The sequence below is a fragment of the Thalassophryne amazonica genome, chromosome 18 (assembly GCF_902500255.1).
Source record: "Thalassophryne amazonica chromosome 18, fThaAma1.1, whole genome shotgun sequence".
Taxonomy (NCBI): Eukaryota; Metazoa; Chordata; class Actinopteri; order Batrachoidiformes; family Batrachoididae; genus Thalassophryne; species Thalassophryne amazonica.
In genome coordinates, this window is record NC_047120.1 from 37,829,712 (window position 1) to 37,901,800 (window position 72,089).

Below are 72,089 nucleotides of genomic sequence, written 5' to 3' on the forward strand. Positions count from 1 at the left end.
AGCAAATGATACACAGAGAGTAAATCAAACAAAACCCAATTACAACCGAAGCATGACCATGAAAACTGGACATGACTAAACACAGAAGGCTCAGAGCATAGAAGATGAACAGGGTCAAGAACAATACCAGCAGGGCCTAAAGGGCCAGATCATGACAACAGGTTAGGTGGATTGGAAACTTTAAATTGTCAGAAGGTGTGCGTGCAGGTGTGCCTGTGTTAGTTTGTCTGTATGTGGCCCCGCAACACACTGGTGTCCTGTCCGGGGTGTGTGCCCTGCCTCACACTCTATGACTGCTGGGATAGGCTCCACCTCCCCGCGACCCTTAGTTGGACTAAGCGGTTGAAGATGAGTGTGTGAGTGTGTTTCACTTCACAGTCCTCAAACAGTGTCAGACCATCTGAAACCAGATTCACTCTGTTTTGAAACCTCATTCTGCTTCACTTGTCACTCTGAAAGCTGTCCCAAGTAGGCACTGAGCAAATTATGAAAGAAAAATAATGGGCAGTATGTTACTTTTCAATATTTGAAAAAGGAACAGAAACCATACTATGTAGGTTTGCTGAACCCGTGTGGAAAGGATTCTGGACGTTTGAGGTTACTGAGCAAAAGCAGTGTTGATGGAACATAGGACATTAAACTACTGCCCTCTAGCGTCAATTGTATGTAAATGCACGTTGAGCTCAGTCACCGTTGAAGCTGAACAACAACATTTTGACAAAGGAAGGTTACAGTGTAAACCTCCTCACTGCTTTGGTGTTTGGTCTGTAGTTCAAATTCCTGGACAAAGTAAATGTAGATGTTATTTGGTGTACAGCACAAAAAAGAATAGAAGGAATTTCTCATTGGCTGAACCAGCCACTATAGACAATGTGCACTGATGTCAAACTTAACACGCGGTTTTGTGTACGCAGCCATACTGGACAGCAAGTTCCATGTACACCACAGCATGGCCAATTTTTCAGTTTTTTCCATTTCAATTTTTTTTTCACTTATATAGTGCCAAATAACAACCCCTATTGCAAGCACACAGGCAATAGTGGTAAGGAAAAACTATCTCGGATGATTTGAGAAAGAAACCTCAAGCAGACCAGACTCAAAGGGGTGATGCTCTGTTTGGGCCATGCTACCAACACAATTTACAATACGAATATACAGGAAATTTGGGGAAATTCATTTAATTCTGTGGGACATATGACGTGGAACTGTTTTGCCATGACAACATATGAAACATGAATCCCACCTCGAGGAGCATTTTGCAGCACAATGCGTCAGGACCACACAGCTGGAATGCTGGAAACAACGACAGCATAAATGATTCCCATGGGATAATCCAACCACAAATCATGATGGAGAGTTGCATTGTGGGGAGCATATTAAAGTTTGCTCGAAAGGCTGTGTCTGACAATATAGTGGGAAAGCTCTCATTGCAAAGTTTTGTGCAAAGGTGTCCTTTGACTGTTAGCAAAAGTTTAGCGGGCAGTAAAACTGTCCAATAATAGGTGAGCACATGCGTGCACACACAGACACTGAGCGATCATTTCCTCATATGACAACACTTTTACACACGCACGTGAATGGGACTGTTAGTACGACTGAGCACGATGCACACGTAAGTGGTGAGTCTGGTCCATACATTGGTTGTTCTTTGATGTCCAGTACAGGTCCTGTGCAAAGGGAGGAACACAGCTCTCCAGTCCCCTGTTTGTTTGCAAACAGACATTTGGAGATCCGGCAGTCTGCAACGCCTTTTATGGCTGTCTGATAGCAGTCTGTATCATCCACCTGTTGTCTGCATGCACTTTCGATGCCATCATGCAGGTGAGGACGAGGTACTCTGGATGCATTCTGACAGAGCTGGCCACACCTATTTTTCTCTTGACTGCATTGGATGATGGCAATATTTGCCATGTCGGGCATGCTTCCGGCAAATTCTTGCGATGTGTGACGGGGGCTTGAGGTGATCACCGGCCACTAGCCCTAAGCTTCAATAAAAGCCCCAGACTTTGGATAAAATTGAGGCCGCAGCCTGCTCTGTTTACTAACAAAATGAATTTAAAAGGGTAGAAAGCATAGTAACATACGTATGCCAGTATGCTAGCCATATGAAAGGGAAAATAAATGCATCTTAAGTCTGGATTTGAGGGGTTGACTGGACAAATATTCAGAAAGATTCAAAACTTCTGCCCAATTTCCAGTTTTATCACAATTTTTCAGTCAAGACCGATATTACACATGGCAAGACACCAAACAAACACCACTCTGACAAAAAACAATTATATGAAATTTTTTTTTGCGGCCGAATTCATGTCCGGGATTGACTGGACATACATTCAGAAAAACTCACAATTTCTGCTCGAGTTCCAGTTTTATCACAATTGTTTTCAGTCAAGGCCGATATTACACATGGCAAGAGACCAAAAGAACACCATTCTGACAAAAAAATTAAACAAAAAATTCTTTTGTGGCCGAAATCATGTCCGGGGTTGACTGGACAGGCATTCAGAAAGGCTCACAATTTCTGACTGATTTCCAGTTTTTATGAAATTTTACCCAGTCAAAGCCAATAGCACTCATGTGATTAGACCAAATGAACACCATTCTGACAAAAAATTGAATACATTTTTGTTTTTTGGCTGAATTCATGTCCGGGGCTTATAGGACAGAGATTCATAAAGACTCACAATTTGTGATCAAAGCAGATAATACTCATGTCATGAGACCAGATGAACATTCTGACAAAAAATTGAATGAAAATTCTTTTGTCCAATTTTCATGTCCCGGGCTTACGCTGCAAATGTTCAGAAAAACATGCAATTTTTGCCCAAATTCCCATTTTCACAGGATTTTTTTTCAGTCAAATCTGACATTACTCATGCCATTGGACCAAAGGAACACCATTCTGACAAAAAAATTTAACAAAACGTTTTTTGGCCAATTTTCATGGCTTATGTCGTAAACGTTCAGAAAAACACAGTTTTTGCCCAAATTCCTGTTTTCACAGGATTTTTTTTTTCAGTCAATTCTGACATTACTCATGGCTTTGGACCAAAGGAACACCATTCTGGAAAAAAATTGAACAAAAAATGTTTGGGCCAATTTTCATGTCCAGGGCTTACGTCGCAAACGTTCAGAAAAACACGCAATTTTTACCCAAATTCACATTTTAACAGGATTTTTTCACTCAAATCCGACATTACTCATGCCCTTTGACCAAACGAACACCATTCTGACAAAAAAAAGGAACAAAAATTTTTTTGGTCAATTTTCATGTCCCGGGCTTACGTCGCAAACGTTCAGAAAAACACACAATTTTTGCCACAATTCCCGTTTTCATGGGATTTTTTCAGTCAAATCCGACATTACTCATGCCATTGGACCAAACGAACAACATTATGACAAAAAATGGAACAAAAAAATTTTTTGGCCAATTTTCATGTCCATGGCTTACGTCACAAATGTTCAACAAACATGCAATTTTTGCACAAATTCCCATTTTCACTGGATTTTTTTTTCAGTCAAATCTGACATTACTCATGCCCTTGGACAAAACGAACACCATTCTGACAAAAAATGGAACAAAAAATTGTTTGGCCAATTTTCATGTCCGGGGCTTACGTCGCAAACGTTCAGAAAAACATGTAATTCTTGGCAAATTCCCATTTTCATGGGATTTTTTCAGTCAAATCCGACATTACTCATGCCATTGGACCAAACGAACACCATTCTGACAAAAAGTGGAACAAAATTTTTTTGGCCAATTTTCATGTCCGCGGCTTACGTCGCAAACGTTCAGAAAAACACACAATTTTTGCCACAATTCCCGTTTTCATGGGATTTTTTCAGTCAAATCTGACATTACTCATGCCATTGGACCAAACGAACACCATTCTGACAAAAAGTGGAACAAAATTTTTTTGGCCAATTTTCATGTCTGCGGCTTACGTCCGAAATGTTTAGAAAAACATGCAATTTTTGCCCAAATACCCGTTTTCACTGGATTTTTTTCAGTCAAATCCGACATTGCTCATGCCCTTGGACCAAAGGGACACCATTCTGACAAAAAGTGGAACAAAATTTTTTTTGGGCCAATTTGAGGTCGGGGCTTATTTCCAAAACGTTTAGAAAAACATGCAATTTTTGCCAAAATTCTTGTTTTCACTGGATTTTTTTCAGTCAAATCTGTTATTGCTCATGCCAATAGTCCAAAGGAACACCATTCTTACAAAAAGCAGAACAAAAATTTTTTTTGGCCAATTTTCAGGTCCGGGGCTTACGTCCAACACATTCATAAAAATATGCAATTTTTGCCAAAATTCTCATTGTCACTGGATTTTTTTCAGTCAAATCTGACATTGCTCATGCCCTTGGACCGGGGTTACGTCCGAAATATACATAAAAACACGCAATTTTTGCTCAAATACCAGTTTTCACAGGGTTTTTTCAGTCAAATCCAACATTGCTCATGCCCTTGGACCAAAGGAACCCCATTCTGACAAAAAATGGAACAAAAATGTTTTGGGTCAATTTTCAGGTCCGGGGGCTTATGTCCGAAACGTTCAGAAAAACACACAATTTTTGCCACAATTCCCGTTTTCATGGGATTTTTTCAGTCAAATCTGACATTACTCATGCCATTGGACCAAACGAACACCATTCTGACAAAAAGTGGAACAAAATTTTTTTGGCCAATTTTCATGTCTGCGGCTTATGTCCGAAATGTTTAGAAAAACATGCAATTTTTGCCCAAATACCCGTTTTCACTGGATTTTTTTCAGTCAAATCCGACATTGCTCATGCCCTTGGACCAAAGGGACACCATTCTGACAAAAAGTGGAACAACATTTTTTTTGGCCAATTTGAGGTCGGGGCTTATTTCCAAAACGTTTAGAAAAACATGCAATTTTTGCCAAAATTCTTGTTTTCACTGGATTTTTTTCAGTCAAATCTGACATTGCTCATGCCAATAGTCCAAAGGAACACCATTCTTACAAAAAGTAGAACAAAAATTTTTTTTGGCCAATTTTCAGGTCCGGGGCTTACGTCCAACACATTCATAAAAATATGCAATTTTTGCCAAAATTCTCATTGTCACTGGATTTTTTTCAGTCAAATCTGACATTGCTCATGCCCTTGGACCGGGGTTACGTCCAAAATATACATAAAAACACGCAATTTTTGCTCAAATACCAGTTTTCACAGGGTTTTTTCAGTCAAATCCAACATTGCTCATGCCCTTGGACCAAAGGAACACCATTCTGACAAAAAGTGGACCAAAATTTTTTTGGCCAATTTTCATGTCCGCGGCTTACGTCACAAACGTTCAGAAAAACACACAATTTTTGCCACAATTCCCGTTTTCATGGGATTTTTTCAGTCAAATCCGACATTACTCATGCCATTGGACCAAACGAACTCCATTCTGACAAAAAGTGGAACAAAATTTTTTTGGCCAATTTTCATGTCTGCGGCTTACGTCCGAAATGTTTAGAAAAACATGCAATTTTTGCCCAAATACCCGTTTTCACTGGATTTTTTTCAGTCAAATCCGACATTGCTCATGCCCTTGGACCAAAGGGACACCATTCTGACAAAAAGTGGAACAAAATTTTTTTGGGCCAATTTGAGGTCGGGGCTTATTTCCAAAACGTTTAGAAAAACATGCAATTTTTGCCAAAATTCTTGTTTTCACTGGATTTTTATCAGTCAAATCTGACATTGCTCATGCCAATAGTCCAAAGGAACACCATTCTTACAAAAAGTAGAACAAAAATTTTTTTTGGCCAATTTTCAGGTCCGGGGCTTACGTCCAACACATTCATAAAAATATGCAATTTTTGCCAAAATTCTCATTGTCACTGGATTTTTTTCAGTCAAATCTGACATTGCTCATGCCCTTGGACCGGGGTTACGTCCGAAATATACATAAAAACACGCAATTTTTGCTCAAATACCAGTTTTCACAGGGTTTTTTCAGTCAAATCCAACATTGCTCATGCCCTTGGACCAAAGGAACCCCATTCTGACAAAAAATGGAACAAAAATGTTTTGGGTCAATTTTCAGGTCCGGGGGCTTATGTCCGAAACGTTCAGAAAAACACGCAATTTTTGCCAAAATTCTTGTTTTCACTGGATTTTTTTCAGTCAAATCTGACATTGCTCATGCCCTTGGACCAAAGGAACACCATTCTGATGAAAAATGGAACAAAAATTTTTTGGGTCAATTTTCAGGTCCTGGGCTTATGTCCGAAATGTTCAGAAAAACACGCAATTTTTGCCAAAATTCTTGTTTTCACTGGATTTTTTTTTTCAGTCAAATCTGACATTGCTCATGCCCTTGGACCAAAGGAACACCATTCTGATAAAAAATGGAACAAAAATTTTTTGGGTCAATTTTCAGGTCCGGGGCTTATGTCCGAAACGTTCAGAAAAACACGCAATTTTTGCCAAAATTCTTGTTTTCACTGGATTTTTTTCAGTCAAATCTGACATTGCTCCTGCCCTTGGACCAAAGGAACACCATTCTGACAAAAAATGGAACAAAATTTTTTTTTGTCAATTTTCAGATCCAGGTAATATGTCCGAAACATACATAAAAACACACACTTTTTGCTCAAATACCAGTTTTTTCAGGGTTTTTTCAGTCAAATCCAACATTGCTCATGCCCTTGGACCAAAGGAACACCATTCTGACGAAAAATGGAACAAAAATTGTTTTGGGTCAATTTTCAGGTCCGGGGCTTATGTCCGAAACGTTCAGAAAAACATGCAATTTTTGCCAAAATTCTTGTTTTCACTGGATTTTTTTCAGTCAAATCTGACATTGCTCATGCCCTCGGACCAAAGGAACACCATTCTGAAAAATAGTGGCAAAAAAAAAAATGTTTTTGGCCAACTTTCGTGTCCGGATTACGTCCGGAACGGTCAGAAAAACACACAATTTTTGCCAAAATTCCAGTTTTCACTGGACTGTTTCAGTCAAATCTGACATTGCTCATGCCCTCGGACCAAAGGAACACCATTCTGAAAAATAGTGGCAAAAAAAAAAATGTTTTTGGCCAACTTTCGTGTCCGGATTACGTCCGGAACGGTCAGAAAAACACACAATTTTTGCCAAAATTCCAGTTTTCACTGGACTGTTTCAGTTAAATCTGACATTGCTCATGCCCTTGGACCAAAGGAACACCATTCTGATGAAAAATGGAACAAAAGTTTTTTGGGTCAATTTTCAGGTCCGGGGTTACGTCCGAAATATACATAAAAACACGCAATTTTTTGCTCAAATACCCGTTTTCACTGGATTTTTTTCAGTCAAATCCGACATTGCTCATGCCCTTGGACCAAAGGGACACCATTCTGACAAAAAGTGGAACAAAATTTTTTTGGCCAATTTGAGGTCAGGGCTTATTTCCAAAACGTTTAGAAAAACATGCAATTTTTGCCAAAATTCTTGTTTTCACTGGATTTTTTTCAGTCAAATCTGACATTGCTCATGCCAATAGTCCAAAGGAACACCATTCTTACAAAAAGTAGAACAAAAATTTTTTTTGTCAATTTTCAGGTCCAGGTCTTACGTCCGAAACATACATAAAAACACGGACTTTTTGCTCAAATACCAGTTTTCACAGGGTTTTTTCAGTCAAATCCAACATTGCTCATGCCCTTGGACCAAAGGGACACCATTCTGACAAAAAGTGGAACAAAATTTTTTTGGCCAATTTGAGGTCAGGGCTTATTTCCAAAACGTTCAGAAAAACACGCAATTTTTGCCAAAATTCTTGTTTTCACTGGATTTTTTTCAGTTAAATCTGACATTGCTCATGCCCTTGGACCAAAGGAACACCATTCTGATGAAAAATGGAACAAAAGTTTTTTGGGTCAATTTTCAGGTCCGGGGTTACGTCCGAAATATACATAAAAACATGCAATTTTTGCTCAAATACCAGTTTTCACAGGGTTTTTTTCAGTCAAATCCAACATTGCTCATGCCCTTGGACCAAAGGAACACCATTCTGACAAAAAATGGAACAAAAATTTTTTTGGGTCAATTTTCAGGTCCGGGGGCTTATGTCCGAAACGTTCAGAAAAACACGCAATTTTTGCCAAAATTCTTGTTTTCACTGGATTTTTTTCAGTCAAATCTGACATTGCTCATTCCCATAGACCAAAGGAACACCATTCTGACAAAAAGTGGAACAAAATTTTTTTGGCCAATTTGAGGTCAGGGCTTATTTCCAAAACGTTCAGAAAAACACGCAATTTTTGCCAAAATTCTTGTTTTCACTGGATTTTTTTGCAGTTAAATCTGACATTGCTCATGCCCTTGGACCAAAGGAACACCATTCTGATGAAAAATGGAACAAAAGTTTTTTGGGTCAATTTTCAGGTCCGGGGTTACGTCCGAAATATACATAAAAACACGCAATTTTTGCTCAAATACCAGTTTTCACAGGGTTTTTTTTCAGTCAAATCCAACATTGCTCATGCCCTTGGACCAAAGGAACACCATTCTGACAAAAAATGGAACAAAAATTTTTTTGGGTCAATTTTCAGGTCCGGGGGCTTATGTCCGAAACGTTCAGAAAAACATGCAATTTTTGCCAAAATTCTTGTTTTTACTGGATTTTTTTCAGTCAAATCTGACATTGCTCATGCCCTTGGACCAAAGGAACACCATTCTGAAAAATATTGGCAAAAACATTTTTTTTGGCCAATTTTCATGTCCGGCTTATGTCCGAAACGGTCAGAAAAACACACAATTTGCCCTTGGACCAAAGTAACACCATTATGACAAAAAGTGGAACAAAAATGTTTTGGGTCAATTTTCAGGTCCGGGGCTTACGTCCGAAAGGTTCAGAAAAACACTCAATTTTTGAAAGAATTCTTGTTTTCACTGGATTTTTTTCAGACAAATCTGACATTGCTCATGCCAATAGACCAAAGAAACACCATTCTTACAAAAAGTAGAATAAAAATTTTTTTGGCCAATTTTCAGGTCAGGGTCTTATGTCCAACACATTCATAAAAATATGCACTTTTTGCCAAAATTCTCATTGTCACTGGATTTTTTTCAGTCAGATCTGACAATTCTCATGACCATACACCAAAGGAACACCATTTTGACAAAGAGTGGAACAAAAATTTTTTTGGCCAATTTTCATGTCCATCCGAAACATGTTACATCCGAAACGTTCAGAAAAACACGCAATTTTTGCCCAAATTCTCGTTTTCACTGGATTTTTTCCAGTCAAATCTGACATTGCTCATGCCCATAGACCAAAGAAACACCATTCTGACAAAAAGTACAACAAAACTTTTTTTGGCCAATTTTCATGTCTGGGGCTTACGTCCAACACATTCCTAAAAATATGCAATTTTTGCCAAAATTCCTGTTTTCACTGGATTTTTTCAGTCAAATCCGACATTGCTCATGCCCTTGGACCAAAGGAACACCATTCTGACAAAAAAAATGGAACAAAAATGTTTTGGGTCAATTTTCAGGTCCGGGGCTTATGTCCGAAACGTTCAGAAAAACACACAATTTTTGCCAAAATTCTAGTTTTCACTGGATTTTGTCAGTCAAATCCGACATTGCTCATTCCCTTGGACCAAAGGAACACCATTCTGACAAAAAACTGGAACAAAAATTTTATGGGTCAATTTTCAGGTCCGGGGCTTATGTCCGAAAGGTTCAGAAAAACACTCAATTTTTGAAAGAATTCTTGTTTTCACTGGATTTTTTTCAGACAAATCTGACATTGCTCATGCCAATAGACCAAAGAAACACCATTCTTACAAAAAGTAGAATAAAATTTTTTTTGGCCAATTTTCAGGTCAGGGTCTTATGTCCAACACATTCATAAAAATATGCACTTTTTGCCAAAATTCTCATTGTCACTGGATTTTTTTCAGTCAGATCTGACAATTCTCATGACCATACACCAAAGGAACACCATTTTGACAAAGAGTGGAACAAAAATTTTTTTGGCCAATTTTCATGTCCATCCAAAACATGTTACATCCGAAACGTTCAGAAAAACACGCAATTTTTGCCCAAATTCTCGTTTTCACTGGATTTTTTCCAGTCAAATCTGACATTGCTCATGCCCATAGACCAAAGGAACACCATTCTGACAAAAAGTACAACAAAACTTTTTTTGGCCAATTTTCATGTCTGGGGCTTACGTCCAACACATTCCTAAAAATATGCAATTTTTGCCAAACTTCTTGTTTTCACTGGATTTTTTCAGTCAAATCCGACATTGCTCATGCCCTTGGACCAAAGGAACACCATTCTGACAAAAAAATGGAACAAAAATGTTTTGGGTCAATTTTCAGGTCCGGGGCTTATGTCCGAAATGTTCAGAAAAACACACAATTTTTGCCAAAATTCTTGTTTTCACTGGATTTTGTCAGTCAAATCTGACATTGCTCATGCCCTTGGACCAATGGAACACCATTCTGAAAAATAGTGGAAAAAAATATTTTTTTGTCGAACTTTCAGGTCCGGGGCTTACGTCCGAAACATACATAAAAACATGCAATTTTTGCTCAAATACCAGTTTTAACGGGATTTTTTCAGTCAAATCCAACATTGCTCATGCCCTTGGACCAAAGGAACACCATTCTGACAAAAAGTGGAACAAAATTTTTTTGGCCAATTTTCATGTCAGGGGCTTACGTCCGAAATGTTTAGAAAAACATGCAATTTTTTCCCAAATACCCATTTTCACTGGATGTTTTTCAGTCAAATCCGACATTGCTCATGCCCTTGGAACAACGGAACACCATTCTGACAAAATGTAGAACAAAATAATTTTTGGCCAATTTTCAGGTCCGGGGCTTACAAGTCCAACACGTTCATAAAAATAGGCAAGTTTTGCCAAAATTCTCATTGTCACTGGAATTTTTTCAGTCAAATCTGACATTGCTCATGCCCATACACCAAAGGAACACCATTTTGACAAAAAATAGAACAAAAATGTTTTTGGCGAATTTTCAGGTCCGGGGCTTATGTCCGAAACGTTCAGACAAACACACACTTTTTGCCCAAATACCCGTTTTCAATGCATTTTTTCAGTCAAATCCAACATTGCTCAAGCCCTTGGACCAATGGAACACCATTCTGACAAAAAGTGGAAAAAAAAAAAAATTTTTTTGGCCAATTTTCAGGTCCAGGGCTTACGTCCAAAATGTACATAAAAACACGCAATTTTTGCTCAAATTCCAGTTTCATGGTTTTTTTTTAAGTCAAATCCAACATTGCTCATGCTCTTGGAACAAAGAAACACCATTTTGACAAAAAGTGGAACAAAATTTTTTGGGGCCTATTTTCAGGTCCGGGGCTTATGTCCAAAATGTTCAGAAAAACATGCAATTTTTGCCACAATTCTTGTTTTCACTGGATTTTTTTCAGTCAAATCCAACATTGCTCATGCCCTTGGACCAAAGGAAGACCATTCTGACAAAAAATGGAACAAAAATTTTTTTGGTCAATTTTCAGGTCCGGGGATTATGTCCAAAACGTTCAGAAAAACAACCAATTTTTACCCAAATACCCGTTTTCACAGGATTTTTTTTCAATCAAATCCAACATTGCTCATGCTCTTGGAACAAAGAAACACCATTCTGACAAAAAAAATGGAACAAAAATTTTTTTTGGCGAATTTTAAGGTCCGGGCCTTACATCCGAAACGTTCAGAAAAACACGCAATTTTTGCCCAAATACCTGTTTTCAATGGATTTTTTCAGTCAAATCCAACATTGCTCATGCCCTTGGACCAAAGGAACACAATTCTGACAAAAATGGAACAAAAATGTTTTTGGCCAATTTTCAGGTCAGGGGCTTACATCTGAAAATACATAAAAACACATAATTTTTGCTCAAATACCATTTTTCATGGGTTTTTTTTTTTTCAGTCAAATCCAACATTGCTCATGCTCTTGGAACAAAGAAACACCATTCTGACAAAAAATGGAACAAAAATTTTTTTTGGCAAATTTTCAGGTCTGGGGCTTACGTCCAACATGTTTATAAAAATATGCAATTTTTGCCAAAATTCTCATTGTCACTGGATTTTTTTCAGTCAAATCTGACATTGCTCATCCCCATACACCAAAGGAACACCATTCTGACAAAAAATGGAACAAAAAAATTTTTTTTTACATATTTTCAGGTCCGGGGCTTATGTCCAAAATGTTCAGAAAAACATGCAATTTTTGCCACAATTCTTGTTTTCACTGAATTTTTTTCAGTCAAATCCAACATTGCTCATGCCCTTGGACCAAAGGAAGACCATTCTGACAAAAAATGGAACAAAAATTTTTTTGGTCAATTTTCAGGTCCGGGGATTATGTCCAAAACGTTCAGAAAAACAACCAATTTTTACCCAAATACCCGTTTTCACAGGATTTTTTTTCAATCAAATCCAACATTGCTCATGCTCTTGGAACAAAGAAACACCATTCTGACAAAAAAAATGGAACAAAAATTTTTTTTGGCGAATTTTAAGGTCCGGGCCTTACATCCGAAACGTTCAGAAAAACACGCAATTTTTGCCCAAATACCTGTTTTCAATGGATTTTTTCAGTCAAATCCAACATTGCTCATGCCCTTGGACCAAAGGAACACAATTCTGACAAAAATGGAACAAAAATTTTTTTGGCCAATTTTCAGGTCAGGGGCTTACGTCTGAAACATACATAAAAACACGTAATTTTTGCTCAAATACCATTTTTCATGGGTTTTTTTTTTTCAGTCAAATCCAACATTGCTCATGCTCTTGGAACAAAGAAACATCATTCTGACAAAAAATGGAACAAAATTTTTTTTTGGCAAATTTTCAGGTCTGGGGCTTACGTCCAACATGTTTATAAAAATATGCAATTTTTGCCAAAATTCTCATTGTCGCTGGATTTTTTTCAGTCAAATCTGACATTGCTCATCCCCATACACCAAAGGAACACCATTCTGAAAAAAGTGGAACAAAAATTTTTTTGGTCAATTTTCAGGTCTGGGTCTTACGTCCGAAATGTTCAGAAAAACACAATTTTTGCCAAAATTCCTGTTTTCACTGGATTTTGTCAGTCAAATCCGATATTACTAATGCCATTGGACCAAACAGAACACCATTTTTTTGGGGAGCCAATTTTCATGTCCAGGACTTATGTTGCAAACATTCAGAAAAACATGCAATTTTTGCCAAATTTCCCATTTTCACTGGATTTTTTTTTTTAAGTTAAATCCGACATTCTCATGCTCTTGGAACAAAGAAACACCATTCTGACAAAAAAAATGGAACAAAAATTTTTTTTGGCGAATTTTAAGGTCCGGGCCTTACATCCGAAACGTTCAGAAAAACACGCAATTTTTGCCCAAATACCTGTTTTCAATGGATTTTTTCAGTCAAATCCAACATTGCTCATGCCCTTGGACCAAAGGAACACAATTCTGACAAAAATGGAACAAAAATGTTTTTGGCCAATTTTCAGGTCAGGGGCTTACATCTGAAAATACATAAAAACACGTAATTTTTGCTCAAATACCATTTTTCATGGGTTTTTTTTTTCAGTCAAATCCAACATTGCTCATGCTCTTGGAACAAAGAAACACCATTCTGACAAAAAATGGAACAAAAATTTTTTTTGGCAAATTTTCAGGTCTGGGGCTTACGTCCAACATGTTTATAAAAATATGCAATTTTTGCCAAAATTCTCATTGTCACTGGATTTTTTTCAGTCAAATCTGACATTGCTCATCCCCATACACCAAAGGAACACCATTCTGACAAAAAATGGAACAAAAAATTTTTTTTTACATATTTTCAGGTCCGGGGCTTATGTCCAAAATGTTCAGAAAAACATGCAATTTTTGCCACAATTCTTGTTTTCACTGGATTTTTTTCAGTCAAATCCAACATTGCTCATGCCCTTGGACCAAAGGAAGACCATTCTGACAAAAAATGGAACAAAAATTTTTTGGTCAATTTTCAGGTCCGGGGATTATGTCCAAAACGTTCAGAAAAACAACCAATTTTTACCCAAATACCCGTTTTCACAGGATTTTTTTTCAATCAAATCCAACATTGCTCATGCTCTTGGAACAAAGAAACACCATTCTGACAAAAAAAAAATGGAACAAAAATTTTTTTTGGCGAATTTTAAGGTCCGGGCCTTACATCCGAAACGTTCAGAAAAACACGCAATTTTTGCCCAAATACCTGTTTTCAATGGATTTTTTCAGTCAAATCCAACATTGCTCATGCCCTTGGACCAAAGGAACACAATTCTGACAAAAATGGAACAAAAATTTTTTTGGCCAATTTTCAGGTCAGGGGCTTACGTCTGAAACATACATAAAAACACGTAATTTTTGCTCAAATACCATTTTTCATGGGTTTTTTTTTTCAGTCAAATCCAACATTGCTCATGCTCTTGGAACAAAGAAACATCATTCTGACAAAAAATGGAACAAAATTTTTTTTTGGCAAATTTTCAGGTCTGGGGCTTACGTCCAACATGTTTATAAAAATATGCAATTTTTGCCAAAATTCTCATTGTCGCTGGATTTTTTTCAGTCAAATCTGACATTGCTCATCCCCATACACCAAAGGAACACCATTCTGAAAAAAGTGGAACAAAAATTTTTTTGGTCAATTTTCAGGTCTGGGTCTTACGTCCGAAATGTTCAGAAAAACACAATTTTTGCCAAAATTCCTGTTTTCACTGGATTTTGTCAGTCAAATCCGATATTACTAATGCCATTGGACCAAACAGAACACCATTTTTTTGGGGAGCCAATTTTCATGTCCAGGACTTATGTTGCAAACATTCAGAAAAACATGCAATTTTTGCCAAATTTCCCATTTTCACTGGATTTTTTTTTTTAAGTTAAATCCGACATTCTCATGACATTGGACCAAACAAACACCATTCTGACCAAAAATGAAAGAAAAAAATTTTGGCCAATTTTCCTGTCCTTGGCTTACATCGCACACGTTCAGTCAAACATGCAATTTTTGCCCCAATTCTTGTTTTCACTGGAGTTTTTTACTCAAATCTGACATTACTCATGACATTGGACCAAACAAACACCATTCTGACAAAAAACATTTTTTTCAAATTTTTTTTGGCCAATTTTAATGTCCGGGGCTTATCTCACAAACATTCAGAAAAACATGCAATTTTTGCCAAAATTCCCGTTTTCACTGGATTTTTTAAAGTCAAATCCAACAAACCTCATGGCCTTAGACCAAACAAACACCATTCTGACAAAGAAATGGAACAAAAAATTTTTTGGCCAATTTTCATGTCCAGGGCTTACATCGCAAACATTCAGAAAAATGTGCAATTTTTGCCCAAATTCCTGTTTTTACTGGATTTTTACTGTCAAATCCGACATTACTCATGCCCTTGGACCAAACCAACACCATTCTGACAAAAATGGAACAAATTTTTTTTGGCCAATTTTCATGTCGCAAACGATAAGAAAAACACACGTTTGCCCAAATTCCCGTTTCCACACGTTTTTTCAGTCAAAGCCAATAGTACTTATGTCATTAAACCAAATGAAGACTATTGTGACAAAAAAATGGAACAATTTTTTTTTTTTTGCCAATTTTCATGTCTGGGGCTTACAGCGAAAATGTTTAGAAAAAACTAACAATATTTGCCCAATTTCCAGTTTTCACAGAACTTTTTTCAGTCAAAGCTGATATTACTCAGGTCATGGGACCAAATGAACACCATTCTGACAAAAAATTGAACAAAAAGTTTTTGGGCCGATTTTCATGTCGGGGCTTATAGCGAAAACATTCAAAAAAACAAACAATATTTGCCCAAATTCCCATTTTAACTGGATTTTTTCAGTCAAATTTGACATAACTTCATGGCCCTGGACCAAACGAACACCATTCTGACAAAAAATGGAACAAAAATTTTTTTGGCCGATTTTTATGTCCAGGGATTACGGCACAAATGTTCAGACAAACTCGCAATTTTTACCAAATTTCTAGTTTTCACAGAACTTTTTTCAGTCAAAGCTGATATTACTCATGACATTAGAACAAATGAAGACCATTCTGACAAAAAAATTAAACATTTTTTTCCACCCAAAGTGTCAAATTTTGGACTTTGTGGATCCCGTCACCACACTTTCCAGAAAGTCAGAAATGCACCGGAGACCACTTCCACGACCACCTTAGACCCCCAAAGGGTCTTCTCAAGACATTTTGGACACATTTGGAAAATTGTGAAAAACCCTGTTTTTTGGCACCAGAAAAGTTAAATTCTGAGCTTAAAGCCATTTTTTTTTTTCCCCTGAAGAATCTAATTTAGAGATTTCTGGGTCCCGTCACCAAACTTAACGGAGAGTTCTGAAATGCACCTGAGACCTCTTCCACGACCACCTTGGACCCAAAAAGGGTGTTCTGAAGACATTTCAAGCACTTTTGGAAAATGGTGAAAAATGCCATTTTTTGCACCCGAAGAGTCAAATTTTGGACTTTCTGGGTCCAGTCACCAAACTTTCCGGAGAGATAAGAAATGCACCTGAGACCACTTCTGTGATGACCTTGGACCCCTTAAGGGTGTTCTGAAGAAGTTTTGAGCATTTTTGAAAATGGTGAAAAAGCCATTTTTTTTATACCCAAAGAGTCAAATTTTGTACATTTTGGGTCCTGTCACCAAACTTTCCAGAGAGGTCAGAAATCCACCCAGGACTACTTCCATGATGACCTTGGACACCTAAAGGGTGTTCTGAAGAAGTTTCGGGCAGTATTAGAAAATGGTGAAAAACACAGGTTTTTTTTTTTTGTTTTTTGGGGGTTTTTTTTGCATTCAAAGAGTCAAAGAGAGTCAGTCAGCTTTCTGGGTCCAGCCACAAAACTATCCGGAGAGGTCAGAAATGCACTCGAGGCCACTTCCGTAACCACCTTGGATTCCCCAAGGGGGTTCTGAAGATGTTTCAGGCACTGTTGGAAAATGGTGAAAAAAGCCATTTTTTTTTTTTTTGCACATGATAAGTCAAATTTTGGACTTTCTTGGTCTCGTCACCACACTTTCCAGAGGTCAGAAATGCACCCAAGACCACTTCCATGACAATGTTTGACCCCCTCAGGGTGTTCTGAAGATGTTTTGGGCACTTTGGAAAGTGGTGAAAAAAGCCATTTTTTGCACCGCGGAAGAGTCAAGTTTTGGAATATCTTGGTCTCATCAGAAATGCACCCAAGTCCATGTCCGTGACCACTTTGGACCCCCAAAGTGTGTTCTGAAGAAGTTTCAGGCACTTTTGGAAAATGGTGAAAAACGCCATTATTTTTTTTGCACGCAAAGAGTCAAATTTTGGACTTTCTGGGTCCTGTCACCAAACTTTCCGGAGAGGTCAGAAATACACCCGAGACCACTTCCACCACCACCTTAGACCCCCAAAAGGGTGTTCTGAAGACATTTTGGGCACTTTTGGAAGATGGTGAAAAATGGCTTTTTTTTTTTTTTTTTGCACCTGAGAAGTCCAATTTTGGACTTTCTTTGTACCATCACCAAACTTTCCAGAGATGTCAGAAATACACCCGAGACCACTTCCATGACCACCGTGTACCCCCAAAGGGTGTTCTAAAGAGGTTTCCAGGACTTTTGGGAAATTGTGAAAAACAGCATTTCTTTTGACCCAAGGAGTCAAATTTTGGACTTTCTTGGTACCATTACAAAACTTTCCAGAGAGGTCAGAATGCACCCGAGACCTTGGACCCCCAAAGGCTGTTCTGAAAATGTTACAGACACATTTAGAAAATTGTGAAAAAAACTCTTTTTTTTTGGCACCTGAAGAGTCAAATTTTGAGATTTCTGGTTCCAGTCACAAATCTTATTGGAGAGGTCTAAAATGCACATTTCTGGCACTTTTGGAAAATGGTGAAAAATGCCATTTTTTGCACCCGAAAAGTCAAATTTTGGACTTTCTTGGTACAGTCACTAAACTTTCCAGAGAGGTCAGAAATGCACCCAAGACCACTTCCATGACCACCTTGGACCCCAAAAGGGTGTTCTGAAGTGGTTTTTGGCACTTTTAGAAAATTGTGAAAAACTCCATTTTTTTGGCAACCGAAGAGACAAATTTTGAGATTTCTGGGTCCAGTCACCAAACTTAACAGAGAGGTCTGAAATGCACCCAATACCTCTTCCATTATGACCTTGGACCACCAAAGGGTGTTCTGAAGAAGTTTTGGGCAGTTTTTCATAAATGCACCCGAGACCCCTTCCTTGACAAAATTTGACCCCCAAGGCGTTTTGGGCAGTTTTTAGAAAATGTTGAAAACTGCCATTTTTTGCACCCGAAGATTCAAATTTTGGACTTTCTGGGTCTGTCACCAAACTTTCTGGAGAGGTCAGAAATCCACACGAGACCACTTCCTTTACCACCTTGGAACCCCATAGGGTGTTCTGAAGAAGTTTCTGCCACATTTGAAAAATTGTGAAAAATCCCGTTTTGTTGGGCACCCGAAGAGTCAAATTTTGAGATTTCTGATCCCGTCACCAAACTTAATGGAGATGGCTGAAATGCACCCAAGACCTCTTCCAGAACCACCTTGGACCCCGAAAGGGTGTTCTGAAGACGTTTTGGGCACTTTTGGAAAATGATGAAAAACACCTTTTTTTTTTTTTTTTTTTTTTTTTGCACCCGAAGAGTCAAATTTTGGACTTTCTTGGTACAGTCACCAAACTTTCCAGAGAGGTCAGAAATGCACCCGAGACCACTTCCCCTACCACCTTGGACCCCCGAAGGCTGTTCTGAAGATGTTTCAGACACTTTTAGAAAATTGTGAAAAACTCCATTTTTTTGGCAACCGAAGAGACAAATTTTGAGACTTCTGGGTCCAGTCACCAAACGTAACAGAGAGGTCTGAAATGCACCCGATACCTCTTCCATTATGACCTTGGACCACCAAAGGGTGTTCTGAAGAAGTTTTGGGCAGTTTTTTGGAAAATGTTGAAAAACGCCTATTTTTGCACCTGAAGAGACAAATTTTGGACTTTCTGGGTCCCGTCACCAAACGTTCCCGAGAGGTAAGAAATCCACCTGAGACCACTTCCTTGCCCACCTTGGACCCCCATAGGGTATTCTGAAGAATTTTCAGGCAGTTATGGAAAATGTTGAAAAACGCCTATTTTTGCACCTGAAGAGACAAATTTTGGACTTTCTGGGTCCAGTCACCAAACTTTCCTGTGAGATCAGAAATGGACCCGAGACCACTTCCATGACCAAGTGTAAGCCCCTGAGTGTGTTCTGAAGAAGTTTTGGGTATTTTTGAAAATAGTGAAAAACTGCATTTTTTTTTGCACCCAAAGAGTAAAATTTTGGACTTTCTTGGTACAGTCACAAAACTTTCCAGACAGGTCAGAAATGCATCCGAGACCACTTCCGTGACCTCCTTTGACCCCAAAAGGGTGTTCTGAAAAGGTTTCAGGCACTTTTGGAAAATGGTGAAAAACGCCATTTTTTTTTGCACCCGAAGAGTCAACTTTTGGACTTTCTGGGTCCAGTCACCAAACTTTCTTGTGAGATCAGAAATGGACCCGAGACCACTTCCATGACCAAGTGTAACCCCCTGAGTGTGTTCTGAAGAAGTTTTGGGCATTTTTGAAAATGGTGAAAAACTGCATTTTTTTGTTTGTTTGTTTGTTTTGGTTTTTTTTTTTGTTTTGTTTTTTTTTGTTTGGTTTTTTTTGCACCGAAGAGTAAAATTTTGGACTTTCTTGGTACAGTCACAAAACTTTCCAGCGAGGTCAGAAATGCATCCGAGACCACTTTCGTGACCTCCTTTGACCCTCAAAGGGTGTTCTGAAAAGGTTTCAGGCACTTTTGTAAAATGGTGAAAAACGCCTTTTTTTTTTTGCACCTGAATAGTCAAATTTTGAGGTTTCTGGGTAATCTCACCAAACATTCTGGAGAGCTCAGAAATGCACCTGAGACTGGTTCCATGACCACTTGGACCCCCAAATGGTGTTCTGAAGATGTTTTGGGCACTTTAGGTAAATGGTGAAAAACGCCATTTTTTTTGCACCCGAAGAGTCAACTTTTGGACTTTCTGGGTCCAGTCACCAAACTTTCTTGTGAGATCAGAAATGGACCCGAGACCACTTCCATGACCAAGTGTAACCCCCTGAATGTGTTCTGAAGAAGTTTTGGGCATTTTTGAAAATGGAGAAAAACTGTCAAATTTTTGACTATCTGGGTCCAGCCACCAAACTATCCAGAGAGGTCAGAAATGAACCTGAGACCACGTCCATGACCACCTTGTACCCCCAAAAGGGTATTCTGAAGAGGTTCCGGGCACTTTTGGAAAATGGTGAAAAAAAGCAATTTTGTTTGCACCCGAAGACAGGGTGCCGCGGGGACGGACTCGTGTTACACGTTTGTGGCGAGACGTGACCGTCGCTCCTGCAAGGATGCGGGACTTCTCTGTGTTCCCAGGGTGAAGAAGTCAGCAGGTCAAAGAGCCTTTTCTCATTGTGCACCCATCCAGAGGAACAGTCTTCCTGCGACCGTGAGGCAGTCAGAGCGGAGGCATCGGTGGAGGCGGTTCATCCAGGCCCGAGGCGTCAGCTAGATCTGAGGCTAACAGCGGCTACGTCCGAGGCTAGCAGCGGCTACATCCGAGGCTAGCAGCGGCTACATCCGTGGCTGGCGGCGGAGGCATCGGTGGAGGCGGTTCATCCAGGCCGAGGCATCGGTGGCGGCGATACATCCAGGCCCGAGGCGTCGGCTACATCCGAGGTTAACAGCGGCTACGTCCGAGGCTAGCAGCGGAGGCATCGGTGGAGGCGGTTCATTCAGGCCCGAGGCATCGGTGGCGGCGATACATCCAGGCCCGAGGCGTCGGCTACATCCGCGGCTACCAGCGGCTACATCCAGGGCTGGCGGCGGCTACGACCGTGGCTGGGGCGGCTGTGAACGAGGTTAGCAACGGGGAGGGTTGGGGTGCGGCTACCGGACCTGTGGTGGTGGAGGCTACTGGTGAGAATTGTTTTTGTAATCAATAGTGGCCATACTGAGCCACGACAGTCGGCATGGCACCACCCAGGAAAACAGATAAACTCGAGGAAGATATAGAGGAGATAAAGACCTCATTAAACCATATATCAAAAGACATGTCTAATCTAGACAAACTGATGGTGGAAATTAAAGAACTCCAAAATCTGGTTAAAGAGAAGGACAAGATCATTACGAAACTTGAGCAACGTGTAGATGAACTTGAACAATTTACTAGAAAAGATGACGTTATAATATCTGGACTAGAAACAAGGCATCGGACATATGCAAGGGTGGTGGATTCTGGTGGAGCCAGTGGGGAGGATGCACCACCTGAAGAAAGACAATCATTGGAACAACAAGTTACAAACTTTTTATATCAAAAAGGTGTTGTCATCCATCAAGACACAATATCAGACTGTTATACTATTCCAACTAAAGATAGAAAAAATAAACTATCTAACATTGTTATACGATTTACAAGCAGAAAATATAAATATGAGTTATTAAGACAGGCAAAGAATTTGAAAGGAACGAGTGTCTATATAAATGAGCATCTAACAAAAAAAAAAATGCAGATATTGCTAGGGAAGCAAGACTACTAAGAAAACAGAAACATATTGTTGCTACATGGGTCTGGAATTGTAGGGTGTGGATTAGAGTGAAAGAAGGAACAAACAGTATACAAATCAAAAACATGGAGGACCTTACAAAATACAGACCTGAATAGACAATCAAATATAACATCTGTTGGTAATTGGACCAACAAAAAATCAGATCAAACATGGAAACAGAGGATAAAATATATGACATAGACACTAATATTGATGAAAGTATATTTGACTTAAAAACGATTGGTTGTGAGTATTATACGGTAGAACAGCTGAATAGTGAAAAAATTGCAGAAGATACCCTGTCACTCATACATATAAACAGTCGAAGCTTGTATTGTAAAATGTCACAAATAAAAGATTATTTAAATCGGTTTAAAAATAGATTTAGTATTGTTGCAATCACTGAATCTTGGCTTAAAGATGATCTCATGGATGAAGTTCAAATGGAGGGATATGAGCTGTATTTTGTAAACAAGATATAAAAAAGGCGGTGGTATTGCTCTGTATACAAAAACAGATCTGATGTGTACAATTGTTGAAGAAATGACAATTATGAATGATGTCATAGAAATTGTAACAGTGGAACTTGTACATGAAACATCTAAGAATATTTTAATTAGTTGTGTATACAGAGCACCAGATTCTTGTGTTGTGAAATTTACAGATAAAATAATTGAATTATTCCATCAAATTAAAAACAAAACGCTTTTTATGTGTGGGGACTTTAATATTAACATAGAAAGCTCCAGCTGCCAAAGATTAAGTGATTTTGTGAATACAATGTATAGTTTGGGGTTATTCCCCTTGATAACAAAACCAACCAGAATTACATCGCAAAGTGCAACGGTAATTGATAATATATTTACAAACAGAACAGATGAAATTATCAAGAATGGGATCTTCATGACAGATATTAGCGACCATTTACCAATTTTTTCAATATTTAAATATAAAAATAGGTACAACAAAAAAACTGATATAAACTTTAAAAGAGATAAGTCAGTAAAAGCCTTAGAGGCATTAAAATATGACCTTAAAAATCAAAACTGGGAAGAAGTTTATGTCAGTGATGTTAATGTAGCATATAACTCATTTATGAAAATATTGATGAAATCATACAATAAAAATTGTAAATTAATTGAAATTAGTAAGAAAAGAGTAAATAAACCATGGCTGACAAAGGGAATAAAAAATGCTTGTGCAAAGAAAAACTATTTATACAGGTGCTTTTTAAAATTGCAAACAAAGGAATCAGAACATAAATACAAAAAATATAAAAATAAACTATTAACAATAATTAGGAAACAAAAAAAAGATTATTACAGTGAAAAACTAAATAAGAGTAAAGATAATATGAGGGTAACATGGGGAATTATAAAAAGTGTGATTGATAGTGATGGAACGAAAGAAACTATTCCAAATTACTTTGTTAAGGAAAATAAAGAGATATATGATATAAAAGAAGTTGCAAATGGGTTTAATGATTATTTTTCAAATGTAGGATCAAGTCTGGTGGGAAATAAACCAATAATAGAAGATAAATTATGTACATTGGTAAATACGGTCAATAGTATTTTCCTGGACAATGTGGAAAAAGATGAAATAAGAAATATTGTAAAAAACTGTGTAAGCAAAAGATCAACTGACCATGAAGATTTAGACATGATGACTGTAAAAAGTATAATAGAAATTGTTATTGAACCATTTACTTATATTTGTAATCTGTCTCTGTCAACTGGGGTTTTTCCAGATGAAATGAAAATTGCTAAGGTAGTCCCATTATATAAAAATGGAGACAAACATAATTTTTCTAATTACAGGCCAGTATCATTGCTTCCACAGTTTTCTAAAATTATGGAAAAAGTTTTTGTAACAAGATTGGATAAATTTATTGAGAAACATCATATTTTAAATAATGCTCAGTATGGATTCAGAACAAAACATTCGACAGCTATGGCAATTATGGAACTAATAGAGAAAATATCAACAACAATAGATAATAAGGATTATTTTGTAAGTATTTTTATTGACCTGAAAAAGGCTTTTGATGTTATAGACCACTCAAGATTGCTCCACAAGTTACAACAATATGGAATAAGAGGTGTTGCACATCAGTGGGTAAAAAGCTACTTAGAAAATAGAAAACAGTTTGTTCATATAAATAATACCAAATCAGAATTGTGTAACATTATTTATGGAGTACCACAAGGATCGGTACTTGGACCCAAACTGTTTATTTTGTATATCAATGATTTTGTGAATGTATCCAATGTGCTTGGCAGCATTTTATTTGCTGATGATACAACGCTGTTTTACTCTGGATCAGATATACAGGAAGTAGCACAAGTGATAAATACAGAGTTGGAAAAAGTTAAACATTGGTTTGATATAAACAGATTGTCACTAAATATTAATAAGACAAATTTCATATTGTTTAATGATAGAGCGAAAGAAAATAATGTGTCATTACAAATAGATGGAATGGATATACAAAGGGTAAAAGAAATGAAATTTTTAGGAGTCATGATTGATGAAGATCTTACATGGAAGTCACACATAAATTACATAAAAGGAAAAATAGCGAAAGCCATTGCTGTTTTGCATAAAGTAAAATATTCATTAAATAGTTATGGTTTATTAACATTGTACAATTCATTGATTGTCCCATATTTAACTTACTGTGTAGAAATCTGGGGATCAACATATACAACCTATATACAACCTTTATTTATTTTGCAGAAAAGAGCTTTAAAAGTGATTAGTAACAGTGGTTTTAGAGATCCATCTAATCCATTGTTTATTAAGTATAGGGTACTTAAATTTCATGATTTAGTTGATTTGAAAATATTACAAACGATGTACCAAGTTAATAAAAATACTTTACCAACAAACATTCAAAATATGTTTGAAAAAAGAGTAAGTAGTTATAAATTGAAAGGAATAGAAGTCTTTAAAAAACCAAGATTTAGAACCAAAGTAAAGGAAAGGAGTATTGCAGTAAATGGTGTCAAATTATGGAACAATCTTAATAAAGAAATTAAAGAATTAAGGTCACTTAAATTATTTAAAAAACATATTAAATTAGATGTACTAAGTAAGTATGAAATTATGAAGTAAGTCAGTGGGCTGCAAGAAAGTAAAAAACAACAACAAAAAAAAAACTGTTAATAATGTTTGGAGTGTCTTAAGTTTAAATATAACCTGTCAGTGATGTAATCTATTAATTAATGGTCATAATTATGAAATGGGTCAGTGGTATGTGACAAGTTAAAGAAATGCAATCTGTTAAATAATGTTGACTATGATGCTGTATATTGAAAGATTGTATTGTTAAAAGGGGCAGAAATCATAAGACTTGTTCTTCTTTCTGCTCCTTTTCATTCTGGTATTGTGGTGCTTTTGTTTTTTGCTTTTCTGTTTTTCTTTTAAATGAATGAAATAAATATTAAAAAGAAAGAAAGAAAGAAGAGTCAAAATGTTGGACTTTCTGGGTCCCGTCATCAAACTTTCCCGAAAGGTCAGAAATCCACCCGAGACCACTTCCTCGACCACCTTGGACCCCCATAGGGTGTTCTGAAGAAGTTTCAGGCAGTTTTGGAAAATGGTGAAAAATGACATTTCTTTGCACCCAAGGAGTCAAATTTTGGACTTTCTGGGTCCCGTCACCAAACTTTCCCGAGAGGTCAGAAATCCACCCGAGACCACTTTCTCGACCACCTTGGACCCCCATAGGGTGTTCTGAAAAAGTTTCAGGCAGTTTTGGAAAATGGTGAAAAACGACATTTCTTTGCACCCAAAGAGTCAAATTTTGGACTGTCTTGGTACGGTTACAAAACTTTCCAGAGAGGGCAGAAATACATCTGAGACCACTTCGGTGAGCACCTTGGACCCCCAAAGGGTGTTCTGAACAGGTTTCTGGCACTTTTGGAAAATGTTGAAAAACGCCATTTTTTTGCACCCGAAGAGTCAAATTTTAGACTACCATGGTGCAGTCACCAAACTTTCCTGTGAGATCAGAAATGGACCCGAGACCGCTTCCATGACAAAGTTTGACCCCCTCAGGGTGTTCTGAAGAAGTTTTGGGCGTTTTTGAAAATGGTGAAAAACTGCATTTCTTTACACCCGAAGAGTCAAATTTTGGACTTTCATGGTAGAGTCACAAAACTTTCCAGAGAGGTCAAAAATTCCCCCAAGACCAGTTCCATGACCACTTGGTCCCATAAGGGTGTTCTGAAGAAGTTTCAGGCACTTTAGGTAAATGGTGATAAACACCTTTTTTTTTTTGCAACCGAAGAGTTAAATTTTTGACTTTCTGGGTCCAGCCACCAAACTATCCAGAGAGGTCAGAAATTAACCCGAGACCACGTCCATGAGCACCTTGTACCCCCAAAAAGGTATTCTGAAGAGGTTTCAGGCACTTTTGGAAAATGGTGAAAAACGCAATATTTTTTTTGCACCCGAAGAGTCAAAATTTTGGACTTTCTGGGTCCTGTCATCAAACTTTCCAGAGAGGTCAGAAATCCACCCGAGACCACTTCCTCGACCACCTTGAACCCCCATAGGGTGTTCTGAAGATGTTTCGGGCAGTTTTGGAAAATAATGAAAAACGACATTTCTTGGCACCCAAAGAGTCAAATTTTGGACTGCTTTGGTATAGTTACAAAACTTTCCAGAGAGGTCAGAAATGCACCTGAGACCACTTCGGTGACCACCTTGGACCCCCAAAAGGTGTTCTGAACAGGTTTCGGGCACTTTTGGAAAATGGCGAAAAACGCCATTTTTTTGCACCTAATGAGTCAAAATTTTGGACTTTCTGGGTCCAGTCACCAAACCTTCCTGTGAGATCACAAATGGACCCAAGACCGCTTCCATGACAAAGTTTGACCCCCTCAGGGTGTTCTGAACAAGTTTTGGGCATTTTTAAAAATGGTGAAAAACGACATTTCTTTGCACCCAAAGAGCCAAATTTTGGACACTCTGGGTCCAGCCACCAAACTATCCAGAGAGGTCAGAAATGCACCTGAGACCACTTTGGTGACCACCTTGGACCCCAAAGGATATTCTGAAGAGGTTTCGGGCACTTTTGGAAAATGGTGAAAAACACAATTTGTTTTGCACCCGAAGAGACAAAATTTTGGACTTTCTGGATCCCGTCACCAAACTTTTCGGAGGGGTCAGAAATGCACTGGAAACCACTTCCCCAACCACCTTGAACCACAAAAGGGTGTTCTGAAGCAGTTTCGGACACATTCGGAAAATTGTGAAAAACCCCATGTTTTGGCAGCAGAAGAGTCAAATTTTGAGATTTTTTTGGTTCCGTCAACAAACTTAACGGAGAGATCTGAAATGAACCCAAGACGTCTTCCACGACCAATGTCGTGCATGGCCTCAATTCGCCCTAATTAAATAAATACATTAATGCTGTCTCAACAAAAACCTGAATTTTGAACTTCAGACAAAGACTGTGTTTTCCCTCTCAGTTGAGAAATTCCTAAGTCATCTGGAGATCTTAAGATAAGCTTGGAGACATTCCCCATGGGCCAACACTGGAATTCATAGCAAAAAAAACTGTATTTCAAAGTTCTTCAAAGGGGAGCCCTTGCCTTTTTATCAGTGAATTTTTGGTCATTATGAATCATATGACATTATAATTGCTTCACGTCAGAATCTGAGCTTCTCCAGGCCAGGAGAACCCAAATTTTATGACTTTGCGCCAAGGCCAGGACCTTCCCCCATGACAAGACCCGGTCATAAAACTTTGTCTTGACTAGCAGCTATTATATTTAGGTCTAAGTGAAGATAGACATTCTTTTAAAATAAAAATAATTGCATCAGTATTTCTTTTATTCATATCAAAAACCCATGTTGTATTGATTAATCAAACAAAATGCTTTGCATGTAATCATTCCATTTTATTGAAATGTGCTCCTTGCAACTGATAATGTATGTACTTAAGTGATCTTTCTGCCTTATCAAAATGTTAATGTTGAAATATCCTGTTTTAACCAAATGGAGTGTTTAAAGTCTTTAAGCTTCATCTCTCTTCCTTTCACGTCTCATGAGTGAGTAAGAAAATTATTTCCATGAATGAACTTATTTAATCTCTGTCCACAAAAATGCCAGTAAACTGTTCATTTCTTGTAAATACATTGTAAATATTTCTGCTGTGTTTCATTTTGTGTTCAGAAGGAAACCTTTGGTCAATTGTATTGTGAATTCAGACTTTCAGATTAGAGACTGATTTAATTAATCCTCTGGGGTTAACAGCTAAGACCAAGCTTTACTAAATTATAAATAACTTTTTAATGGTATGAGAAAGAAACTTACTTTTTTGCTGAAAGGTTAACTCTCTGGTGTCCGAGGGCATTTTTTGGACAGTTCACTCGCCTGGGATATATATATATTTTTTTATTGCTGTTAACAGCTCTCGTTGCATCCCACAATCAAGTTTTATGTCTCTTTTTTCAGGACAACCTGTGCTTTCATAATATATATGCTTTTGTTGTGTTTTATAAGTGTAATAAAGGTTTACAATCAGAAATAAGAAAAGAAAAAATAAAGCGGAAATAATTTTCCACACACATTTATTCAAAAAACAGAGCAAACTATAATAAACAACTGTTTTGACACTTTATCAAGGTAATTTAAGGTCTTGTGTGAAAGACTGTACAACAAAAAGGTTCAAACAATAAACACAAATGCACATTTTGAACAACATATACAAAATGGCCTATGTGTTTTGTTTGTCTCATCTCAAAGCAATTTCTGTCTGCTATTACACAAAGGTTACACAAACTTCTACTTCTGCGGTGTTTTGGAGTGTTCTGTGCTGCTCCAAAAGCAGCTTTCATTCACACTTTGGCCCACTTTGGCTCCTTACAGTCTTAGGAGCGGCCCTCCCCCTCACTCCATTGATATGGTAAACAGTGTTTTATGCCGAGAAAGCAACAGAGTTATCCAGCAACATTCACATGCAAACTAGTGGAGCAATCCTGATAGTTACACACATAGTTTGAGCACGTGAGATTGTCATCAGAGGCTCTCCGTCTGCTCTCACTGATCACTGTGTGTAATGGAGCAGGTCGCATTGGAGCTCAATAGCATGTACTCATTGGAGCACCCACGGGGCTATTCAAATGGGCCAACTAGTAACATATCACTCCTGAAAACGAACTTTGGCTTTTCACGTGAGGTAAATCTGCCCTACGATTGGATTTTGGAAAACCATGTGATGGTGAACCAATTCCGATTGGACACTCACATTGCACACGTCATCACACAGCTTCTATGAGGAGTACAAAGATGGCCAATGGAGTCCACGGAGTTAACCCTCTGGGGCCGACGCTGTCGTATACGACGGCTAAAACCAAGCTTTACTAAATTATAAATAACTTTTTAATGATATGAGATAGAAACTTTTTTTTTTGCTGAAAACACCCCATCCTGAGGATGTCATCAAGAAGGTTTGAGTACAAAAAGTATAATGTGGTCAGAATTCTAATTTTGATTAAAGTTCCCCATGTTATGAGTATTCAGAATGTATATAGTTTTAGAGCTACATACGTATTATAGTTTGGGTGGGGTGGGATTAGAATTGACTATAATAATAATAATTATAATTTCATAATAATAATAATAATAATTTAATAATTACTAATTTAATGCCTTAATCTATTCTCTTTATGTATTTATCTATTACAGAATTCAGCTTTAATCATTACTGCTAGATATAATCTATAGATCTATTACAGAATTTAGCTTTAATCAGTATTGCTAGAAATCTTAGACAAAAAGAACTTTCACTTTAATTATTTATGGTTACTGGACTAATGCTTTAATCTATTCTCTTTGATTCTATTCTCTATGATTCATTGATATTTACATTTACTGTTACCTATCTTTTGTGTGTAATTTTGTTATAAATTTGATTGCAAAACAAAGTCTGCATGAAGGACTTCAGATGTGTTTATCTTTTAACCAAGACTTAGTTTGGGGACTCCACCTCTTATAGTTCTGCTGGACAAACTTTATGTTGTGTGTGGGCCACCACTGACATCGTCTCAGATCGTGGTCCCCAGATCTCCTCACACGTCTGGAGGAGCTTCTGCCGGGAACTGGGGGCTACTGTGAGCCTCTCGTCCGGGTATCATCCGCAGACCAATGGACAGGCAGAACGGGCCAATCAGGAATTGGAGCAAGCTCTACGCTGTGTGACGTCCGCACACCCGATGGCCTAACATTAAATTGTTACTTTTTGGCTCATCTATTGACCGTTCATTTGCGCCCCCTGTTGTGGGTCCGTGTCACTACACTTTCCCAACACTTTAGCCCATTAAATATTACATTTGTAAGATATCAGCATTACAAAAATAAATGTTGGGCAATTGTTTTGATTAAAATGATTGGCATTTGGCCTATGTCTAAAACAGGTTAACCCGAGCAGTGCTGGGTACCCCAGCTAGTCATCATATAATAGAAAGACTTTAACCTATACATTATTTAAATACTTCAGGATAAACACATTAGGATAAACACATTTTAAGGGGCAGCTTTTCAACAGATTTACGAAAAATTTCATGAAAAATGGAAGCAAAAACAAAAGTGTTGCGTTTATATTTTTGCTCAGTGTATAATCTTGTTCAGGTGGAAAACAATTTGCTGTTTTCTTAGCTGTGTCCACCTTGTTTTACCTTAAATCCTCAGACACAATCTCCAAACAGTTTCTGAAAAGGTAGATGGTGCACATAAGATTTGGCCATGAAAAAAATTTCAGTCAAAAGATTTTTATTTTATTTTATTTATTTATTTATTTATTAGTCTCTGGAATTATGACAAGTGCACAATTGAGCATTCCTGAGTTGATAATGTCACTCTCCAAAAAAATAAAATAAACAATAAACTTGAACATATACAGATACCACCAGATGGCGCAAATGCACCTAAAAAAGTTTCTACTGTTTTATGCCATTGAGCTCAGGTATTGAGCTGCACAATGTTTGTGTACAGTATAACGTCCTGTGTGAGCTGTAAGCATTCCAATCTCACGTGAGTGTAAAACAAAGTATCGCATTTTAGTTTTACACAGTTTCCCAGGTTGGACCACATGCACCGAAGAGACCTTGTGAAAACGTCTCTGCCTTTATTTAAAATTTTCCGGCATTCCTGAAGTTATTTTTCTATCTGACCACTGTCGCTTTTCTTGGAGTAAAACCACAAAGCAGTCATTTTTATCTTTTCCCACACATGTCATTAATAATGCACAACCATGCAGTATTTTTTCATCTTTAAAAACAAAAAAACAAAAGATATTCTTTTGGAACTGTTTGCTGAATTGCCATCACATCTGCATCAGCTGGAACTGTACTTGAAAATGAGACTCCAATAGATTGGTATTTGTACTGAATTGATCAGAAGTGGTATAGCTGTGACGGAGTCCACAAAATGTGCAACGTGAATGATGAAACTGATACAGAAAATGGTTGGTCACAAGAGTACATTTTATGTTTTGAAAGGATTTCTTTATTTATTTACAACCTTTTAGCATATTGCATGAATCACATTTACAGTTTTTCAGCACCCTGGACACGAGTAGCTTGTCATGTGTTAACAGTGCAATCTTGTAGCCATAGATGACAAGGCAGTATTTTAAGATATAACTTACTTTCAAATATAAGTTGCAGGACAGGCCAAAAGAAAAAAAATTACATTGTCCAGAAAATATGACTGTTGCTGATTTTCTTAGTCATACATTTACCAAACTCTTTGGTCATGAAGTGGCAACACATGCATGAATTTTAAAGTGTGAGCAAATTAATAAAGCATGACCATAACAATATTTTAAAGGTACATTAAGCTGGAGTCATATCAAATAATCACTGACAGTGTGTTTGCAACTTTGAGTCTGAGCCTGGCTGTGTGCAAACAGGCTTGTAATACTTTCCCAGTGTTCCCTGGTATTGTATTCAGTTTTTTTTTCTTTTTTCAGGGAAGAGATGATCAGTTCAACTCCATAAACAGCCCAGTTTCAGACTTGTACTATCTTGACATGGATCCAGTCCTCTTTCACTCCGTGCTTTGTATCAGTTTCACAGCCTGGAGTACACACAACAGATATGGCTACATTGCTGGATGTGTTGCAGATAGCTCATTGCTGGACGTTCCCCATTCAGGTTTTATTTTGGGTAACAGGAAGCTTTTGAACAAAGTTGGAAAATAATGTGTGCTTTCACAAGAAGTCAGCTGGTGGTTGATCATCTGGTGATAGTCAGGTGACAGTGAGCAACTGCATATGCAACAAGAGCAATCAGAGATTTCTGACATCCTCCAATCCTGATCTGGATCACCTCCAAAATTCAGTAGAGTCTTCCATGCTCTAATATCTATCTGTGGTGTCAATTTGATCAGAATCCAGGGGCGGTCCTGGAGGTGGGCCGACCAGGCGGCCAACCGTGCGGGGAAAAAAAAAAAAAAACCTGTCCAAAAAAAAAAAAAAAAAAAAAAAAAACAACCGGGGTGGGGGGGGGGGGGGGTTGTCCTGTTCGTGGTTATAACGCGCTCAACTTTTGATCAGAATCAGCTTCTTATCACTGGTAACGACGCAGCTTTCCCCTCACTCATTCCTGCAGCTTCACAGTGCTTTAAACAGTCCACAGAGTTCAATAGCGACACAAAGCATGCAGCGAAACGAGACGAGTCATTGGATAAATGCTGGACTTTGTCCCGCCCATCGGACGCTCAGCGTGTCTGGGGGTCTATAGGGCAGTGGGCTGGCCTCGGCTGGCCCGGACGCTCAGCTTCGCTTTTGATACTGTTGACCATAAAATTTTATTACAGAGATTAGAGCATGCCATAGGTATTAAAGGCACTGCGCTGCGGTGGTTTGAATCATATTTATCTAATAGATTACAATTTGTTCATGTAAATGGGGAATCTTCTTCACAGACTAAGGTTAATTATGGAGTTCCACAAGGTACTGTGCTAGGACCAATTTTATTCACTTTATACATGCTTCCCTTAGGCAGTATTATTAGACGGCATTGCTTAAATTTTCATTGTTACGCAGATGATACCCAGCTTTATCTATCCATGAAGCCAGAGGACACACACCAATTAGCTAAACTGCAGGATTGTCTTATAGACATAAAGACATGGATGACCTCTAATTTCCTGCTTTTAAACTCAGATAAAACTGAAGTTATTGTACTTGGCCCCACAAATCTTAGAAACATGGTGTCTAACCAGATCCTTACTCTGGATGGCATTACCCTGACCTCTAGTAATACTGTGAGAAATCTTGGAGTCATTTTTGATCAGGATATGTCATTCAAAGCGCATATTAAACAAATATGTAGGACTGCTTTTTTGCATTTACACAATATCTCTAAAATCAGAAAGGTCTTGTCTCAGAGTGATGCTGAAAAACTAATTCATGCATTTATTTCCTCTAGGCTGCACTATTGTAATTCATTATTATCAGGTTGTCCTAAAAGTTCCCTGAAAAGCCTTCAGTTAATTCAAAATGCTGCAGCTAGAGTACTAACGGGGACTAGAAGGAGAGAGCATATCTCACCCATATTGGCCTCTCTTCATTGGCTTCCTGTTAATTCTAGAATAGAATTTAAAATTCTTCTTCTTACTTATAAGGTTTTGAATAATCAGGTCCCATCTTATCTTAGGGACCTCATAGTACCATATCACCCCAATAGAGCGTTTCGCTCTCAGACTGCAGGCTTACTTGTAGTTCCTAGGGTTTGTAAGAGTAGAATGGGAGGCAGAGCCTTCAGCTTTCAGGCTCCTCTCCTCTGGAACCAGCTCCCAATTTCGGATCAGGGAGACAGACAACCTCTCTACTTTTAAGATTAGGCTTAAAACTTTCCTTTTTGCTAAAGCTTATAGTTAGGGCTGGATCAGGTGACCCTGAACCATCCCTTAGTTATGCTGCTATAGACTTAGACTGCTGGGGGGTTCCCATGATGCACTGAGTGCTTCTTTCTCTTTTTGCTCTGTATGCACCACTCTGCATTTAATCATTAGTGATTGATCTCTGCTCCCCTCCACAGCATGTCTTTTTCCTGGTTCTCTCCCTCAGCCCCAACCAGTCCCAGCAGAAGACTGCCCCTCCCTGAGCCTGGTTCTGCTGGAGGTTTCTTCCTGTTAAAAGGGAGTTTTTCCTTCCCACTGTCGCCAAGTGCTTGCTCACAGGGGGTCGTTTTGACCGTTGGGGTTTTTACGTAATTATTGTATGGCCTTGCCTTACAATATAAAGCGCCTTGGGGCAACTGTTTGTTGTGATTTGGCGCTATATAAATAAAACTGATTGATTGAATTGATTGAGTTGTCTAACCACAGTTTTTCATGAATTCTTCACATCTGCGAGGCATTAATTTTGTTGGTTTGGAACCAAGATTTTGCTCGTTTACTAGTGTGCTTGGGGTCATTGTCTTGTTGAAACACCCATTTCAAGGGCATGTCCTCTTCACCATAAGGCAACATGACCTCTTCAATATTTTGACATATCCAAACTGATCCATGATACCTGGTATGTGATATATAGGCCCAACACCATAGTAGGAGAAACATGCCCATATCATGATGCTTGCACCACCATGCTTCAGTCTTCACTGTGAACTGTGGCTTAAATTCAGAGTTTCTCACAAACTGTCTGCGGCCCTTGGACCCAAAAAGAATAATTTTACTCTCATCAGTCCACAAAATATTCCTCCATTTCTCTTTAGGCCAGTTGATGTGTTCTTTGGCAAATTATAACCTCTTCTGCACATCTTTTTTTTAACAGAGGGACTTTGCGGGGGATTCTTGCAAATAAATTTGCTTCACACCGGTGTCATCTAACTGTCACAGCACTTACAGGTAACTCCCGAGTTTCTTTGATCATCATGGAGCTGATCAATGGGTGAGCCTTTGCCATTCTGGTTATTCTTCTATCCATTTTGATGGTTGTTTTCCGTTTTCTTCCATGCGTCTCTGGTTTTTTTGTCCATTTTAAAGCATTGGAGATCATTGTAGATGAACAGCCTATAATTTTTTGCACCTGCATATAAGTTTTCCCCTCTCCAATCAACTTTTAAATCAAACTACGCTGTTCTTCTGAACAATGTCTTGAACGTCCCATTTTCCTCAGGCTTTCAAAGAGAAAAGCATGTTCAACAGGTGCTGGCTTCATCCTTAAATAGGGGACACCTGATTCACACCTGTTTGTTCCACAAAATTGACGAACTCACTGACTGAATGCCACACTACTATTATTGTGAACACCCCCTTTTCTACTTTTTTGTTTTACTAATAGCCCGATTTCATAGCCTTAAGAGTGTGCATATCATGAATGCTTGGTCTTGTTGGATTTGTGAGAATCTACTGAATCTACTGGTACCTTTTTTCCCATGTAACAATAAGAAATATACTCAAAACCTGGATTAATCTTTTTAGTCACATAGCACTACTATTATTCTGAACACTACTGTATATAAGGTGAAACTTGATCCAGAATCTTGATCTCGATCACCTCCAAAATGTAATGGATTCTTCCATGGCCTAATATATATCTCTTGAAAATGTAATCAAAATTCATGCAGTAGTTTTGATGTAATCCTGCTAACAGTAATCCTTCAACGCCTATATAAAGTGAAACTTGATCCAGAATCTGGGTCCGGATCACCTCCAAAATTTAATGGATTCTTCCATGGTCTAAGATCTATCTGTGGTGAAAATTTTGTCAAAATTTGTGCAGTAACTTTGAGGTAATCCTGCTGTAAGACAGACAGACAGACAAATAAATGCCAATGATTTTGTAACGTCTTTGGTAGATGTAGTAATGTTTAGATTCTCCCCTGGCATACAATATATTCTATTATGAATTGTTGTTGTCATGACCACGATGTGTCTGTCCTATGAGGTAATGATGAGGCCACCTCGAACTACTGTATAAATCATCCCTGACCCTGACACTAATCCTGGATCCTTGTCCTTACCTTGGAAAGCCTTATAGGGTCCAGGAGTTTGTTCGTGGTGAACCGGTATTTTCCTATATTGTGCCATAATCTTCGTTTAGCCATGGCTGCATTGTCAAAAGCAGCCATGGCTAATTATTATTTTACTCCATTGGGACTTTGACATACTTTGATAATCACTTTGCATTTCGGTGGAGCCCTTAATGTTATTGTATGTGTCACATCATCACCAAGAGGTTTTCTTGAAGTGTTTCGGTTGTGCTAAAGTTGTACTACGGGCATGGTTTGGTGTCTGTAATTATGCTATGGTTGTTTTCACACACATCACATGGTACAAGCATAGTGCTTGTACAGGATAACTGTGTTACATTATGTTTAACTTTGGAAAGGTTTATATATATATATATATATATATATATATATATATATATATATATATATATATATATATATATTTGTCTCATTAAACACTCATTGAACACTTCCTGGTTTAACAATAAACAAGTTCTCGTGGGATCTCGCGAGATATCGGTGGCAAGTTGAGACTGAAACAGGATGTGCTAAATTTTGAGTCCACAGTGAAACAGGAAATGGCAAATGAACACACTTCCTGGCATGGTTGTAGCTGGGTTGCACTGGAGTCCTCTGAAATCTAATTGGACACCCCAGGTGCCACCCAAATAATTGACAAGTCACTACATTGCTCGTCTGGTTGAAAAGAGCCACTTTGAAATCGGTGACACATATTGTCTGCTAGGTCCCTCCTGTACAGTAGTTGGCGCTGTGTTCCACAAAAATCCACCTTAGTAGAAGAAGAAAAATGTGAGATTTGAATCTGAACACATTGTCTGAACCACGGACTCCTAGTTATAGTGGTGTGTAAACAGCCATTTTCTAATTTCTAAAATTATATTCCTTAAACACAAACTGATAGCAAATCTCTACAATTTGGTATAAATTTTTTTAAAAATCTAAAATACAGCTTCCTGATGGAGTGGTGAAGAGGAGGTTTTTCTTAAAAAGAAGACCTGAAAGTTCAGCTAATTTGGCCATATTGTGCAGCCCTACTGTGAACTAGCTGAACAGGTTGAATATGAATTTACATCTACATTAAAAAATGCTGAAAGTGGCAGGGGGTTAAGAGGGTGCATAGTTTGGGAGTCACGGGTTCACCCCCAGAAGCTGAAATTTTTTTAGCCATGCTTTTGCTCCCCAGAAGCATTTACTGAAAAAAAGTCTGAAGGACCTAAATTACATGGTGAGGACTTTTTCCAGGCACATGAGATGCAAATAAAGAAAATGCTTAAATGAGGGTGGGGGTGAGGGGAGGTCCCCCAGAAGCTCAAGATTTTTAGCTATGCTAATGCACTCCAGAAGCATTTACTGAAAAAAGTCTGAAGGACTTAAATGACATGGTGAGATGAAGAGCTTTATGTCTCGCTCATGTCCACGACATACACATATTAGCAAAAAAAGGACTTAAAATAACTATAAAATCGACTTGTAACTTTAACACTGTGAAGTAACTGTTTAATTGCAGGTCAATAAGTCAAATTGCCTGTAATTTGAGTGTAATGTATTTCTCTCTACACTGAAAAATATAATAAGTTGACTTTCAAAAAAAGTTGACAAAAAAAAAAAACATATGCAAACTTCCTGCCTTAAAAAAAATGTAATTTATGTTGGCTTAAATGAGTCAGATTTGATTAACTTAATTATTGTGAGTGTGCAGTACTCAAATTAATTTAAATGATTGGATAATAGTAACTTGTTCATTTTGATTTAGCAGTACTCAAACTTAAAAACATAAATTAGTAACTCGTTTATTTTGAGTTTGCAGTATTGAAATAAATTAGATTACAGTAATGTATTTACTGTGAGCATCCAGTACTCAAGTGACAGCTTAATTCGCTTTACTTTTGCTCATTCATCATATACAGGTCAACTTAATTTCCTGAAGCTACAGCGGAAGCTACAGCTAACCGCTAACTTTTAGTATTGACTCCGGTACACTGTTATCTACTGACAAGCCAGTTTTATGTTTTAGCACCGCCAATGCTTCTGAGTAAAAAACAAAGGTGATCACAAACCCAACACAAACAACGAGTCAGAGCTTCTGTCTTTGAGCGCCCCTTCCACTGCTATAAGGAAGAGTCATTTACTTTCAACATGGAACAGTACTGATGTGTCGCAGAAGATATTACAAGCAAAGCAGTTTGGACTCATGGTTTTGATTTATAAACCAAACTAATTCTGGACATGGGCTCACCATGGACATGTGCGGGCGGGAATGCGTGAAGCAAATGCAGCCGATCTGTGCATCTCTGAAAATAATGCCCCAAAGGACACTGGACACGAAAAATGTATTTTTCTAATTTGGCTTAAATGGGATACATCAAGTACAGCATGTCTTCCAATCTGAAAGTACTACTTGCTTATTTATAATGAGTGTTCATAATACGTTGATGAAAACTGAGTTTGGTTAACTTATCATACTTAATTAAACTGTATGTTAGCATTTACAGTGTATCACATGTAGGCAAAATCGGCCCAGAATGCATTGCATCACCCCCCCGCCACCAGCCAAGCTTCCAGTCATATTTACATGGTGTATAAAGTTTTGCTTTGCAGTGTTTGGCAAGTATAATTTATTTGTTTGTCTACAAGCCACGTAGCAATAGCATTGCTAACCATTAGCAACATCTATGGAGAAGTAAATTCAGTGGGATACAGTTGTGTTGGAAAGTACAGTGCCCTCCAAAAGCATTGGAGCACTTGGTATTTCACACATTTGAATGTGTTTATGCCATTTAAAATGCAAAAAATTAAAATTTCTAAAATTATCTTCCTTATACTGAAAGCAAATCGCTACATCTTGATATCAATTAATTAAATATATAAAAGCCAAGATGATGGGTTGCATAAGTAATGGGTCGCTTTTGTATAACACCTGTAAATAATCACTTTTATTGCGTTTTCTTCTGACATTTATATTTATATAAATTCTGAAGAAATACAAACAGTATGGCACTCTATGGTAAATCTGTGTGAAGTCATCAGTTCTCAAAAACTGAGTGACTGTGCAAGAAAGGAGAAGCACAAGGAAAGCCACCAAAACACCCAAACAACCCAGAATATATGTTTTGCATTTTGTATCACCAGTTATATAGCCACATGATGAAGCGGTATAGAGGAGGGTTTTCTTTCACCAAAACATCAGATCTAAGCTTGCATTTCAGATGTACCTTCTGGCAAATTATAGCTGAACTTTCAGGTCTTCTTTTTAAGAAAATCATATCAAGTTGTAGACATTTGCTTTCAGTTTGAGTTTAAGGAAGATAATTTTAGAATTGTTTTATTGTTTTTTGTATCTGACACAACATAAACAAATTAAAATGTGTGAAATACCAAGTGTTCCAATACTTTTGGAGGGCTCTGTGTGCATGTATAATTTTTTACTCTGATTGTCCAGTCTTTCAATGGATGTGTTTTTAATGCTCACATTAGGAACACTACCCCATTTACAATGCAACCAGAGGAGTGGCTGACTGTAGTTCCTGGCAAAATATGGCAATAATAACAGTGCACCCCTACGGCAGTTTGTAGATGACTATATGCAATAGGGAGAATTGGGTGACTTCATAAAGGAAAACCTAATATTCCTGCCATATGACATCATAAAAGAAAACCCAGTTGTCTACACTGATACATCACCAAAACAACCAAACAATCTGGGGAGATGGACTAAACAGACAAAGCAGGTTTGGTGTAATTGTGTACATTGCTGTTGGGGTAATATTGAAGGTTGATTAACTACAGACTATTTTAAGTGGTGTAATTTTACACTAGCATGAATTTTATCATCCTTCAGGCTACGGTTGATGGTTTACAGTTGATGTGATCATCATGCAATTTTGTTTTTTTTTTGTTTGTTTGTTTGTTTGTTTGTTTGTTTTTTAGGAACATCGACTTGAATGTGCCCAGGGCATTGCTACTGTGTAGGCTGAGGTGCAAGTCAACCATCGAGAGCTTTTGAAGCTAACCACACATACTTTACACACTTCAATATTAGTCAGTCTGAGCTGGTCTAAGAAATGTAATTAATCTTTTCAAATGAGAATGCCGTCAAACAAACAGTAATGAAGCAAACCTCTGAGTGGGTTGGTGGGTACTGAACACGCAGAAAAGCTGTTTGAAATAATCTGTCAATGTCCAATTTCTGGCGTCTATAAATTATAATTGAGTTTGACAGAATTTGTAATTCCTCCTATGAGGCTATCTCATTTTTACTTGAACAAGCACATTCAAATGAATGGTGTAACTGCAGCCCGTTAAAGGCTTTCAGGCAAGCAGTTTGATTTGATTTGAAGAAGATTTATTTTGAACATAACAAAAGAAGAAGTCAAAACGTATCTAGTCCCACCATTTCTCCCTGTAAAATGATTTATATATCAATCCCTGTTTCCTTCAAAATACTACTACTGACAATAATGATAATAATAATATGAGTGAAGCACTGCACAGCGGCACCAAGCTCACTCATGGTACAGGCCATCCTAAACAGGAAGTGCCAAATTTCAAGTCCGCAGTAAAACAGGAAATGTTCAAATGTCAAACACCTCCTGGATTGGCAGACGAGATCCCATGGAATATTGCGGGAACTCAGTCGCAAGCTCACACTCAAACAAGAAATGCCGAATTCTCAGTCACAGTGAAACAGGAAATGTTGAACACTTCCTGGCATGGGTGGAGCTAAAGTGGAGGCTGGGGTTTTACTAGCCTCCCCTGAAATCTGACTGGCACAGATTATTGACATGTCACAGCACCACATGTCTGGTTGAAAGAGCTGCATTTTCAAATCAGTGAGTCACATTGACTGCTAGGTTCCTCCTTTCCAGTAGTTAGTGCTGTGTAGCACAAAAAAGTTCTAATCTACCTTAGTAGAAAAATGTTTCTGTGTAGGCTCTCAGTTGTCCAGGTGGTTTCCATAGTAGAGAAGCTTGAATCTTCAACTGGACTGGGTTGCTTGATGCGAGGACGTTTCGCTTCAAATCGCAGAAGCTTCCTCAGCTAAAATTCTTGCTCTATTAGTCTGACTTCTGTCTTGACTGTTGTAGAGAAGAATAAACAGAAGCCACAAAAGCTGGAGTTTTAAACCTAACCAGACCCCTCTTAAGGAGAGGTAGACTGCTGTGGGCTAGTGACTAAACAATAACTCTAATTACCACCTATTGTGCTCTAGTTAGCACCCTAGTTAGCAGTTAGCAGTTCTAGTTAGCAGCTGTCCCCACTAATGATGGAACTGATGCCTCTCCTGATGGCTCCCTTAACGGCTCTCCTGATGACGTGAATGACTCATTACCATGAACAAAAGACTGAAACTGCTTTGACCTTAGTACCCCATTGTAAACAGGGGACAAAGCATGTCTCAGAACCCCTCCCCGGTTAAGGCTGGGTTTCAACTGTTTCTCATAGAATGCCTCCTTGACCCCTCTCTCAAACCATTTCTTCTCTCTGGCTAAGATTTTAACGTCCTTGTCCTCAATTGTGTGGTTAGTGTCTTTAAGGTGGAGATGAACTGCAGACTGAGGTCCACTGGCGCCCTCTCAGCAGTGCTGGTATAGCCTTTTGTGTAAAGGTTACTTAGTCTCACCTATGTAGTGTTCGTTACAGTTTTCCTGACAGCTGATAGAGTACACTACATTGCTCTATTTGTAACTAGGGATCCTGTCCTTAGGGTGAACTAATTTCTGTCTCAAGGTGTTAACCAGTTTAAAGTAAACTGGGATTTTGTGCTGTCTGAAGATCCTCTGTAGTTTTTCCCCTACTCCTGCTAAATAAGGGAGAGACACTCCTCTTCTTCGTGTCTCCTGTCTATCTGGTCTCTTTGTTCTCTGGGACTTCTGCACTTTGTCCAGGGACCATTGTGGGTACCCACATACTGTGAGGGCTTTCCGGACCAGTTGTTGTTCTTTAGCCCTTCCCTCTGCAGTTGTGGGCACCTGTAGGGCTCTGTGTTGAAGAGTCCTGATCACCCTGACCTTGTGTTCAAGGGGGTGGTTTGAGCCAAAGAGCACATATTGGTCAGTGTGAGTTGGTTTTCTGTAAACCCCTGTCTGGAGCTGCCTGTTCTCTCCAATTGTAACATCACAGTCCCAGAAGGCTAAATGGTTGTTTCTGGCATCCTCATGTGTGAACTTGATATTGGAGTCCACCGAGTTGATGTGTTCTGTAAAGTTCTCAACCTCCTGTTGCTTGATTTTAACCCATGTGTCATCGACATATCTGAACCAGTGACTGGGAGGGATGCCCGTGAAAGACGTCAAGGCTGTCTTCTCCACTCGTTCCATGTACAGATTGGCCACAATGGGGATACCGGAGACCCCATCGCACAACCATGGATCTGCCTGTAGTAATTTTCCCTAAACAGGAAATACGTGGTGTTAAGACAGCTCTCCAAGAGTTGGCAGATGTGGTCTGGTGTGAGTTTGGTCCTTTCAAGTAGAGACACATCCTCCAGCAGTCTCTGCCTCACAGCTGAGATGGCCTCAGCGGTGGGGATGTAGGTGAACAACGATGTGACATCAAATGACACCATAGTTTCATCTGCCTCCAGCTGCAGGTCCTTGATCTTTTTCACAAAATCTTGTGTGTTCTCAGCATGGTGGTCTGAGTTACCCACTAGAGGAGCCAAAATCCACTTGAGGTGCTTGGCCAAATTGTACGTGATGGAATCTGTGCTACATACAATAGGCCTGAGTGGCACTTCCTGTTTGTGGATTTTGGGCAGTCCATAGATGCATGGAGTGGCGTCCCCAGGGTACAGTCTGTAGTATGCCTGCCTGTCGATGAGTCCCTCTTTCTCCAGGTTTTGGAGGTAGCTAATGATTTTCTTCTTATAGCCACTCGTCTCTCTTCAGACGTTCGTATGTATTGGAGACACTGAGAAAGTTGTTGACCTTGGCCTCATAGTCCGATGTGTTCAGGACCACCATGCATCTGCCTTTATCTGCTGGCAGGATAAGGATGCTTTGGTCCTTCTGCGGTGCTGACAGAGCTTTCCGTTCTTCTCCTGTGATGTTGGATGGAGGAGGCTTAGCACTGTTCAGCACTGCTGTGACTCTTAGTCGGAAGTCCCCAGCTTCTGACTCTGACAAACTGTTATGTTTAATGGCTGACTCTACTGCAGTGATGTAATCTACTGTCGGTATATGTTTAGGGGTCACTGAGAAATTTAGTCCTTTAGCGAAAACATCCTTTTCTGTCTGTCTCCAGCTTTTGTGGCTTCTGTTTATTCTTCTCCACAAGAGTCAAGACAAAAGTCAGACTACTAGAGCAAGAGTTTTAGCTGAGGAAGCATCTGCAATTTGAAGCGAAACATCCTCGCATCAAGCAACCCATTCCAGTCGAAGATTCAAGCTTCTCTACTTAGTAGAAAAAGAAAAATGTTTGCTTCAGATTTGAACTGAAAACGTCATTTGAACTATGGACTTTTAATCACAACAAACTTATATTGGTGAGTAAATGACCGTATTTTATGCCAGAAATGAGGTCCAGGTTGTTAAAAGCAGCATTTCTCCTTTAATTCTGGTTGTCTTATATGCACACGTTTAAGCTAACAAACAGCAGCTGGCTCATGTTCAGTTGGTTTATTTGTGCAGCAGGTAACTGAAACAATCGTTCAAATGGTGATACAAGCATCAAATTCAGCACAAATACAGCTGGAGCAAAATTAATGGAGCAACTTTAACTTTTAACTCCTGTACAAACTGAAACTGACCCTTGTCACCATTCTTATCATTTATCATTCTTATCACTTATCATGTTTCCATCCCCTGACTTGTCTAAAGAAAACTGGCAATAAAACTGATTATTATTTACAGGTTTTATCAAGTTTTCGAGATTCGCTTTGAGTTTGAGTTTGAAGAAGATAATTTTAGAAATTTTTATTCTTTATTTTTTGGTTTTTATTGTATTTAAAATGGTATAAAGAAATTAAAATGTATGAAATTCCAAGTATTCCAATACGTTTGGAGGGCACAGTATCCTAACCTTATGATGAGTGCAAAAATAAGTGTGGTATTATTACTGTTTTGTTTAAGAATGTTTAACTTTCACTGTTGTTGCACTTTGTGTCAAATCATAGTCATGTCGTATATCATATTGATATGCAACTTCAGTAAGGTATATCTTCTATTATACATTCCAAATCTAAGGTGGAACTCTATTATTGTTTACTAAGGTACACCGAAATATCTTTAAAAAAAAGAGAGAGCCACTTAGGTGCCTGGTCTTGAGAACCAGGGATGGTAGGTTGAAAAGCTTTTTTATCCCATGGGAACTCTCCCTACTCACCTAAGCGGCTAAAGAATATGGACAGCATGTATATAAGTCACATTTACATGACAATTTATTTGACAATATTGAGATATGATAATTTGGCCATTTTGTACAGCCCTCCTGTCAACTAGCTGAAAACTCTGAATATTAATTTACATCTACATTAAAACAAAATGCTTAAAGTGGTAGAGGGTTAAGAGGGCTGTAATTGGGGCTGAAAAGCTGAAAAGCAAAACAAGAAAAATGCTTAAAAAGGTGGGGAGTATGGGGAGCAGAGCCCCCCAGAAGCTGAAAGGCAAAATAAGAAAATGCTTAAAAAGGCGGGGGGGGGGGGGGTCTTGAGGGGCAGAGCCCCCCAGAAGCTGGAAGTTTTTAGTCATACTAATGCTCCCAAGAAACATTTTACTGAAAAAAGTCTGAAGGACCTCATAGACATGGTTAGATGGCGTGGAGCTTTTCCAGGCATGTGAGAGGCAAATAAAGAAAAATGCTCTGCCCCCCAGAAGATGAAAGATTTTTCTATGCTAATGCTCTGCTGAAGCATTTACTCAAAATAAAGTTTGAAGGACCTAAATGACATGGTGAGATGCTGACGAGCTTCGCTCATTCATGTCTGCGACATATGCATATTAGACAGATCTGTTCTTGTAGCAGATGCTGGTGCCATGTGTCACAGCTTCCACCATGCCATTGAACTATCCTTGGTCCTGGATGGCAACCACCCAGGCAATCAAAGTAAAGACACTGTAATTGTAAAGAAACTTTACTCTTGATTTAACTATCTACCAGATATCCAACAAAACATTTGTGTAAAATCTGGCAAGGATGCAAAGCTATGTTTTAGTAGTGAAAGTAACCAATCTGAGACAAAACAATTTGTAAGGTGGCTAAGGAGCTGAGGCATCAGGTTTTATCACCTTATTCTGAAATCAGGAGCACCCAGTGTTCTTGTGGTAGTCACTTTTAGTAGCACAAGATATTCAGTGTTTGTCCATATTTGTATATGGTAAACTAGCATTAGCATTCCTAGCATCATAGTGCTGTTTGACCTTCAAATGGCATTCTGGACAGTGCCTGTGTGACATCCCCTATAGGTTTTCTATGGAGACTTGGAGTAGCTGATATGAAGACCATATACGAGGTCTGTTAGAAAAGTATCCGACCTTATTATTTTTTTCAAAAACCATATGGATTTGAATCACGTGTGATTACATCAGACATGCTTGAACCCTCGTGGGTATGCGAGAGTTTTTTCACGCCTGTCGGTTACGTCATTCGCCTGTGGGCAGTCTTTGAGTGAGGAGTCGCCCACCCTCTCGTCGATTTTTTCATTGTTTAGGAATGGCTCAGAGACTGCTGCTTTGTTTGATCAAAATTTTTTCAAAACTGTAAGGTACAACTGAGTGGACACCATTCGATAAATTCAGCTGGTTTTCGGTAAAAATTTTAACGGCTGATGAGAGATTTTGGTCTGGTAGTGTCGCTTTAAGGACGGCCCACGGCGCCTGACGGCGATCTGCGCTTCGAGGCGGCAGCGTCTCGCCGTTTCAAGTTGAAAACTTCCACATTTCAGGCTCTGTTGACCCAGTAAGTCGTCAGAGAACAGAGAACTTTCAGAAGAAGTCGGCATGAGGAGTTTATTCGGACATTCCATTGTTAACGGACATTTTGTAATGAAAGAACGTGCGGGCAGAGTCGCATGTCGGGCCGGACCCGACCGCGGGGGGTCGCGACAGGAAAAACACCTCCATTGGAAACCTTAACGGGCAAGTTGGAACATACCCAAGCTGTTAAACAATTTCTCAGTTACTCACTTGTTGAAAGCCATCAAAAGCCGCCTGAATTTTACAAATGGTTTTCAACACGGAGGTGTTTTTCCTGTCGCGGTGCACACAGATTCGTCAAGTCATCACGGAAACGACTCGGCGAATTTGCGCACACGTCTTTCATTACAAAATGTCCTTAAACAGTGGAATGTCCGCATAAAGTCCTCATGCCGGCCTCTTCTGAATCTTCTCTGTTCTCTCACGACGTCCTGGGTGAATTAAGCCTTAAATTAGGATGTTTTCAGCTCGAAACAGGCCGACGACGGCGCCTGGAAGCGCTGCGCGACGTCCCGCTCCATGGGAAGTCCTTACAGCGACAGAAACACCCCATAATCTCTCATCAGCCGTTAAACTTTTCACCGAAAACCAGCTAAATTTCTCGAATAGTGTCCACTGGGATATTCCTCACAGGTCCAGAAAAAATTTTGATAAAGCAACCCGCGCCGTCTCGAGCAGCGTGTGAAACAAAGGAATTCAGCCGAGAGGGCTGGACCACATCTCACTCAAGGCCTGCCCACAGGGAAATGACGTCACCGACACGCGTGAAAAAACTCACGCATGCGCACGAGGGTTCAAGCATGATTGGTGTAATCGCACGTCATTCAAATCCATATAATTAAAAAAAAAATAAAAGTGTCGGTTTCTTATCTAATACACCTCGTATGTGAGTCACCATTTTGCCAGCAGCGGTGGCGCTAACTCTGGCTGCATTGCAATGAACCCATTAATGGATAAAGAGGTGGTGCTTGTTTGACTCAGTGTGTGACAAAAGAAGCCGACTCTCCAATCTTTGAGTCCGAACCAGTTCATCTAACAGGCTAACCTCAGTTTAGGCGTTTATTAAATCAGATTTTTGGGGAATGCGCGGTGGTTCTCATTGTGGTTTGCTTTGGTGTGGGCATTAAAAGTTAAAAGCCGCTTGTTTTCTCAGTATCTGTGCATGAATGGTACCCATCAGATCCCAATAGCTGCTAAAAGTACTAATGCCATTAGCATACAGCATTAAATAAAATGAGAATTTTGCTCAGCATAAATATTGCAGCGAAGACATCTTAGATGATCCGTTAAGATGTTTCACCACACAACAAACCATATGATTCCAGGTATTTGTAATAAAATGCTCAAAACGATAGACACAATCTCCACAACAGCTAGAGGTTGCATCGAGTAGCCTGTCAACTAAAGATGCTATGAGACTCGGACTTAGCTCAGCAGCTGTCAAAGTGGCCACGCCCCTAATTATGCATAACTTTATCCAGGGTTTTCATGTATCCCATAATCCCTTTCACACCAGAGAGTCACTGCAGTCAAAACAACATAGAGAATCCACATGATGACAATTGTAAATTAATATTATACTACAAAAATGTATTTTTTTATGCTTTTTGTCATGTTAATAAAAGACTACATGCATGATACACTGAAAACTTGCTAAAACAAATATAACGAATAATCTGTGTCTGCTACGTTTAATCTGCGTGGAATTTAATAAATGCAAACCGAATTTCAGACATATATATATTAGTCTGGAACAAAGAGGACAAACTGTGTTGTAAAGAACAATAATCAAGACGTTAAAGAGCAAACTTCACTTTCCCCCATAACGACATGATCAGGAAGTGAGCGTAGATCACAGCAGCTCCCATTGAAAATATCGGAGAGACAGCTTGTGATTCTCGCATGTTTACATAAAACAAATGCAATAACAACATCTATAAACCCAGAGAATATATTCATGAGAGTTTTAGGCACAATATAAAAATAGTTTTATGTTGCGATGTTAATAGTGTTGTCCGTGTGCAGTGGTTAAATTGCAGCCCAATCACAGCATCTCAATGCTGTTGTGAAAGTGTAGGAACACGGACCCACAACAGGGGGCGTAAAAGAACAGGCAATGGATAAGCCAAACAGTAACAATTTAATGTTGTAAATTGTGCACAACGGAATACAGACAACAATCAGTTTGGGTCTATAGTCAATTACACGTTGGGTGATGTGTGGGCAGGCTTCAGGATAGGAGACGCCCGTCCAGAACCGAGCCGGATCCCACACGGCCCTCACCGCCAACGGATCTGAAGAACACCAGAGCCGCCAAGTCCTGGGTCCCCAGGTGGTCACCGTCTCCAGCTGTCAGACCTGGTACTGCTGGCAGAGAACAGAAACCGCACAGGTGAGTGTGAGTACGCACACTCAGTAATCCCACAGTCTGTGTTCTTTTGGGAGGGAGCACCTCCACCCGTCACACACTCGTGCAGCTCCTGTCTAACCACTTATCTGGTTGGGGTGTGAAGCGAAGCCGTCGCTGATCACACCAAACGCCAATCCCACAGATAAGGCAACACCACAGGAAAACGGCTGCAAAGAAGTTCAGATTATTACTCAATGTTGTAAGTCAGCAGAGAAATTACCTCCAAGGTAGCTGATTTCTCTGCGAGGAGGTGGAGTTGCAGTCCGGCCTTTATGGTGATGGTGATGAGTTGACTGAGTGACAGCTGGTGCTGATGATGAGTGACAGCTGTCACTCCCAGTGGCTCCGGTGCCCTCTCGTGCTTGAAGCCCGCACTCCAAGCAGGGCGCCATCTGGTGGTGGTGAGCCAGCAGTACCTCCTCTTCAGCGGCCCACACAACAAATGCAGTTTTCAATGTTACTGAGATCTTGCAGCGCGGCGACCTCTTCGAAGTTTTGTGGGATTTGAAACCTGAAAAGGGTGGATGGCTTAAAATTGTCTTAAACTAATAAGTTAGAAAAAAAAAATTGCCCCCTGTACAGTTGTCATGGAGGGTGAAAGACAAAGGACCAAAACCATTTTTTTGTACCAGGCTGTAAACATGTTTATTTCTGCTCAAAAATAAGACATCTGAACATGTCTTGAATGGGTAACCTACTTGCTTTTAGAGCCATCCTCAAGTTTGCGTTTAATCCAGGAGGATCAAAATTTTAAATTGTTTCCAGAAAATCCAACATTTGACCATATAAGTGATAAAAGCTTTTGAAACCTCAATTTGAACACTCAGGAACAAAATTGCAGTCATGCTAACATAAACAGATCCTTTACATGTCTAACATGGTGGAAAAACAAAAGCAGCTACACCTTTAAGGTTTAATTTTGTTAGTCCCCCCCCCCCCTCCAAAATAACCTTGCTGTAATGGCAGTTGACAGTTGCCTCACAGTTGCCTCAGGCTCCAACAAACCACCTCGGGCCAAACTGCTATAGCAACAGGAACATCAACTGATTAGACATTAGTTGTTTTCTCAGAATGTGAGGTCAAAGAGTCCCGACAAGGCTTCCCACTGCAACTGTGACATTACACATCCTGTCTGTAACGACTGAAAAAACCCGACAATTCCTCTCCGTTTCCTCCTCATGTTTCCTGCTGTCAGTCGAAGTGTGTGAGGCGACGCCCCTCTCTTCCCTCCTCTGGGATTTAACCTCTTCAGAACAGAGTGGCTCAGCTTCCTTCCCCCTGAGGAGACATTGAGGGAGGGCGTACATGATTGCAGCATTTGCCTTGGCAGGTGCTGGAGAGGAGACCCGAGGTATTTATAGGAAACACGGCGTGGACCCCCCCGCCCCCTGTGTCTGAGAACACGAAGAGGAAATGGGATGGATGGATATTTTACTATGGCATCATCTGCTCCTCCCTTTTCCTTCTTGTGTTGACTTTTTGCCAGATGTGAACGTGTATACGTGGTCCAGTGCACAGTGAGAATGTGTTTGTGGTTTTAGCAGGACTACCACATCTGTCAACTTGTCCCAAGTAAAAAGATCCTGATACGGACATGCTGCAATGGTGTTTTTACGCTATATGAGAACATCAGTGTGAAAGCTGAGAGCAGGATGACGACAGGATTCATAATCTCACAAATCTCTGGACAGGCATTGACAGGATAATTCCACGGGGCGCTGTGCTACTAGAATCAAACCACGATTGGAAAAAGTGCAAAAACAGGATGAAATGGCTTAATCCGGCTTGCCTACTAACAGGGTGGCAGACCTGGCAACCTGCCCAAAAACGAAAGAAAGGAGCTGTGTCCGTAGGCAGAGGTGATTGAACTGTTCAACTTTAAACAAAAACTGCAACAAACACTGAGCACTCCAGCTTTAAATATTTATCCCAATAGAGTACGATCATCAAGTTTCAAGTCATAGTCACTAGGAATACCCCGTTTAAAGAAGTTCAAACATGATTGAAGTTGTTTAGACCATGAATACCCGGACGTTACCACATACTTTCAACAATTTTGAGAATCAGGATGAAATTCTTCAACAGTTCAAAAATTTGTTTCTTGATTTCAAATCTGGTGCTGGTGAGGGCCGTAACTACTACGTACACCAACCTAAATCTGACATTTGACCATGATGGCTTGACCTTCACCTAAATGTTTGTCTTGTTGCTTCCCTTACCACGGGAATTTGGAATCCACCAAGGTGTGTAAATGGACTACATTTATATAGCACTTTTCCATCGGCATCAGATGCTCAAAGTGCTTTACAATAATGACTCACATTCACCCTGATGTGAGGCTGCTGCCATACAAGGTGCTCACTACACACCCGGAGCAACTAGGGGATTAAAGACCTTACCCAAGGGCCCTTAATGATTTTCTGGTCATGTTGGGATTTGAACCGAGGATCCTCTGATCTCAAGCCCAATGCTTAACCATCACCTCCGCTGTGGTGTATGCCATGTTTGTTAGAAATTGGGTTGAAAATCAAATTATCTGATGTGAATGAATTCTTTAGGGGCAATTTCAGCATCAACCTATATTGACATGTCATGTTTGGTAGAAATCAGAAAAGGCATCAGAGGAGGTGGCCAAGAAACAGTCAGACACACACAGTGATGCCAGTAACGCATTACTTAATAATGCATTTCTCTAATATGACCACTTTTTTTCAGTAACAAGTAATCTAATGTGTTAATCTTTCCAAATCAGTAATCAGACTAAAGTTACTTCTCCAAGTCACTGTGCGTTACTGTTATTTTTGCATTGTGGGTCAGTCACAGCATTAAACTTGGTCTGTGGGCAGGGTGTCAGGATTCGACTGAACTACACACTTTAAGAGAGCTGTGAGCTTTTCATCAGCGGTTTTATGCAGCAGCTACAACTCGTCCTTACCTCCCAAAGCGCGGTGACAACAGCACACCTGCACTGAGCTTTATGAAGATATTTTATATTTTTTTCCCCTTTATTTAGAACTTTGAGCTGAGCCGTGAGCCATGTCTCCTCACTAAAAACAGCTGATCCACGATGCATCAACAACTAACACTTTTTTCCACTCAAATGCATCTAAACTCTCTTTCTGAGGACGACATGATGTAAAAACATGATAAAACTTTCTTACCTGTAAATCTGGTCATGTTTTCTACATAAATAAACGTTATCCACTCTGTGCTCAACCATCAAAGCAGGGGTGAATCCAGACGGACAGTGAGCGTGGGACCGGGCAGGGATGCGCCACAACACAACTAGATTAAAGGTCCAGTTTTGAAGCCTTTTTTACTACAACTACTATTACTGCTTATAATAATAATAATTTAAACAACTAAAATGTTTAGAGAGAATTTAAATGTTAGAAAAAGTTAGAAAGGATTTAATAGTTATATTTCTAAACAATGTAGGTTAGAAATTGCAATTTTTCCTTTTACAGTGCTGTCAACAGTTAAATATGAGGTCAAGAAATATGTCTTTATTTTACTTTTGATAAAACAAGTATTTATTTTCACTGAAGTCAAGAAAGGGTGACTATAAAGTGAGTATTGGCAATATTACCTTGGTCGTACCAGGTTGGACCCCTTTTTCCTTCAGGTCTGCTTTAATTCATTGTGGCATAGATTCAACAAGATGTTGGTCCTTATTGATATGACAGCATCAACCAGTCAGCCCATTCTCCTCTGACCTCTGACATCAACAAGGCATTTTCACTCACACAGATTCCACTCACCAGATATCTCCTCTTTTTTGGACCATTCTCTGTAAACCTTAGATATGGTTGTGCATGAAAATCCAACTAGATCAGCAGTTTTTGAAATACTCAGACCCACCTGGCACCAACAGCCATGCCACGTTCAAAGTCACTTCAGTCCCCTTTCTTCCCCATTCTGATGTTCGGTTTGGACTTCAGCAAGTCATCTTCACCACATCTCGATCCCTAAATGCATTGAGTTGCTGCCATGTGATTGGCTTATTAACAATTTATGTTAACAAGAAATGAAACAGGTGTACCTTATAAAGGGGCTGGTGAGTGTACATCTACTGTTTCTCTGTTAAAGATTTGTTCATATGGCTCCATTTATTTAATCACATGGACTCCCTGTTCATTCAGTACATATTGAGCTGTCACAGTGTGACATAAAACAAACCATTTGTCTCCCCATTCAAGTCTCGTTAGCTCTTAATGGAAAAAGGAATGAATGATGAACTGAAACAAGGGCAGGAAGCTCTCATGGAAGATAAACGGCATGACTTGCTCTAAAAAAAGCAGGAAATTACCATGAATGGAATGAACCGAAAGGGAGACGATAAATGTTGTTCCTTCACAAAGTTGCGAAATGGTTAATTTGTAAGTCTACACCAGAGTACACAACAATAAAATGAGAACAAACAAATAAGCAAATGAAGTAGGATTTGAATTCATAGTAAAGAGCCAGCTCCTTAAGTTGACAAATTTATCATTATGGTCAAGACGATGTAAAGGATCAAAGTGGAAACACACACACATATGTGTATATATATATATATATATATATATATAGTAGTGTTCAGAATAATAGTAGTGCTATGTGACTAAAAAGAGTAATCCAGGTTTTGAGTATATTTCTTATTGTTACATGGGAAACAAGGTACCAATAGATTCAGTAGATTCTCACAAATCCAACAAGGCCAAGCATTCATGATATGCACAGTCTTAAGGCTATGAAACTGGGCTATTAGTAAAAAAAAAAAAAGTAGAAAAGGGGGTGTTCACAATAATAGTAGTGTGGCATTCAGTCAGTGAGTTTGTCAATTTTGTGGAACAAAAAGGTGTGAACCAGGTGTCCCCTATTTAAGGATGAAGCCAGCACCTGTTGAACATGCTTTTCTCTTTGAAAGCCTGAGGAAAATGGGACGTTCAAAACATTGTTCAGAAGAACAGCGTAGTTTGATTTAAAAGTTGATTGGAGAGGGGAAAACTTATACGCAGGTGCAAAAGATTATAGGCTGTTCATCTACAATGATCTCCAATGCTTTAAAATGGACAAAAAAGCAGAGACGCATGGAAGAAAATGGAAAACAACCATCAAAATGGATAGAAGAATAACCAGAATGGCAAAGGCTCACCCATTGATCAGCTCCAGGATGATCAAAGACAGTCTGGAGTTACCTGTAAGTGCTGTGACAGTTAGATAAAAGACATGTGCAGAAGAGGTTACAATTTGCCAAAGAACACATCAACTGGCCTAAAGAGAAATGGAGGAATATTTTGTAGACTGATGAGAGTAAAATTGTTCTTTTTCGGTCCAAGGGCCTCAGACAGTTTGTGAGATGACCCCCAAACTCTGAATTCAAGCCACAGTTCACAGTGAAGACAGTGAAGCATGGTGGTGCAAGCATCATGATATGGCCATGTTTCTCCTACTATGGTGTTGGGCCTATATATCGCATACCAGGTATCATGGATCAGTTTGGATATGTCAAAATACTTGAAGAGGTCATGCTGCCTTATGCTGAAGAGGACATGCCCTTGAAATGGGTGTTTCAACAAGACAATGACCCCAAGCACACTAGTAAATGAGCAAAATCTTGGTTCCAAACCAACAAAATTAATGCCTCGCAGATGTGAAGAATTCATGAAAAACTGTGGTTATACAACTAAATACTAGTTTAGTGATTCACAGGATTGCTAAAAAAGCAGTTTGAACATAATAGTTTTGAGTTTGTAGCGTCAACAGCTGATGCTACTATTATTGTGAACACCCCCTTTCTACTTTTTTTTACTAATAGCCCAATTTCATAGCCTTAAGAGTGTGCATATCATGAATGCTTGGTCTTGTTGGATTTGTGAGAATCTACTGAATCTATTGGTACCTTGTTTCCCATGTAACAATAAGAAATATACTCAAAACCTGGATTAATCTTTTTAGTCACATAGCACATATATATATATATATAGTAAAGTAAAGTTTGTACAGCTTCTCAAAAGTGTGTTTCTTGGAAAGCGTGCTGGCAGTGTTCCATCAGCGGTCATGTGATGCCATGACATCACAACGTGTAGAGTCCCGTATTTGTCTGTTCGATCGACACCAGGAACAGATGGACCTCAGCGTGGACAGTGACGAGATCAAGAACTTTTCTGACTCTTCAAGTGTGGATTATTTCTGTGAGGAAATCGAGACTGACTCAGATCCTGAGGATGTTGCAGCAGTGATTAGACCCTACAGATTTGAGCCGTTTCTTTCGGATGAACATTCAAACCAGGAGCATTGTGGCAGCGAAAATAATGCAAATGGTGCTTATGGCGGAGCCGAAACAGAGGCAAGAGACATGCAAATTCTGATGGATTTTGAAAGGCTGCAGAATACAGAATGGTAAGGGAGGCTTTGATTTTTGTTGCTGCTGTATAATATAACTATAGACACAATCTCCACAACAGCTAGAGGTTGCATCGAGTAGCCTCTCAACTAAAGATGCTATGAGACTCGGACTTAGCTCAGCAGCTGTCAGTCAAAGTGGCCACGCCCCTAATTATGCATAACTTTATCCAGGGTTTTCATGTATCCCATAATCCCTGCTCCTGGTTTGAATGTTCATAATCCCTTTCACATATAACTATAATTATAGCATTTTCAATTCTAGCATCTGTTTACTGCCTTTGTTATTGTTCCAGAGCCACGATAGTGTAGCTATTACTTGTGGACCACCATCATTACCTTCGGGTTTTTGTCGTTTTCGAGTGCCTGGCATTGTATTCATCCGTGTTTAGTTACGTTATTTTCATGAAAGAATAGGAAATAAACGGCAAAAGTTTTGAAAAAGATCACCGAAAACTGGTATTTTTACATGTTTTACATTCACTGTATACACATATATATATATACATACATATATGTGTGTGTGTGTGGGGGGGGGGGGGGGGGGGGGGGTGTGTGTGTCCTTGCAGAGAGAGTGCTCCGGAAAGAAAAAAGATTCAATGTGTTTTCTGCATTTTCTGCTGTTGTCTTAATTTGGAAGTTTTGTGGCTCTATATTGACCACCATGCATTTTAAATTTAGTTTTATTTACCTATGACTCATTGTGACCTTCTACATACAATACACAATAGATTCATTTATTAATTTCTTCTATAAAGCATCATATCACGACATAACTTGCCACCAATCCCTCAAGGTAAACACATAGGTCATAGCGGTGAGGAAAAACTCCCCCAGGCCTTTTTTTGAAGAATCCTCAAGCAGACCAGACTCAGAGGGGCGACCATCTCTTCAAGCTAAACTAATAATAACAGACATCAAATGAACAAAGTATAACAAAGAATTTTTATTCATACTTCAGTCAAGGGTCTCGGAGGGCGGAGCCTCATGGGTTTTAGCCTCGTGGTTAGAGTGGCTGCCTGCCATCCAGGAGATTAGTAGTCCACGCATAAGAAGGGAACACAAAGCAGAGGTTAAATTGTTGTTGTCATCCAGATGGGAGTGAGGTCATGGGGTGTGAGTGTGACGGGGCCAGTAGGCGTCACTGTGCAGTAGAAGTTAGTAAAACCTCACTCAACAACACCAAAAGATGCCCTAGTGACAAACACCAGAGCCCATGGGTTTTAGCCTCAGTGTTAGAGAACCTGCCTCCCATCCAGGAGATTGTGAGTTTGCACCCCTACGGGGGAAATACAACAGAGAGAACACAGGGAGAACATGCAAACTCCACACAGAAAGAACCAGGTGCGAAGCGATCCTATGGCCTTATTGCTGTGAGGCAACAGTACTAACTACTAAGCCATCTTACAGCCTGAACAATTTTCAATAGAATTCAGAACAATTACAAGGATGCAAGGACAAAACTGTGAAAACGCAGAAGCAAGACAGGCAACAGCCCCAGTACCTCCTCCCCATTCCCCACAAATCCACCTATGGAGACATTCATTTTGTTTGAATCATCTAGGACTGTGCACGCCATGATTTGCACAGACTGCCCCCTTGATTTGGAAACATGGCATTGAAGTGGATGAATATACAAGTACATTCAGACCTACTTTACATTATTGGATTGTCTGATCCGTCGGAGGAGGACACTGTCTGGAGCAGAGTAGCGGAAAATATAAAAATCTCTCGGATTGATTAAGTTGTTCCAGTAAAGGCACAGACGTGACCGTTGCCTGGATCAGCCAATCCTGTGCTGTAACTATTGTGCGTCTGCATGTGAGGCAAATCCAGGATCGATTTTCACAGACTGTAAATACACAACCATAACGGCGGAGAGGCGGCCCGTCACGTATCTTATTGATGCGTGCATACACAAGCACAAGACACAAATACACACATGCCTCCTGTTCATCTGTTTTGAACCGAGAGCCTCGTGGCTCTAAAATCCACACTGCGAACGTTGGACATGTTTAGCAGGGTGTATTTATAAATGGCAAGCCCACCCAGCCTAGCATGCTTCAAATGCTTTAGGTGTTACCAGAACTGGCACAGGAGGCCGGCAACATTCCTAAAGCTATCAACATGTAATGCACAAGAGGCAGATTTGCGATCTATCACAATGCTCCAAAAGTGTATTGAAGTAGTTTTCACTTATTCTGTTCTCTCTGTTCAAACAAATGAGTTTTTACTGAAAATGCAACTGGCCGCCTGTCATGTTGATTGATGAGTTCATGTTAGGTCATAAAGGCAAAGCCGTCCTCTTCAGCATGCTGAGAAAATAAATGCACTCACTCTTGCTCGCTCTCTGTGAGTGTATCTCTCCTTCAATCACGTGCACGTTTGAAAGATTTGGCAGAAGTCCACATCAAGTTTCCATCCCATCTACCCTCGGTTTCAAATTAAAACATCGACTATTCTTATTTTTAGTTTCAAAAGACTTCATTAAAAAGTCAACTACAATATATTGCAACAGCAAAAAAAAAAGGCTTAATGGTTCCTTTTGGATGGAATGTTGAGAAGACATCTGTATCTGCATATAAAAAAGGGGTTTTAAGGTCAATTATCAATTTTCTGGAAGATCCAGTTTTATTCAGATCAAGATTCCAGATGTCTGCAACGCAAGTGATAAGATAAAACTTTAATGATCCCACACTGGGGCAGTTTGCTTATTAAAGTAGAAAAGTCAGATAAAAAAGAGGTAAATATGCAAAATAAAGCTAATACAAAAAGGAGAGACCAGATGTGTTTAAAAACAAAGAAAACTATAAAGTACTTTGTCATTGTTGTCATGGCTATCCCTTGGTGGCAAGGAAGATTGTCTCTTGAACGATTCTCAGATGGGATGGTGGACATGGAGATGACTGAACAGGCCTAGACTTGATGTTCTGGGAAGCTTCTGCCAGTCAGGATCTTGCTCTCTGTCATTCCTCTTTCTCCTCTGTCTTGTATGTCCACATTTTTTCAAAGACTTCCACTCCTGAGTGGATCATTGCTCACCAGTTGGATCGGCCCCTCGTGTTCTTTGCAGGTCTTCCAGTTGATGTAGCAGCTTCAGGAGGTCCTTGCAGCATTTGTTCTGTTCTCATCTGCACCATTTTCCATCAATCAGCTGGAAGTAGATCTGTTTGGGAAGTCAGCCATCATCCAATCCCAACAATGTGACCCACCCACTGAAGCTGGTTCTTGATGATGACCCACTCGATGCTTTGGAGCTTGACTTTAGGGCCCCTTCACACATCAAATCAAATCAAATAAATTTTATTTATATAGCGCCAAATCACAACAAACAGTTGCCCCAAGGCGTTTTATATTGTAAGGCAAAGCCATACAATAATTACGGAAAAACCCCAACGGTCAAAACGACCCCCTGTGAGCAAGCACTTGGCGACAGTGGGAAGGAAAAACTCCCTTTTAACAGGAAGAAACCGCCAGCAGAACCAGGCTCAGGGAGGGGCAGTCTTCTGCTGGGACTGGTTGGGGCTGAGGGAGAGAACCAGGAAAAAGACATGCTGTGGAGGGGAGCAGAGATCAATCACTAATGATTAAATGCAGAGTGGTGCATACAGAACAAAAAGAGAAAGAAACACTCAGTGCATCATGGGAACCCCCCAGCAGTCTAAGTCTATAGCAGCATAACTAAGGGATGGTTCAGGGTCACCTGATCCAGCCTTAACTATAAGCTTTAGCAAAAAGGAAAGTTTTAAGCCTAATCTTAAAAGTAGAGAGGGTGTCTGTCTCCCTGATCCGAATTGGGAGCTGGTTCCAGAGGAGAGGAGCCTGAAAGCTGAAGGCTCTGCCTCCCATTCTACTCTTACAAACCCTATGAACTACAATTAAGCCTGCAGTCTGAGAGCGAAGCGCTCTATTGGGGTGATATGGTACTATGAGGTCCCTAAGATAAGATGGGACCTGATTATTCAAAACCTTATAAGTAAGAAGAAGAATTTTAAATTCTATTCTAGAATTAACAGGAAGCCAATGAAGAGAGGCCAATATGGGTGAGATATGCTCTCTCCTTCTAGTCCCTGTCAGTACTCTAGCTGCAGCATTTTGAATTAACTGAAGGCTTTTCAGGGAACTTTTAGGACAACGTGATAATAATGAATTACAATAGTCCAGCCTAGAGGAAATAAATGCATGAATTAGTTTTTCAGCATCACTCTGAGACAAGACCTTTCTAATTTTAGAGATATTGCGCAAATGCAAAAAAGCAGTCCTACATATTTGTTTAATATGCGCATTGAATGACATATCCTAATCAAAAATGACTCCAAGATTTCTCACAGTATTACTAGAGGTCAGGGTAATGCCATCCAGAGTAAGGATCTGGTTAGACACCATGTTTCTAAGATTTGTGGGGCCAAGTACAATAACTTCAGTTTTATCTGAGTTTAAAAGCAGGAAATTAGAGGTCATCCATGTCTTTATGTCTGTAAGACAATCCTGCAGTTTAGCTAATTGGTGTGTGTCCTCTGGCTTCATGGATAGATAAAGCTGGGTATCATCTGCATAACAATGAAAATTTAAGCAATGCTGTCTAATAATACTACCTAAGGGAAGCATGTATAAAGTGAATAAAATTGGTCCTAGCACAGAACCTTGTGGAACTCCATAATTAACCTTAGTCTGTGAAGAAGATTCCCCATTTACATCAACACATTGTAATCTATTAGATAAATATGATTCAAACCACTGCAGCGCAGTGCCTTTAATACCTATGGCATGCTCTAATCTCTGTAATAAAATTTTATGATCAACAATATCAAAAGCAGCACTGAGGTGTAACAGAACAAGCACAGAGATGAGTCCACTGTCTGAGGCCATAAGAAGGTCATTTGTAACCTTCACTAATGCTGTTTCTGTACTGTGATGAATTCTAAACCCTGACTGAAACTCTTCAAATAGACCATTCCTCTGCAGATGATCAGTTAGCTGTTTACAACTACCCTTTCAAGAATTTTTGAGAGAAAAGGAAGGTTGGAGATTGGCCTATAATTAGCTAAGATAGCTGGGTCAAGTGATGGCTTTTTAAGTAATGGTTTAATTACTGCCACCTTAAAAGCCAGTGGTACATAGCCAACTAATAAAGATAGATTGATCATATTTAAGATTGAAGCATTAATTAATGGTAGGGCTTCCTTGAGCAGCCTAGTAGGAATGGGGTCTAATAGACATGTTGATGGTTTGGAGGAAGTAACTAATGAAAATAACTCAGACAGAACAATCGGAGAGAAAGAGTCTAACCAAATACTGGCATCACTGAAAGCAGCCAAAGAGAACGATATGTCTTTGGGATGGTTATGAGTAATTTTTTCTCTAATAGTTAAAATTTTATTAGCAAAGAAAGTCATGAAGTCATTACTAGTTAAAGGAATACTCGGCTCAATAAAGCTCTGACTCTTTGTCAGCCTGGCTATAGTGCTGAAAAGAAACCTGGGGTTGTTCTTATTTTCTTCAATTACTGATGAGTAGTAAGATGTCCTAGCTTTACGGAGGGCATTTTTATAGAGCAACAGACTCTTTTTCCAGGCTAAGTGAAGATCTTCTAAATTAGTGAGACGCCATTTCCTCTCCAACTTACGGGTTATCTGCTTTAAGCTGCGAGTTTGTGAGTTATACCACGGAGTCAGCCACTTCTGATTTAAGGCTCTCTTTTTCTGAGGAGCTACAGCATCCAAAGGTGTCCTCAATGAGGATATAAAACTATTGACGAGATAATCTATCTCACTCACAGAGTTTAGGTAGCTACTCTGCCCTGTGTTGGTACATGGCATTGGAGAACATAAAGAAGGAATCATATCGTTAAACCTAGTTACAGCGCTTTCTGAAAGACTTCTACTGTAATGAAACTTATTCCCCACTGCTGGGTAGTCCATCAGAGTAAATGTAAATGTTATTAAGAAATGATCAGACAGAAGGTGGTTTTCAGGGAATACTGTTAAGTCTTCAATTTCCATACCATAAGTCAGAACAAGATCTAAGATATGATTAAAGTGGTGGGTGGACTCATTTACATTTTGAGCAAAGCCAATCGAGTCTAACAATAGATTAAATGCAGTGTTGAGGCTATTCTTCTCAGCATCTGTGTGGATGTTAAAATCGCCCACTATAATTATCTTATCTGAGCTAAGCACTAAGTCAGACAAAAGGTCCGAAAATTCACAGAGAAACTCACATTAACGACCAGGTGGACGATAGATAACAACAAATAAAACTGGTTTTTGAGACTTCCAATTTGGATGGACAAGACTAAGAGTCAAGCTTTCAACTGAATTAAAACTCTGCCTGGGTTTTTGATTAATTAATAAGCTGGAGTGGAAGATTGCTGCTAATCCTCCACCTCGGCCTGTGCTACGAGCATTCTGGCAGTTAGTGTGACTCGGGGGTGTTGACTCATTTAAACTAACATATTCATCCTGCTGTAACCAGGTTTCTGTAAGGCAGAATAAATCAATATGTTGATCAATTATTATATAATTTACTAACAGGGACTTAGAAGAGAGAGATCTAATGTTTAATAGACCACATTTAACTGTTTTAGTCTGTGGTGCAGTTGAAGGTGCTATATTATTTTTTCTTTTTGAATTTTTATGCTTAAATAGATTTTTGCTGGTTATTGGTGGTCTGGGAGCAGGCACCGTCTCTACGGGGATGGGGTAATGAGGGGATGGCAGGGGGAGAGAAGCTGTAGAGAGGTGTGTAAGACTACAACTCTGCTTCCTGGTCCCAACCCTGGATAGTCACGGTTTGGAGGATTTAAGAAAATTGGCCAGATTTCTAGAAATGAGAGCTGCTCCATCCAAAGTGGGATGGATGCTGTCTCTCCTAACAAGACCAGGTTTTCCCCAGAAGCTTTGCCAATTATCTATGAAGCCCACTTCATTTTTTGGACACCACTCAGACAGCCAGCAATTCAGGGAGAACATGCGGCTAAACATGTCACTCCCGGTCCAACTGGGGAGGGGCCCAGAGAAAACTACAGAGTCCGACATTGTTTTTGCAAAGTTACACACTGATTCAATATTAATTTTAGTGACCTCCGATTGGCATAACCGGGTGTCATTACTGCCAACGTGAATTACAATCTTACCAAATTTACGCTTAGCCTTAGCCAGCAGTTTCAAATTTCCTTCAATGTCGCCTGCTCTGGCCCCCGGAAGACAACTGACTATGGTTGCTGGTGTCGCTAACTTCACATTTCTCAAAACAGAGTCGCCAACAACCAGAGTTTGTTCCTTGGCGGGTGTGTCGCCGAGTGCAGAAAAACGGTTAGAGATGTGAACGGGTAGGCGGTGTACACAGGGCTTCTGTTTAGGACTACGCTTCCTCCTCACAGTCACCCAGTCGGCCTGCTTTCCCGGCTGCTCGGGATCTGCTGGAGGGGAACTAATGGCTGCTAAGCTACCTTGGTCCGCCCCAACTACAGGGGCCTGGCTAGCTGTAGGATTTTCCAAGGTGTGGAGCCGAGTCTCCAATTCACCCAGCCTGGCCTCCAAAGCTACGAATAAGCTACACTTATTACAAGTACCGTTACTGCTAAAGGAGGCCGAGGAATAACTAAACATTTCACACCCAGAGCAGAAAAGTGCGGGAGAGACAGGAGAAGCCACCATGCTAAACCAGCTAAGAGCTAGTAGCTGCGCTAAGCTAGCGGATTCCTAAAAACACACAAAGTGAATAATGTGTAAACAATTTAGAGGTGATTCAGCAGAGGGTTTTCTTTAGTTACGGCACATGAAGATTACACTGTGAAACAAATCGTTATCTAGTTAACTAGATCAATCTAACTGCGCAGATTAAACAGCTAACAGATACAGCAAAACACCGCTGTGCTCCGGAACAGGAAGTGATACAATACCGCAGTGAGAGCCTACCACCAGTAGAGGCAGTGAACACATAACATGAAAGACTCAGAAACCGGAAGAAAATCCACGAAGCAAAAACAAAATTCAGAACCGTGAAACAATCCACCTGCTGTCGGGAGGGACACACGGTCGGACAGGCGTGCATGATACCACGCTGCTGGTTTCGTGGCATAGATTCAACACGCTCGTGTTTAAGTGATGGTCTCTTCTCATAAAGACATCAGCTGAGCTCTCATCTCATGAAGAGCCGGCTCTCATGTCATGAATGCATCAGCCAGCGTGCAGTGATTTGCTGGTGACTGTGTTGTAAATGTGATATGTGTTTTAATTATTACAATGTGGGGAAATCTCACAGTGACACGCACCTCACGGTGATTCTCAGCATAGTAAGATATTCACCAGCATTGCGGTGTGCTGATGCAGCAGTCAGCTGAAGCAATGTGTGTTTTAATTTATTCCCATGTGAGGACAGCAAGCTGACGTCTGCACTTCATGGTGTAGTTATGCAGTGTTATATTCTACCAGCCACTACAGGAGTTCCCCAGCTGTGACTTGGAAGCATGTATAACTGAAAAGCTGCAGGTCACAGGGGGACACGTGTCAACTTGTCTGCGGACATCGCTACTGTGGGAAAAACAAATAAAAACCACTCACCATAAAACAACACCACAATTTGTAATATTAAATTCCTCTTATCGAGCGGACAATACAAGTATGAACCTTCTGTTCCTCTGTATATGACCCATGGTCATAGATGCACAGTCATGAAATGACATGAATGAAGCAATGTGCACTTATCATGTCCAAATTTGCTGGCCCCGTGTCCAGCGAGTGGCTTTCGTGTCCAGCAAGTGGCACGCTGAATGCCAGCTATGACTGACGAGTCACAGCTGGCAATTACATGCTGTGTTTTGAAGGTCATGACCTTACAACTCTACACTGAATCTGGGACATTTTGTCAATGACCATTTGGTCAACGGATATTTGGCCAATGGACATTTGGCCAAGGAGTACATGGGGGGGACAGTTGGCCAACCAACAATTTTATGTCATACTCTTGACTACTTTCAATTCATGTTTTGGGTAACCACACTTTGCATAACAACGCTTTATTGTCTGTTGATTGACTTTTATTATTATCAACACACAGAACACATAATAATAAGAATGATTATTTTATGCATGTAAAAGGAAGTACAATATATGTGCTTTCACTATGTCCTTTGATATGTAATATCTTTACACAGGAAATCTGGGCTTGTGCCACTGATTGTTAAATTTGATACCCTAAGGTCAATGTTTTTCATTACAGGAGCAGCCCTTGGTGCTGATGATTTGTTAGTTAACAATAAAAATTGAAACATACTGTCAATATCACACAATACTGTCAATATCACAATTGAGAAAAATGTCAATTTCAAGTAATATGAATTTGCATTAGATCGTCAAGTCACTATTCTCACCCAGATGTATTCAAACAAAAAGAAGCTACTCGCACCCAGATGCATAATAACAAAAAGAGAAGCCACTCTCACCCAGATGCTTGATAACAAAAAGAGCTGCCAGTCTCACTCAGATGTATGATAACAAAATGAGAAGCCACTCACCAAAATGTAATATAACAAAAAAAGGAAGCCACACTCACCAAGCCACTCTCACATCACCCTCACCATCACAAATTACATGTCTGTTGGCCAAATACCCCCCCGTACTCCTTGGCTAAATGTCCATTGGCCAAATGTCCGTTGGCCAAATGTCCGGATACCCTCTACTCAATGAGGCACGTGCGTGTGCTTGCTGTCCTCACATGGAAATACAAAACAACATATATCACTTTTGCCACAGGCTGGATGTCTGCTCAGCACACACATCAGCAGGCTGTGCCAGATGAAAAGAACCGTCTGATCATGTGTACATTCAGCTGGTGATCTGAATGTCACATCACCCACATAAGCTGGACATGCTCACCGCTCGCTGGACATGCACGGTGCCGGCTGGACATGGGGCCAGCAGATGTGGACATGATAAGTGCGCACTGCTTCATTCTTGTAATTTCATGATGTTTTTTTGTTTGCAGATTTTCTTCCACTGCTGCTTCTTTCGCCCAATATTTGTGTGAAGGGGCCCTAAAGGATGACACACTGCTGTCAACATACTGGAAGTCCAGGAGTGCAGTGATGGTGATTTTCTTCTTGGCTCTCAGTCGGCTCAGGTTTAAAAGCTTTCCACCCATTCTGTATGTGATGTCAATTCATGGTGGCACCTTGTCCTTGATCAGGTGGAGGATTGTTGCCACTAAGATGATGAATAGTGTACAGGCGATGACACTGACCTGCTGCATTCCTGATTGAATACTGAAAGCTTTAGTTTTTGTGTCATTTACCAGAACTGTGAGGGACATGTCACGGTGGGCAACCCTCAGTATCTTGATATATCCCGTATTTTCTGGAGTATAAGTCACAGCTTGTTTTTTACTAGTTTGAGAAGTCCTGCAATTTAAATTCTGGTATGACATATATACTGAAAAATCATAATTCTGTATATTTTCAGAGAGAGGCAGGAACTTACTAGCAGGTCTTAATTATGTTCAGCATGCATTTACAACAGAGTTGGGTCACACATAAACCCTTCATTATACGAGCAATCATGATGGCATCACTATTTTGAGCTTTTCCTCGTACGTTTCATATCTGCATTCTGACTGATTCTGAGTGATTCTGACTGAATTGTGAGTGACTCTTACTGCATTCTGACTAATTCTGACTTATTCTGACCATGAACAGTGAATGTGAACAGCGGCTATCAAACCGAAAGCACCGTGTGCACGCCACCGCAAATCTTTTATAACCACAATAGACCTTACAGTACAGATATTTGTCCATTCCTTCCCATAGAATAGAATAGAATAGAATAGAATAGGTCTTTATTGTCATTGTAATATATACAATGAAATTTTAAAATGCTCTCCGGTCGGTGCAACATCCCCATGTATATAAATATATAAAAACTATTTAAAAACTTAAATTACTACTTCACATACATACATACACACACACATACATGCATACATAAATACATACATTCACACCACACACACACCTCCACATACATAGTTGGCACGGTCACACTGTTACTATCCTCTAATGGCATTGAGGATAGTTATTGCAGATGGATAAAAACTGTTTGAGTCTATTTGTCCTTGCATTCAGTGACCTGTACCTTTTTCCTGATGGTAACAGTTCAAACAGGGAGTGACGTGGATGGTGTATGTCCTTGATAATGTTCTTAGCTTTTTTGAAACAACAGTCACGGTGTAGCTCTTCCAGTGTGGTGAGAGGGCAGCCGACAATCCCTTGGGTGGTATTGATGACCCCCTGGAGCGCTTTCCTCTGAGCCACTGTGCAGCTTGTATACCATACGCCCATGCAGTATGTTAAAATGCTCTCTATGCAGGCATGGTAAAAGGTCACCAGCAGATGTTGTGTGATGTTATTCCTCCTGAGTAGTCTCAGGAAGTACAGTCTCTGCTGGGCCTTTTTCAGCATCTCAGTGGTATTCACGCTCCAGGACAGGCCTTCTTCAATATGTACTCCAAGAAAGCGAAAGTCTGCTACCCTCCTCCACACAGTCCCCGTTTATAAATAGTGGTGTGACCTCCATTTTCTTCCTCCTGTAGTCAATGATGAGCTCTTTAGTTTTTGCTGTGTTGAGGAGCAGGTTGTTAGCCTTGCACCATGTTGAGAGCTGCTCCACCTCCTCTCTGTAGGCCGATTCATCTCCCCCCCTGGAGATGAGCCCCACCACCGTGGTGTCATCAGCGAATTTCACAATGGTGTTACTGTGATGGACAGGTAAACAGTCGTGTGTATAAAGGGAGTAGAGTAAAAGACTCAGCACACAGCCCTGGGGAGAGCCGGTGCTGAGGCTTAGGGCCATAGATGTATAATGGCCTACTCTAACCTTTTGTCTATGGTCAGAGAGGAAGCTTTGAATCCACATACACGTATTTTATGGCAGCCCCAAGTCCCTCAGCTTGGCCACCAGACCATGAGGGAGGATGGTGTTAAAAGCAGAGCTATAATCCACAAAGAGCATTCGCACATAGCTCCCCTGCTGCTCCACGTGGGAAAGTGCAGTGTGGAGTGCTATGGCTACAGCGTCCTCTGTGGATCGGTTTGCCTTATAGGCAAACTGGTGGGGATCAATACTGGGGGGGAGGGCTGCTATGATGTGACTACGGACCAGTTTCTCAAAGCACTTCATCACCACTGGTGTTAGTGCCACTGGTCGGTAGTCATTAAGCCCTGAAATGTGGGGTTTCTTGGGAAAGGGGACTATAATTGAGGATTTCAGGCAGGGTGGAACAATGAACTGTGCCAGGGACCGATTAAAGATCTTTGTCAAAATTCCAACCAACTGATCTGCACAGTCCTTCAGCACACATCCAGGGACACCATCGGGACCAGTGGCCTTCCTTGGGTTTACAGCCCGCAGCACATGCCTCACCTCATGTTCCTCCACAGTGAGGTCTACGCCGCTGTTGGCTGAAAGGGGATGTTGTGGTGCCACCTCTGACACTGCGACCTCAAAAGAGGCAAAGAAGCTGTTCAGCTCCTCTGCCATCCCGGGGTCACCTTCAGCAACTCCAAGGTTGGTCCTGTAGTTGGTTAGATGTTGAATTCCCTGCCACACCTGCCTGCTGTTGTTGCTGCTCAGGTGGTCCTCTATCCTCCTCCTATAGTCCACCTTGGCCTCCCTGATGCTCCTCTTCAGGTTGGCTTGGGCCGTGCTGTAGTGGTCACTATTTCTGGACCTCCAGGTGGTGTTCCTCTCTTTCAGCAGCCACTGGACCTTCCTTGTCATCCAGGGCTTCTGGTTGGGGTAGACCCAATTTGTTCACTGTGACAGTGTCTGTGCACTGTTTGATGTAGCACAGAACCCTGTCCGTGAACACCTCCAGGTCATCATGTTCAAAAACCCCCCAGTCGGTCCTCTCAAAGCAGTCCTGCAGCTGCTGGGAGGCACCCTCTGGCCATGCAGCAATAGTCCAATGGCCGCGCTAACATTAGCGTCTGGTGGTATATACACAGCTGTGATCATGACAACCGTAAACTCCCGTGGGAGGTAAATGGGCCTGCATTTAACAGTCAGATATTCTAAGTCGTGATAGCAGTGACTTTCCACCGTCACAGTGTTGGTACACCAGTTGCCATGGGGGATATAATGTGAATGTTGTCTCTATCATAACTGTATATAGCATGGGCAGGTGTGCCTCTCTGTGGTCTCGTGTGCAGTAACACGTCATTGCACGTTAGGCTCGGAGCTGAACGGATCTCACACTGTAATATATGATCAACTTCTAACTCTGTCGGAGATATGATGTGGAACTGTTGTGCCAGACCGTGACAGCATTAATAAACATGAATCCCACCACCACAGCCCACATGTGATTTTCATGTCCAGACTTAAGACGCACTTATTTTCCCTTTCATATGGTTAGCATACTGGTACAGTTTTGTTTTACGCTTTTTACTCTTTTAATTCATTTATTAGTAATTGGAGTGGGCTGTGGCCTCAACTTTACCTAAATTCTGGGTCTTTTAGTGAAGTTTAGGGCTAGTGGCCAGCGATCACCTTAGTATTCCACCTTAGTTTTTCTTGTTGTTTAATGCTGGCAAATTATACAGTATTTTTTTGTCTTTCTGATGACTGATTGTTTTTTCTCTCTGTTTAAGGTGCAGCTCCATCCAGAGATGGGAGTTGTATTCGTGTTGGCAATCCTCCTGTCCTGTGTGTCAATAGCATTTCTTGTATATTTGTCCGTGAATTGTTCTGTGAATTGTTCTGTAATTTATGTTTGTAGCATGGCCCAAGCAGAGGGTCACCCCTTTGAGTCTGGTCTGCTTGAGGCTTCTTCCTTAGAGGGAGTTTTTCCTTACCACTGTTGCTCTGGGGGTTGGTAAGGTTAGACCTTACCTGTGGTAAGCGCTTTGAGGCAACTCTGTTGTGATTTGGCGCTATATAAATGAAAATAAATTGAAATTGAAAATTAAAATTGTGGTTAACATCCTCTCACCCAAAATAAAAATAAAAAATCCCATGTTATAATCCAGCCATCATGGTGTCCAGAGTTGCGTTGTGCTCCTGAAGTGAGCAATAAAGAAAAAAGAAATTAAAGTTTGCTGGAAAGGCTCTGTCTGACGCAGGGGACAGCATGGCCCAATACAAGCAAACTTTCAGTGAAGCTGTCCAGTGGCACTAAGAGCGCACCTTATGCATACATACACACACAGACACACGGTTGAGTGATAATTGCAGCCCCACAAGTGTGCACATGGTGCACATGCACAGACGTGCTTGCTGTGCACTCATGCAGCACTCTAGTGCCATGTTTGCCATCCAGACATTTGGACATCAGGCAGTCTTGAGCGGCTTTTATGGCCGTCTGACTGCAGTCTGTGTCATCTTCCTGTTGTCTACATGCGCTTTGGATGCTCTTGTGCAGGTGTGGACGAAGTAATCAGGATGCGCTCTGACATGGCTTACCATGAATGTTTTCCTCCCGATTGTGTCAGATTATGGCAATGTTTGCCGTGTCGGGCTGGTTCCTGCACATTCTTGCTATGTTTGAGAAGGGCTTGACTGATTCTTAAAAACAGTCCTATTCACACCGCACCTCAATACTTCCTGACTGTGGTCGGATGTGTCATTCATAAGTGTGTATCTGATGTGCACCTCACTCTGATGACTTCTTGTATTTACACTATTAACTGTTCCGTGCATTTCCATGGTGCATTTCCATGGTCATTTCACTTTTGGTTCATCTGAATGCACCAATCTACGTATCAAATGTACATAGTTTGGTACGTACCAAAAATGGCAAATAACAAAATTTATGGGTTGCTATTTTTGCTAAGCCTGCATAACGCATTTACAGTACATCCAGCTCCAAAGAGGTTTGTGGTTTAGCTGTAAGTGAATTTGACACATTTAAGAGAAAAACTGTGGAAGAGCACAAGTCAAGGCACCTCCATCTACATGAGAAAAGCAAAGACGAATGGTTCCACTTCTTTTCTGAAGCAGGTGACACTGGGTTACTGGGACAACAGGAGGAGAAAGAATGGTGGAGGTGGGATGGAGGAGGAGAGATCTTATGAGAAAGTGTGCTTTGGCTGAGTGCCCACAGCTGACTGGCAGCTTCGACTGCTGTTCAGGAAACAAAATGCTTATATAACCGCAGGAAAAAATACCGTATATGAAAGCGTGCACACTCTTTGGTGTGCGTGCACAGCGCCCCGAATGTTCCGTGATTTTCTTCCATTTTCATGTGCAAAGTTGGGTTATATAAACAATAGGGGGTTTAGAGTCAAAAAATAATATTTTAAGAACCAAACTTTCTCACAAAGGCCAGAATATAGATGACACATCTCAAGAGGATGGACAGCCCGTCTGTTCTTGATCCTCTAGGTGACCAAAACTCAAATAATTCTATAAATCCAACATCTGTTTTTGATTTTGCACCTCCTCCATTTCCTCCTTTTTTCCTCTATGGTGTCTAAATGTCCTCTTTCATCTTTCCGATGTAGTGTCATTCTTATCCTTAGCATATTCTCACAGGACTGGCCTGTTCGGTGTCCTATAACTCCTCATGTGTTGGCCAAAGCCATAATTTTAAAACAACAAAAGCAGCCTGACGGTGGCTCCGGCTGGAACTCGGGCTCCATGCTCCGGCTCCATAGATGCCTCCTGCGTTCCCCACAGAATGCGTCTGAGAAGCTTCACGAGGACAGAAAACAAAGGGACCCCTGTCCAGCACGCAGGCACACAAATGAAGGAAAGGGGGCAACAGTGAGCTCAGAGTGCATATGAAAACAATGCACTTCAAAGTTGCCAAAACAAACAAACAAATACTGTTCAGGAAAGATGATTTTAAATGACATAAACTACCTGTTTTTTTTTGTTTGTTTTTTTTGCTGGTTCTCTTGTTTAGGGTAGCTCTAAAGTGCAAAACAACATTTTTTGGAAAACGCAAACAAACCTAAAAAAACTAAAACAAAACTAAAACAAAAAGAGAGATTAAAAGTGAAAAAGATAATAATGATAATATTCAAATAAACTGATAAAAGTCAAAATAAAGGATAATCAAGTAAAGGGTTATCTGCGTTATCTGTGTATGTGTTGAAGTGCCCTTAAGCAAGACAATAAACTGAATATTGGACCTGGACTACATTTAACAGCAGCATCATTTCAATTATAAGTCACTTTGAATAGAAGCATCTGCCAAATGCTTAAATTGGAATTCATCAAAACTGAAAATGTGCCTATTAACATTTTGCACTTTGTGGCCACTGTATTTTCAGCCATTCATTCTTTATCAGGTCTCTTTAAACTCCATTTTCGAGTAGAATGTGCATTAGGCCTCTGCAGCCACAGGGATGCTGTCATTTTCCTCCGGCATGCTACAGTTCCTCCTGAAAGCTTTTTCCAAAAGGCTCATTCCGCCCACAGCCACTCCCATCTGCAGACGGGGGACGGCGGAGTGGAGATCTATTGTAAGTCACTTGGTGAATACAAAATATGACATTACTTCATTGCTGCTTCAATGAAATATGACCACGAGACACGTGTGCCAACAGGTCCAAAATCAGATGTAGTTGGTAGACAGAGAAGAGCAGTGGCGTAGGGACAGACAGTGCAACATGTGCCATCGCACTGGGGCCTGGAACAAACAGGGGCCTGTGAATTTGTCTGAGCTAATTTAGATTATCACAGTGACTTGCATGCTGCTGCCTCATTGTCAACCAATGGCAGAGCTAGATTTATGACAACTAGTGACACCAAAGACCTTGTGGAAAAATATCATCCTATAAACATAAATCCGGCAGTAATAACAGAAAGGACAGAAAAGAAAGAGTAGACAGCAAAGCTGACTAAATTAGACAGTTCTGGATTTTCCAGCATGGCCAGTAACCTACCGATGAGTCTGGGCCCGGGCCACTCGTTTCTGACATGGCTGGTGACAGTGGCGTCAGCTGAGAGATGGTTTTCCAAGTTAAAAATGATCAAGACATACCTGAGGAGCTCCATGGGGCAGGAACGGCTGAGCGGCTTCGCTGTCCTCTCCACTGAAAACTCAAGTGCCAGGGAATTGGACATGAGGGATGTTATATGTAGAAGATTTTGTCCAGTGCAAAGCTCGCAAGATGTCTTTCCACTGAGCCAAATATTTTGCAGGGAACTTGGGGCATCTTATCGTAATCTGACTGTGGTGGGTTGCCTTGCACCTTCCCTGCTTGATCACTGCTGTGCACCAGTTTCACAGGAGGTCTGTGTTCTTCAGGCATGTTGACACTTGCACAAATTTGATTCCCGCACTGTTGTGCAATTTGTTGTGCCAGTGTGTCCCGCTTTGTCCAGCTTGATGCCATGCTTAAACCCGCTTGGCACCACACTATATAAAATAATAATTTTGTAGGCGATAATGCATTTGCTCTCAGAATGCGGCTGATGAAACTATTATTTAATTGCCCCCAGAATCACAGAGAAACTATCTACAGCTGCAGGTTGTCTCGTGCGCATCGTGCAGTGGAGAACGCATTTGGAGTCTTGTCTCAAAGGTAATTACATCTAATATATATTGTAATGGATTGGTAAAACAGCTGGATTTTCATTCCTTCTTATGAGTTAGATAATGTATCTGTAAAGTTATTTTTGTTATCGATGTAACATCTCATCATAATCTCAATTTCAAGTTCAGCTGCACTGCACTTAGTGACACGCAGTGTTTTTGAATAGGTCGTGCAATGTTCACAACCAGTGTTTCCACAGTAAGGGC

General features: G+C 40.0%; 1 long non-coding RNA gene across 1 annotated transcript; it reads right to left on the reverse strand.

Moving 5' to 3' along the window:
* Positions 1–22,609: 22,609 nt before the first annotated feature.
* Positions 22,610–37,717, reverse strand: LOC117530425. Its single transcript, XR_004566359.1, has 3 exons — positions 37,568–37,717; positions 26,581–26,584; positions 22,610–22,622 (listed from the first exon to the last, which is right to left on the reverse strand). It is a non-coding gene; the product is annotated as an uncharacterized LOC117530425 (long non-coding RNA).
* Positions 37,718–72,089: the final 34,372 nt, after the last annotated feature.